Raw genomic sequence first — 72,089 nt, 5'->3', positions numbered from 1 at the left:
GTCTCATGATTTGCGTCCAATAGTATTTTGCTGCACCTTTTGAACTCGAAAACGCCCATGAAGTTCGGGCTGATGGACCGGTTTTCTATGAAAATTTTTTGTACTGCCTTGAAAAGTTCACTGAAAAGATTTTCGATGATTAAATTACCGGGGAATTCGGTAAAAAAATTAACTCAGACCGTATCTTCAGAGCACCTGCGAGCAGAAAGCAAACCTACTGATTCTCAGGAATATATTTCTCCCGTGCGTTTTATGAATATTTTAAAGAAAAGCGTACAACATACTTAGAATGAGATCGGAACCGTTATAACTTTTCAAAGGGCTCCAGAAACTATATAAGATATAATTACCCGATCAACTTTTTTAATTGCTTTAAAACTTGGTTAAAAATACTTTTTGAGTCTTTTCATCACCACGCTAAGAAACTAACGCACCAGGGATTTTTGCGCTATGTTAGGACGCTCACCAAAATAAAAATGATTGCTCAAGAATGTCTGGTTGTAAGATCCCTAGATAAACACGACTAGTGGATACCGAAGACAAGTTGACCCTTAGTAAACACAGCGTGCGGATTACCTTAGATCAGAAGAACACTTATTAGCGCCCTTAGTGTCTCAGTCCTCAGCGAGCAGCCACGGAGGACGGTTGTGTGTCGCGGCCTCGGACCTCGTTGAACGCTGCCGACTGCTTCAGTATAATGAGACTCGAGATCATTGACGTTAAATTAATATTATCACGCCATAAGTTGTGATGATCTAGTGCCTAAATCATGGCAAAGTTAATGAATTAAACGTAAATGAATAATTTTTAAACTTCGCGCAAAATCTTTCAACGCAGGACAATATGGTAGTGCGGTTCTGTTCGGCTGCTCTAGAATGCAGATGACTACACAAGTAAATATTGTATAAGAAACATAAATTGTGAATTAGCAGGGAAAATAACATTCAATTGCTACAAGCATCCTCCTGATGCAATATTCATGTGCTGAATTACATATATATTGGCAGAAACCTCTGAGATTTACTTGTGATTTTTTAGATGCTGCTAGACCGTAATTTAAAAATTTCTCGGTGTGACCTACATTTGGTTCACATCCAAACACAACTTATTTATTTCAATTTTTAAATAAGAGCGCTTGTTTTCTGTGAACTTTCAAAAAAGTGACTTTTCTTCTATTACAAGGCATAAATAACAGGACTTCTTCCGGAGCTTCGAACATGAGTGAATTATTCAACATGAAGGCCAGCCCAGTCGCAACACATGATTATTTTGCTTACTTTCACAGCTCACCCTCTTCAATATCGTCAGCGCAAAACATTTCCACAAATTCTGAATCAATTCCAGTCATTAACTCTGCATCATTACCACCTCCGCCAAGTTCCATTGATTTAGACAAAGCCCTGTATTACCTGCAGCTCTTGAAGTTCCTTAGCAATGGAAGTAATACAACAAACACAAACGCAACATCGCTACATATTTTGGAACAGTTTGCCAACCTCACCCGCGGCGTGGACCTTACGGCGGTCGAGCGTTTCACATCAAACCTGCGCGTTTCCGAGTCTTGTCTCGCGGCTCTGTTGACGGCTTACGCGGTTTTAATGACTGTGGGGGCCATCGGAAATTGTTTAGTCATTGCGGCAGTGATTCGGAACCCGACATTAAGAACTGCACGGAATATGTTCCTCCTGAACCTAGCTGTCTCGGACGTGTTGTTGTGTGTGCTGACGATGCCACTCACGTTGCTGGAGGTCGTCACGCATCATTGGCCACTCGACGCGTTTGCTTGTCGAGCGGCAGGATCCATGCAGGCACTCGCCGTCTTCGCGTCCACGTTCACCATCATCGCCATTGCGCTCGACAGATACATGGTCAGTGTGTCCGGATCATGGAACTCGTCTTGCTTACCTTCTGAATGGATTATGTTTTGGTCAGCAAACGTGTTTTTATGTTTTGGAACATGTTGTACTCTGGTAAGCTTTCTCTTCATGTAGTGTTCTTAAATTACACAACCCACGTCTTTCTTCACAGAAACTATTGATCGATGGAAATAATAAATAAACTTTAATTTAATAGTTCTGCCAATTTTGGCCGAAATTCAATAATTAATTAGTGATATAAATGTAACAGCCTGATAATTTTTTTATCTTGTTTGTCCACATATCTGTTAATTTTTATTTTGATTACAGCTACTATTACTTAGATATTCAACATATCGCAACAAGGTCAAGTTTGCACTAAGACTAGGTATAGTGACCAGATCTCATCCAACAAGAGGGGGTCGAATCAGTTAAGTCGGCTGAATTAATTTACACTAAGGGGTTTCTCTGAGCTAATATACTTGCAGATAATCCTTCTTAAGCAACCTCATGCAATGTGCTATTTTGCTGCTGTTACAAATCGCGTCGACGATTTTGTACGTAAATCGAAATCGGTTTCATTTGTTTTTAATGTAGAATAAGATGGAAAAACATTTTTGACCGTCTCATGGTAACCCTTAGCGCTGTTGATTATTCATTTTCAGTATTCTTAGTAACGAAAAGGTGGCTTAGTCCTAACGATCAGTAGTTCAAAATTTGTGGTTTTCTCATATATAGCAATAATCGCAATTGCCACGTGGGCGTTATAACTGATTATACGTTGATAACACGTTCATTGCTAAGTTAGTTTACGATGATATAAACTTGATGCGAATCGTTAAAAATAAGTTTCAGTTTTCCGGCCTTTGTTCACTGTGTTTTTAGTGTTCAAAGAGTTTTTCTGGGTATAATCCTCGACAACAAACTTTCTTTGTAAAACCACTTTACCTACGTTTATCGAGGGATTCGTAGAGCCCCCTAGGTATTACATGCTTTATCAAGCACCTAATTAGCATTATCCTCATTGAAAACGACTAATTTTTGTTTACATTATTTTAATCGAAACTCTCTAACACCTTAGTAACTTGGGGGTAGTGTCTCTCTTAATTCAAATAAACGTGTTTTTTAATTTCAATTCAAATAAAAGATTAATTAAATTTGGTCTGGTCAATTCTTTAGGTTAAATAGGTTAACAATATCCCGATGGCTCGTACTATCATATTATATAAGCACTTTAAAAACTTAAATTTAAAACTTTTTGACTTAAGTGAGACGCTGTTATCTGCCTCATGGTTAGTTCAATAGGAAGTATAAAGTTGTAGTGACTTTTCGTTTGTTTTTATTATGCTCTAGTTACTTACCACTAGTATTGTGTATAGTACTAGTATTATACACCGCCTAAGACACCTATGAATTTCAACAGCTTATATGGGTAATCTTTATAGGAAACTTTTTGACCGCTGTTATCCTTTCATTATTACTTTTAGCTTTGTAATATTTTACTCATATATGAGTAAAGAATTAAGAACCTGAGGATATCTACAAACTTAAAGGTATCTTCAAGGAAAAAGTAAACCTAATGATATCGTGTTCAAGAATGTACATTAAATTTAATAATGTATGTGGTTTCGCTGCTCGTCCTATAATAGAAAATTGTTATAAGCTTATGAATCCATAACAAATCGAAGTCGAGGTAAAGCCCGTAGACTTTCCAGGACAATCGTTATAGGCATTTTGCAAGTAATTAGACTTTTTCAACGAGCTGTGACGGGAATAAATATCCTCTTTAAATGACAGTAAAAACGTTAAAGATTTGGGAAATACTAGAATTTTTATTTTCGATCAAATTTTCCAAAAGATTTTTTCGATCAAATGGGGTACTTTTTTGAAACTTGGAGTTGTGAGACATAACAGATCTAAGATTCGATACTTAGTAAGCCGTCAATTATTTAAACTCGAATTTTTTGCAAATTATTTTGTATAGAGATACCATGACTATTTTCTATAATCTCTGTTGGTAGTTTATATTCAGCTGTAATCCATTAACACCTGAAAATATTAATTTTCAAATGTTAATGTTTGAAGACATCAAATAAATTATTTTTAGACAAAAAAAAAATACTATTAAAAAGACCGAAAAGCTGTCGTTGATCGGGGAAGATAATCCCAATATGATTGGGAATGCAATTCAATATTTAGTTAGCGTAATGAAATCGGAGATGATCATACAGAGTGGGGCTGGCTCAGAGTATTTACTGAAAAGGCTAACTCCGAGTGTTTGTTGAGAGGGCTAACTCCAAGTGTTTGTTTTGAGGGCTTACTCCGAGTGTTTGTTGAGAGGGCTAACTCCGAGTGTTTGTTGAGAGGGCTAACTCCGAGTGTTTGTTGGGAGGGCTAACTCCGAGTGTTTGTTGAGAAGGCTAACTCCGAGTGTTTGTTGAGAGGGCTACTTGAGAGTGCTTCAATAGTGGATTCTAAATGCGAACAACTCTATATGTGTTTGTTGAGAGGGCTACTTGAGAGTGCTTCAATAGTGGATTCTAAATGCGAACAACTCTATATTAACATCATTTGAAATTTCAGATTGATCTACGCATGTTAAATGAAATTTAATTTTATTTCTAATGAAATAAATGAATTTCAATGACAGCTGTTCCACCATTCGTCATGGTGGCATTGCGCAGTGTTTGAAATGTGAGGGTAGCATGCTGACATAAAATGCTCTGCAAATTAAAAATAAACAAAAGGGAATTGAAACTGAATGCTGAACAGCGGGAAATACATTGGGTACGTTCAAAGAATATTTCCCTGTACATTTTCTTCTAGTGAAATTTAATATCAAATTCAATATAAATAATGGAAATTGATGGTAATTGGATGAAATTTAACAGTAAAATGCGACATAAATGATTAATTCAATGAAAATATATCTAATATACACAAAATGTATTCGGATGATTCATGGTATATTGAGAAAAATTGCTTAAAATTTGTCAAGAACATATTTGCAAAATATTTGAAAATTGTACTTAAAACGTGCGGAAATGATTGTACAATGGATTTAATGTGTTTTTAAATATATAAATGAATCAATAATGGATTTAAAAATTTGGGGAATGAAATGCATGAAAAATATATTCATATAGCAAACGAATATAGCAAAATTACAACATTCGGCGCTCAGAGAAGCTTCTGATGAAATACAATAATGTTTCCCTGACTCGAGTAAACAAATATACAATACTCAACACTCACTCAAAATCGCATCTATTCTGATACACAGAATATGGCGTGCTGATTTGTCCACATAATATTTCACTATAATTAATAAAGAAACTGAGTCGCCAAAAGCAAATTCTTCCTGACTTAAACCAAAGAATTATTGTCCCGTTCTCAGAGGCAAGCATCACTACGGCTTCTTGTGGCCCCAAACTTAGTTTATTAACATCAGCAATAACAAGTTAATGAATAAGAATTATTGTCCCGTTCTCAGAGGCAAGCATCAATACGGCTTCTTGTGGCCCCAAACTTAGTTTATTAACATCAGCAATAACAAGTTAATGAATAGTGAGGTTCATTGTTGGAGCCGCCGTCATTCTCGTTCGATATAACAATAACAGAGAATATTGTTGTACGACAATAAACAAGCTTGGGAGATGCATAGGTGAGCTTCCCGAATGCATGTACAATGTTTCCGCCCAGGTAATTTCAAACTTAATGGATAACTTGAAATTGGCTTTTATGTTGGATTAATTTTGTAGCGCTAACATTTTTGCGTAAATGAATAAAAATATTAGTTTTTAACCAAATAAATTTTTCGTGCGTTTTTGATTAAAAACTAATAAAAAACACACAAGCATCGTATCGGTTGTTTACCATTCTTCGGATGAGAGAGACATAATTTGCATCCTCCTTCACAAATCCTGCAGCCTATGGCCAACAGCCTGCAAAATGATTTTATATATCAATCATTAATTATTATTATTGTTATTTAGAAGGCGATCTGCTATAAAAAAGGATAATTATTGATAGCAGCAAAAAATTAAAATACGAATGTCTAGTCATGTAATACTAGTCAATCTTGGAGAACAACCCGGTGAAATTGCATGTACTTTCGAAAAATAATACTTTTTTCCGAGAGTCCTAATTTTTGTTTGCAGAAGAGCAAGGTATGCCAATTCCGGTTCATGATTATTCAACGAACAAATAAATATAAATGATGTCGCAAAAATGTTAACACTCCCAAATGGCCGTTTCTTCGCAATTTGTACTTGTATTCCATTTATCAATTAGGTAAAAACTAAAGTGTAATTTCTTTATATTTTTATTTGAACCAATTTTTAGCCTCAGTTCAACTGAAATTGTGTTTTTTCCTATATATTTCTAATATTAGATAAAAAGAGACAGTTGATACTTCATGAAAAGAAATTCGTATTTTTGAGCCAGATCTTCTCATTTTCTATTCCCGCAGTTCGCTGGGATCTTTATTATCTAAATGTTAACAAATGTGCCTTCGTTCTGAAAGAATTCTCACTCTTTACTTCGCTTGAATAAATCTGCGATGAAAATGTGTTCAGAAGAATGATTGGGTTGATGGGTTGAAACGATCAAATCATTTCTTTTCAATTTTTTGTTATTCAACCAAAATATATTGCCCGTATAAGGGTTAAAATATACGATTTACACTATTTTCATATCCAACAACGTAATTTTTTTTAATTTTTCGTCAATTTAACCAAAATATATTGCCCTTATAAGGGTTAAAATATACGATTTACACTATTTTCATATCCAACAACGACATGCTAACGGAGGATGGAGTGAACATTGAACAAACTAAATTGAATATCGAACAGTGCATTGAATACAAACTTGATATGTGGTTCAAAATTTAAAGTCTCATCGAAATAGAATACATTCAAGTGAGATACGCTTTTAGAAATATATCCTATTGGATCCTTTTAAAAGTGGATTTGTTTCCGTTGCATACTTAATATTGGGATATCATTTTAATAAAATATCCTTCCGGTGTTGCGGGAGAGAGGGCAACACATATAAGCTGCCCCGACGGGATAGTGAGAAAGAATTAACAAACTATATAAATGAAAGCATGAACTATATAATTCAATGAACAATACAACAATTCAATACTATATATTCAATGAACAATGAACAAGCAAATTTATGAGAAGTACATCAGTAATCCTAGGTAACTAATTCAGACGGGAAATGGAAAGTTAACCAATAAAAAACATTAAATTAGGCTGGGCCCATCCGTACGTCACCGGTGTTACCGCCGTGAGGAAGTCAGTCTATCGGAGGTCGACTTGGTCGAATCAATTCAAGTGTGGGAATCTAGCGGAGGAGCGCAGTTCTTGCCGAGATTACGCCGGGACTCTTATCCAACGATAAATCATACTGTTCAAAAGACGCTTGTACAATTTATTACAACACTTCTCTTCAACTTCGCTTCTTGGTTGTTTGTTTGGTTGTTTGTTTGTATGTTTGTATGTTTGTCTGCTACAAATCTTCTAATTGATATTTAACACACTTCTACCTCTCCAATCGATCTGAAACTTTGCACACTTGTGTAAAGCTGGAGACAATGCATGAATCAATTGACCGAATAAATGATTTTGAAAAGTTTTTTTCTCATATTATAACAAATTAGGAAAATTTTGTCTGTTACATAACTTATAATCGATATTTAAAACACTTCTACCTGTCCAATCGATCTGAAAATTTTTACACTTTCGTAAAGTTGGAGACAATTGACAGAATAAATAATTTTTAAAATTTAAAATATCTTTCTCATTTTAAAAATAAAATGTAAAAAATGTACTTTTTATTATTTCATAATAAAACTAGTAATTCATTGTACATGTGTAACACCGGAGACACTGGATTCTTTAGAAGTGTTGTCTTTAAAAATTAATTTTTAAACACATATTAATTATTCCTGATTTTTGCGTAGTTTATCACTTATCGCACTGGATCAAAATATTTTATTTAATACTACAGCTGAAGTTATGAAATTATGGTTTATATAATGTAGGTTTATAGCTTCATTTCAACTGAGCGTCAATACACTTTGAAATTTTCGATGTACAACTTGAAACTTTTTGCTCAATGTTTCTACCATCAAAGTCCTAATCAACTCTCAAATTTTTGTTGAATTTTGATTCTAATTTTCGTTTAACGGAAGAGGGACTCAGAGTTTTTTCAATCCATCCCTTTTAAAAACTTGATCTGCATTTCTTTTGATGCGCGACCTGAATAAGTAATCTTCATGGATAATTCAGATGAATCTATCTTTTTAATCCTTTGTAGGGTTATAATTAGGTGGGCAAACGTATTATCTAAATTTTGGTCATCAAAAAACGTCAACAATATCAATAGAGAAAATGCACAGCTCGAAATGCTCAATGTAATACTTCTTGCATAATTGATATAATGAATTCATTCATTTAGGTATTTATCGTTTACAAAAGTGACGTAATTATAAATATTATAGGTCATAATTACCACAGTGCAATGTATAAATTATTTGAAGCATAAAATATTCCTACTATAGCCATCACGATCATTATAATGAGCCATAATGCATTATTGGCCCCTGGAAAATATTTGATATTTACTCCAAGCCAATGTTTGTTCGCTATCTTTCGTAATTATTTATTTTTTTTTCGAAAGCTGCAATTGAATAACATAGTTTCATTAATAGTGATTCTATGTTATTATTTGAGTTATTAATGATTCTATGTTATTCTATCCTCAAAATTAATCCAACAGTTATTCCATACAGTCAATCTTGACAATTCTATTATGAACCTTGACGTGAGGCTTAAATGTATTAATGATATCCAGTTCCTGTAGTGATAAATGTCTCAAATCATGACTCCCAAATTTACGGCTTAAGTTATAAAATTTGAATTTTTTTCAGATGAATTTTATACATCTTAGCAAACCTCTGGTCGCTGCAGAAGTGCCGAATAAAACTAATAAATGCTTACTAGAACTTTTCTCTTCTCATTATCTTTTCGAAATTCTCAGTTCTTTATGCTGTTTATCGGTATTGTGCATTAAACATTTAAAATGTAAACATTAAACATTTTAAAATGTAAGCATTAAACATTTAAAAATGTAAACATTAAACATTTAAAAATGTTAGCTGTAAAAATGTTAATTCTGCCAACATCATAATGCTGCTAACATCATAATGCTGTCAACATCATAATGCTGTCAACATCATATTGCTGTAAACATCATATTGCTGTCAACATGATATTGCTGTCAACATGATATTGCTGTCAACATCATATTGCTGCCAACATCGTATTTCTGTAACATCATAATGCTGTCAACATCATATTGCTGTCAACATCATAATGCTGTCAACATCATATTTCCGTCAACATCATAATGCTGTCAACATCATATTTCTGTCAACATCATAATGCTGTCAACATCATATTGCTGTCAACATCATAATGCTGCCAACATCATATTGCTGTCAACTTCATAATGCTGTCAACATCATAATGCTGCCAGCACTATAATGCTGTCAACTTCATAATGCTGTCAACATCATAATGCTGTCAACACCATAATGCTGTCAACTTCATAATGCTGTCAACATCATAATGCTGTCAACATCATAATGCTGCCAACATCATGATGCTGTCAACATCACAATACTGTCAGCATCGTAATGTTGACATAATGTCGCTCATAACGAAGCTGTCTGGGCTCTCACCGTAATTGAGGAGGGTTTTGATTGAGCTTATTATTATTTATTGAGATATTATATTGTATTATTATTAATGATAATATATTAATATTATTTATTATTTGATTGAGATATTGTTATTTCTGCTTCGGGCCTTTGTGCTGTTATTGAAACCTCATTAGTCTTAAGTGTATCACCGGCAGAAGTATAATGAGGTACAAATTGTGAAGGACAGGTTATAAGGGTATCAGTGCAACCGTGACGAGGTAATATGAGTGTATAGTAATGTAAAAATGTTACTTAAAAATGATCCATTACTTCGTTCTCCATCTTGAAAGCCAGCTAGATGGATGAATGCTAAATGATTATTTAAAGCTTCAAATATTAAACAATCAATCACTAACTCATAACAATTCACATATACCAGAAAAATAAATGAATGCCAAGACAAACTTATTCGATCTCTTTATGTGAGATTCTTCACACTTTGTTAAATCTTCATAGTATTCAGGAAAACTTTGAACTAATGATGATCAATTTCGTGGGAAGTATTATGTAATTATATATATAATTGTGAAATTTTGTGTTTTTGAGTCCTTTAAATTCACCTATAGCCTGTTCTTTAACTTCAAAAATGTGGGACGTAGAGAGTAAGGGTGAGCAGTTGGAGGTAAATTAATATGGGAAACACTTGTCGAATAATGACATTTGAAAAGGTTTCAGTAGAGCTCTTATCTGAGAATAACTTTTTCAAACTTTGAATGAATTCCATTCCTACCCTCCAGGCAAATGATTAAGAGTTGATGTTATTGAATTGACGTTCATCAACCATTAATCTTATGTTGAATTTAAGTATAAAGTCCTCGTGTCTCTCATAATCGTCGCTATGGAAACACTTCGTCGAGCTCAGAATTTTATTTTAGCCCAAGTAAATAAATTAGAGCCTAATCGCAGCGAGCATTTTTAGCGTCTAGCAAGCGCGTCTATTCGAATGTTGGTCGCATTTCAACGTTGATTCAACATTTAATTTTGGTTGATCAACATTTTAAAGTGAAATCAAAATTATTTCAACGTCAGATGCTTGCTGGGAGCTTCTCTGAACATCGATCTTAATATACATAAATATAAAGTGACGGACCATATATAGGCTGGCCGGGAATTAATCATAACTTGACGATTAAGAGAAAAAAAGACGATAATTTAATGTGCCCTAATTTTTTCTCACCCACCGGATAATGTTTCAAATAACCGTAGGAAGATAAGTACTTATATTATCAGTCTGCTTCTATCACAAGTTTACAAGGAATTTAAAAGCAAAGAAAACACCAAGCAAATTCACTATATCGATATTGAAAACGTTTCGGAGTCCAGCTCCATAATCAGTTCGATAAACTAAAAATGAATAAAATCAGATTATAAGTAAAAATTCTAAGACAGACATAAAACCTAAATAAGACCTAACATTATATCGAAAATCTTCCATAGGAAGATTATATGCGTGCAGTTTATTAAGAGCTTCGGCAGAAGATCAAGAAACGGGACTGAATCTGGTGTCTGCAAAAAAATATTCACTTTTTTATGCACATATCGAATAAGATGGCATGTCGAGAAGTAGTCGGGATGACTGCATTTTCAGACCACTTATTTTCAGAAATTTATTATTGCTTAACAAATAGGCTTCCTATAAGCAACTTTGTTACCAGAGATGTAATTGATCGATTTCACCGATATATGTGAACTAATTTCATAATCATTTATTTACACTTATCACAACCGCTGTGAAAACGACCCAAGCTGTTTTTTCACTTACAGTCTTTCTTAATTATTACCTGAATAGAACGGCATCACAATAATTTTGAACAAGCGAATAAACGTTCATTCTGAGCTGCCCACCATCAATACGTGAAATCAGAGTTGGATATTTTGTCAGAATTTTGGATTTAATTGCGTGGTTATTTAGTTTTATTTATTTACTATCCTTATATATGATCTCGTTGATGTATATTATTGAACTCGTCATTGATTTAACTGCCTTACTTCGGCTTAATTTTTGCGACAACATAATTTTTGGCCTTTTACATTTAATTATTTTCATCCTGTGTTAATTTCATCTGTAGTTTGCAGATGGGCTTCAATTTTAGAATACATGAAAACTCATTCATAAGCACGTTTAGAGAAAGATTCAAGCTCATTATCGCATGGCTTTTTTGAACACGGACTTCCTTTTTATACAATTCATCAGCTAATATTTACAATTTTATTCATTCCGTGTCATTAAATTATTTCGTCTAATATGTGGGGTCATTGAGTGTTCCGTTTTAAATATTTTCCTTTGGAGGATGGCTAATTTTTCTTTCATTTTGGACACGCTAGACGAAAGGGCTTTGGTAAGTAAGAAAAACTGCAAATGTGTATATTCTTTACTTGTGATAATTTTTTCGTGATATGTCGGAAAATGTGGGGAGATAGTTTCAAAAAATTCAAGTGCTATCATACCTAATAACTTAAAAATTTGTTCGAAAACTAAAATTCACAATTCGTTCTAATATTAGTTAAAGTAACAATTTAATGGGAACCAACGATATTCTGAAATTACTGAAATTATCGATTCCGGGCTACGCCATGATATGCAGCAAGAAAGTTAAGTTAAGTTAAGTTAGATCTTACATTTGAATTAGGAAAAAAGGCGTGGTTGTTAAAGCTGATAATAGAAGAATATTGTCCAATTATTTGCAGCAGTTCATCAGCAGCCACCTGTTAATTTTGGAGAATGACCAACCTATCATAAATGTAAAGAATATGGAGTGGATTGGATCTCCACGATAAATATTTTGCACCTCAATCATGTGAAACAAGGTAAAAGGAAATCAATTTCACTTGAGAAATATAAAAAAATATGGATGTCGGACCAACTGAGTGGGCACTATCTTTACGTCCTTCACAAAGATAGAACAAAGATAGTACTTCGCTATCTCAGCGTCCCGTCCTTCGTTCCGAGCCTTCACTTTAATTCTTCCAAATTTGAATGTATCTCTAAAACCCGTAATCAATTAACATAAATAATAATGATTATCGATAATGCTTGTTTCTGTGAAGCAACACGTATTTTTTTTCTTTTTTAGAGTTCTTTATTTTATATTTCGGCGCCATATCCCAAGATGCGTCTCCAGACGGTCGGCACGCAGCCACTCAGTGTCGCCGCAGATTGATCGACATTCAAATTGCAACGAAGATGAAACTTTCACTTCAGAGTAGCTGCCATTCCTTCTCCGTGGATGATATATAACCATTTCGCCATATATTTTCTTTGATGAATATGTTGCCTGTTTGGAGTTTCGCTGTATATTTTCTTTGATGAATACACAATAAAAATTAGCAGGATTGAGATTAGTACATATAAGTTCGCAACAAATGGAAACATTTTTATTTGTGAGAATTTATTAACAATCTGAAATCCCACTGAGCTGTAAAATGCCTGTAATTAATGTTTGACATGCGTGGCCACATTACCTATATAATTTGTCTAACGTCGGACCCGTCTATCGTTGACTCTGTAATGCTTCTTGGTGAATGCCAAAATGATATTTTACTCCTGGCAGGTGTGTGAGAAAGCCATTTCTTCCTAAATCTTTCTTTTAGTTTCTGTGATCAATCTCAATTTTCGTTACGGTTATTCCAGTAATAAGTGCGCATGTAATCGTTTGAGTGAGCTTTGATCACGATGTTTTTTCTTGGGCGTTTTGTGTCACCGTAGGATGTCCACTTAGTCTTTATTGCTCTTGCTAGATCACGCATAAATTATCCTGAATTTATTGGGAAGAATAGAGCTTATTACAACACTTCTCTTTAACTTAACTTCTTGTTTGTCTGCTACAAATCTTGATCTTATAATCAATATTTAATTAACAAAATTTTACCTGTCAAATTGACCTGGAATTGTGCGCATTTGCGTGAAGTCTGAGACAATGCATGAATCAATAGACAGAATGAATAATTTTTAAAAATTTAATTTTTTAAATATTAGAAAAAATGTAAACAAAATTCTGTCATATATTTATAAATGAAAAAAGAAATTCATTGTACGTTAGTAACATCGGAGACACTGGCCTCTTTAGAAGTGTTGTCTTTAGAAAGTTATTTTTAATCGCATATTTTAAAATTAAACGTGCGTGATGCCGTTGTCGGATCGAGTCTACCACAAATTTTACCTTGATTGCCTTGGAAAATCGCATCCAGGCTAAAAAATGTTTTGAGGTAGTATAAGCTGTTGATGATTTTTATAAATGTTTTTAATGTTGATGATTTTAATTGTTGATGATTCTTTATGATCTTTTCATATTATCATGAATTTTTTTGCTGGAATCGATTTCTAGATACCTTTCAAAGTACGGCCGTAATCACAGATATTTTGACGGAAAATAAGGAAATAAGATTACACATTACACATGCTACTCGATAAGACGCGTGTCCGATATCTCTTAGGCTCTCGCAGTGATCTCCAGCAGCGTCGCAGATGCTACAATAACCTTTATGTCATAGCACAAAATTTTGATACTAAGGTACCGCGCGCGCTTTGCAGCCAATTGTGCAGTAATATCGCCATACGGAAAAAGGGAAATTTCAATTTATGTTATAACAAACGTTTTTCACGATCAATATATTCTATAGAAAAAGCTAGCCAAAGTTTCAACAAGAGTTTCAAAAGATTCGGCCGATTTATGCCTATTAAACTCCAGAGTTTAGCTAAAAAATCATTTAAATAGTTAGCAACATTTGTTCGTTGAGTTTCATTTGGGGAAACTGAGGTAATACTTATCACTGGAAATCCTTGCAGGACCGCAACAGTAAATATATTAATTAATATGCTATAGGTGAATTTACTATAAACAGTGCCAACATTTTATTTATTTATTAAAATTTGTGAGCAAGGCGGAGCTGCAAGTGAAGGATCGTAGTGATTGATAGCGCCCAAAACGAGTTCAAATTTATTTTTCGCGCTTAAAGGACTTGTGATACGCTTGAGTTATGGGCTGTGATCGATCACTGCTGACCAATACTAATGATGAGTCGTATCTGTAACCAGTGCCTGGCATGCAATGGATTATTCATGTTATGTGCCCTCAGAATCAATTAATATGATATGCCTACTTTTTTATTAAGCCTAAATTCCATTGTCGATCCATCAATTTCAATAAAATATTAAGATAGTTAATTTTTATATGAAGTGTTGAGGAATATATCTATCGAGGTCCCACGGTTAAAAGGCCAACGCCGCTGCATAAACATGGACGAAGCCAAGACGCCATTCTACGTAGCCGTTGAAGAGCGCTGCCGAGTACAATAACAAGCGACTCTTCACTGATGTAAAAATTCAATTTTATTTTCCGATCATGCCCTTAACTATAGCGAAATCCGTATATTTATTAGAAGACAAATTAAACTCACTTTGTTTTTATCTGTACCGTTTCAAATCTGAATAAATAATCTAACATAAGCCTAATAATACCGGTAAGTGTTGCTCACCTTGCCTAATCTACGTATACTAACTTATTCCTTACATTTAGGTGTGACAGAACATTATTTATACGTTTTTCTTTGTTCTCCAGTGATATCTGGTAGATGATTTTTTCGTTGATAAATCGAGTTGAGAATTAATGTAGATAAAGAACGCAACTAATTAACGACTCCCATAATGTGGGTCATGGTTCAGCCAGGATGACCGCTTGAAATAAATTAACAGTATGCACCCTGTCTACCATGGTGAAAATGCTAATATCGGATGATCTCCATATTTTTTCGATTGAAAATTATGGCTTTATTGTGTTTAAATTGATAAATAGTTCATAAAATTCTGACTTTTTTTGTAACGACGATGTTGCAAGATTCATTGTTAGGTCCAAGAAGAGGCGAAATTCTCAGAGTAAAGGTTTTATGTTAACATCAAATTATCACAAGACCACAACAGATGAACCTAAGTCGCCTTGAAATACCTTCGCCAAATTTTAGTTCAGATTAGAAGCATATTTCCAATGTAATGATCAGGGAACCTTTTACTGGCTCACACCCTAACATTTATACTTATAAAGTTATTGAACCAAAACGTAAGTTTTAATTGAAAGAATACTGTGGACAATCATTTGTCTAAGGGATCCAGTTCACTTTTTTGTAGTTTTTATGGTAGACAAAATAATCTCAGCTATGTGTGTTCATACATAACCGAATCCATTACCATAAATAAAAAATAAGGTTTCTCTTTGTTCGCAGGCAATCGTACATCCAACGAAATCGGCGATGGGCGAGCATGGAGTGGCCGGGGCGATCACAGTTATCTGGATGAACGCTATCCTGTTCGCGCTGCCCAACTTCATCTGGCGTCAGCTTGAGACCCACGAAGTCCAATTGCCCACCGTCACGCGTGTCGCGTTCTGCGTTGAACAATGGCCTCCAGTCCTCAACCGAGCTTATTACAGCTTCAGTTCACTGGTCGTGCAATTGTTTCTGCCGCTTGTTACTGTGAGTCTCGCTCACTGTGGGATCAGTTTAAACCTCGAAGCTAGAAGAGCTCGGAATGAGCGATATAAGGGCGCAAAATATCCAAAAAGAATTACCCGCAGGGATGAAGAAACATTACCTACACACACAGATTCTGTAACCTTCTTGGAAAATTCAGTTGATCCGAAATTGTCGACGCAAGAAAATACTAAGAGCTTGTCTAAACCCGCACATCTAAAAATACCAATAGAAAGAGACCCGCGCCTCCAGAAAGTGAATCAACTTCTATTCTCCATTACCATCGTTTTCTGTGTATCGTGGCTGCCCTTTAATATCTTCAATTGCTTATCCGACACTCTCTACTCCGACAGAAGCGCAACAGAAGAATTTTTGGTTTGGTACGCTGCGTGCCATCTCTGCGGCATGTCGTCGGCTTGTACAAACCCGTTCCTTTACGGTTGGCTCAACAGCAACTTTCGCAATGAATTTTCTGCAATGTTTGTGTGTAGAAGACGACGACGAACATGTCCTTGCTTGTTTCCATTTCTAGCTGCTGAAGAGTCTTATCCGATGAACGAGACCAGAGTCAATTTTTCACGTAAGAAACAACGAGAATCGGGCACCATGGTACCTTTTTCTTCTTTTTCCCACATTGCAGCCGCTCAGTACAATGAAGACGCGCCAGTAAACCCTGATTAATAACAGTGTACCTGGTGTCTACGGTAATATTTCGAATGATTTTGAACTCACGCACTTCCGATATCATCGTGCGTGGCAGGTTATATTTTGAGCATTTAAATTATTGCTAAGATTTCTGTGAAAACAAAATGCCAAAACTCAATCATGTGAATTTGATGAAAGAGCGCGCAGACCAAAATTATTAATGTCCATATCATGATAAATTTTAGCCTACAAATTTAAGTTCTCAGCATACGAAGAATTTTAGACTGCAATTTTCCCCACCAAAACCTGTTCGGAAAAGGAAACTGAACGACAATAATCATAGTAATTAATGCTTAATTAAGAAGACTTTCTAATAGAGATATTACACGACTATAGTGTATAGGAATTAAGTTTAGAATAAATATACTATTTTTGCGAGATTTTTTCCACTTTAATCAACTGAACCACAAATCAGTCAAGTTGTTATTACAAGTTAGTCAACCAATCGTGTTATTATGATAATAAAAAATTTTATGGATCTCTAAACCTCTATTTTATTTTTTTAATGAACATGCATTTTCAATTGAAGTCACTAAAGAAATTAATATAAATTATTTATTTAAAACCTCATGTCTATATGAATTATTAATCATTGAACTAACAATCATAACACGACAAAAGTATATTGTAATTTTAAAGTTGATTGATGTTCAGTGGCCTACGCGCTTGCTTTTCGCTGGAAGCAAAATTACTTCATTGATTCAGAAAGGATTCGGAAAAATTTTACCGATGAATGATTTAAGAGATAATCTTCGAATTTACAGTGCTATACTTTAAAACAATTATATTTTAGAGCACCGTACAAAATGTATTTAATAAACCGCATTTTTAATAAACAAATTAAAAGACAATGTATATGTACCTGCTCCAATTTTTAAATTAAAGTGAGGTCATCCTGGCATATTTGCGCTTTGCATCTTCTTCTTTTTGCGTTACAATGCATTTGAACACAAAACGCTTCTCTCTTCATTCCAATCTAAGCATTTTCTCGTATTTTATTTGTTGAGGCTTCATCTTTTGAAAATGTAAACTTTTATGAAGTTAAAAGGGTTTGCCATTTAAAAGAGAAGCCTTATATAGAGTTGATGCTTTATTTGTTTAAAATGGGAAACATATATAAAGATCTCAACGAACGTTTCGCCGGTAACATGCAATCGAAAGAAAGGAAGATTTGTTTCGAAAATTTTCATTTTATTCCGTTGCCAGGCTTCTTTCCGACGACTTATCCTTTCACTGGATAATGGAAACCATGTGAGGATTCACGCTGATGAAATGCGCATGTTGAATTTCTGGAACTTTACCAGCGTTAATATTAGTAAACAATATTATATAGTAAAATGTTTCAATGATTATCCTTAAGAAGATTATGTCGCATACAACATAGGAAATTTTCATCGTTAAAAAAATAGTATGTATATAATTTAGACTAGTTAACGTTACTATTTTAAGGTTATATTAATTACTATTTTGTTGGTAATGGATCTTCTATTTTAACCTGAAAATAGTTTTTCGTGTTAATCCTGTTTGATATGAACAATTAGTTCATATTTATTTATTGAACAGTTCCACCTTCTGTAGAAATCCAGGTATACATTCAGCTTTTGAAATCCTTAGAAATTAATGTGTCCGCCAATATTTGAAAAATTACTCACTCAGCTGTCAATTGAAATTACTAAGACGCAGACTGTGTGTACTGTTTATATAGCTTCTGTCTGCTAAATTAACAAATTATTGGGTCGAAAATCTTTGAATTTTTAGCGAGTTTGAGTGTCTATCATCATATACTTAATTGTGCATCATATCCATGGAATGAGGAATGCCTGAACTTGCCGGAACAAGTTTTTGTAGTGCTTCTGCAGTTTTTTCCTGTGGTGTTCGCTTGTTGTGAACAAGAAACCAATATTCGGGAATCAATTCAAGTAAATTCCAACACAATTCTGGCTCTAGGAAAAAAATTCCGATGGCACAAATTTTCAGTATATAAGCCCTCGTTGGTGAACGAGTCTGAAACCTTATAAATCCCCCAAAAGCGACATGATTATATTTTAAAATTATCTATCAGTCAGCATGAGCATGATAAAAAAAACTAACTTTTTTACCTTTTCACAATGAAAACTGAAATTGGAAATGAGTCGGCGTGGCAAAACACTACAAGAGTTTTTAAAACATTTAAAAAATGCCCGCTGTAATTCTGGGGGGGTAGATTAGGAAAATTGCCAGTAATTTCACGAGGTCATCTCTCTTGTGCACATTTTACTTGAATAGATTGAATTAGGCGTCAAAAGAGAGAATTCAATCGTGACTTGCGGATCCAATCTATTTATCTTACAGGCCAAGAAATGGAAATTAATTTTCAAGAAGACTAAGCGCATGAAAGAAAATTAAGAAATCTAAAATAAAATAAAAATTTACCAATATTTTCTATACGTAAAATATTCAGGGAATGAATGTATTAATTATTTATCTTTAATTTTCTCTCTAAATGCAGGCAAGGCAGGGGTTGGAGAGGGAGCGTGGCTACCGCAATTAAGCCGCTCAATCAACCAAATTAATTCCAAATTAAGTAAATCTTCGCCTCCAATTCAATTATGTTCGCTATTTGGGTCATTAACGGAAGGGGATGCAGAATAATTTTAAGATAAATTCTCCTCTTAACTTCCACTGCTTCAAATTCATTTAATCTTCAATTGTCATATCTTGAAATCATCGTGTGCACAAATATGTTAATCATAAATTCATATGATCATATTTTATTAAATAGACTTGCGTAAAAATTACAGCGCATGTGTCAGAAGTTTCTACAGCAGCAAATTAATTGAATTATGCGCACGTGTATTGCTGGACTGCAAATTTTTCAAGTGAACTAAACATTTTTTGAAAATGTTATTGAGTATTTCTGCTGTGTAATTAAGTATATAAATCACGTCTCAGGTAATGTTATACGAGTGTTTTAAATTGGAACAAGGCTAAACTTTTGCCGCTCTATTGTTTCAGTGTTAATCTGATGAGAGTTTCCCTTTATATGCAAATTGGTCTCAACACTATAAGTTTAAACTAGTTTAGCTGTAGGCAGGAATAATATAAGTTTCTTAATTGAGTTTATACACAAAATTTTTGCCAAAACTCTCTAGACAAAACCAGATTTTTCAAATTTTTCAGACATGCGCAGCGTGATGTTTCGTTACCGTTTCCGGCTACATAGTACATTGCACGAAAGTATTGAATATTGCATATTATATAGTAAGCTTATGTAGTATGCAGAGCATAAAAGAATTCCATATTAGGCGCGGCTGTTCTTGCCAAAGAAGAGTTCTTAGTGAACGTAAAACTCTATATCATTTGTGATGATTATGGTTGTGAATATACTTTGCTTCTACATTATAATCCGTATTAGGATGCCTTCTTCTGCGTTAAATAAAATAATCCATACGAAATGCCACTATGGTTCCTAGAAATACTAAAATTTTAATTATGATAGAACCACGATCTGCGCTGTAAACTGCATTACATGTGTTAATTAAAATGATACAGGCTTCAATTATACCGCAACCGTTTTCACCAAAACTGGAATAACCTCAACTTTATTAAAAATTTTGTATTGTCGTCTTATCGTGGTCTCGCAAAAACACAAATATTCTTATAAACATATTGAGCACCTGTCCAATCGGTAACCGTGGAATTTCAAGTTAGTAGAGAATGGCGCGAATTTAGAGAGCATTTTGCGATAATGCTCACTGATTTTGCGGCGCGTTCAGGAGTTAAATCGCACATCAAGAATTAACTGAAATCTACAGAGCCACGTACCAAATAATGCCTGATGAATCAGAATAGATTACGTAACCTTAATACTTGACGCAGTGGCTTCCTAGCGCCACTAAACACAACTTCCATCCAATTACGAGTGAGACTGCTCAGAGGAAACTTAAAATGCCACACGCCACGAAAGATTATTCTGAATAAGAAATGCAACAATTTATTGACAAAAATTTTGTTATAAGAAGCTTACAACATTAAAATTTAAGGATTAATTGAAAACGCGAGAATCCATGAGTTTTTTTCTTCGCTTTTTTAACAGCTGAACACGGTTTCTGAAACAAATTCGGGACAAATACAATATATATTTCTATAAGTTATTAAATTAATCTAAGATATTCGTAAATATTGAACTTCATACAATTAAAAAGGTCATTTTATAACATAAGCAATGGAATCTTAGTACGTGACAGTTAAGAAGCTCGCCAAAATTTGTTCCTGCTCCTATACGTAGGAGCAGGACAGATGACTAACGAAGAACGGACCAAGATTGGGTAAGGCTTCATGAAACCAAACTTCTATTCGAACACTGTAGAATGTTGCGTTCACAACAAGAAGTTCTTTGAAGTGAAATAGAAGTGTGAAAAGAAAAAAATCACACGACGCACAATCACAACAGCCTCGTGTGCATTTCAGCGGCGACCGGCCATGCGAAGTTACACGGTCACATGACGCTGACGCTGACCAAGCGGTTCGATGGTCGCCACGCACGACGTGCGGTGCTGTCGATATCGAGGGCCATGTGGAAAACGTCGATGGCGGAAAAACTGCCTTTTCTGGAGCAAAATTTTCACACCTTTAGAATTATTATTCAGTAATATTTATTCGATGAATTTATCAATAAATTGTTCAAACGTATGCAATAAATGAAGATTGTATTTGTATCTCGCACAGGAAGTACCACCTTAATGCTTGAAATGTTCTCCGGAACTAAATATAAATATAATGGCTAATGTTAGTCATTCCTACATGAGGTAGGCTCTTCCGTGATTAGACTCTTCCTCTTGGTTGTGTTATTGCGGCGATGGTCGGAGTGAACAGTTCGAGAACAGCCGTCGGAGAGACCACGTCCTGATGAAAGAAACTGAAAGAAGCAAGAAATATAGTCAAATGCAATTAAATTTAAATCAATGCTGCTCTCATCAAAGAGCAGGATTTTAACAACTCCGTGTGAATAATGTATAAGCTTTAACGAAGGAAGCCATCATGCATTCAACTGGCGACCAAATATTCGTGAATTTTTTATGTCCGGCATTTTTCATTCGCTAAAATAACATTTTCGAAAAGACCGCGGCTAAGAATTCAATTGAATAACGCTAAAGTATTCATTGTTTTTTCAATGAAATAATCAACGTACATTCCCTGGAGTGATTGGTTTAAGGAAGTTGAGCCAGTCGAGCTAAATCACTGTAAATTAGTCAAAAACTTCATAATTTTAATGTATCAATTAAAATTATAAGATTCAGAACCGATTTGCAAACCAGAATTATTTTAGGACAATTGTAATTATTTATGTGGTGTCACGACTCGCAAAACACTAATATTTGCGAGAGTGTGTTGTTAATCTCTCATTGAGAAAATATGATGAACATTACACCTCGAGTGCAGGCCTGCTACTCTCATCAAAACTCAAGTTAATGAAATTCCTGCAATGCCGAGCTCTTTGAAGCTCAGCCTCGAAACTTAATCTGAAAAATGTGTCGAAAAATGATCTGCTCCGCGAACTTTTTTGAGTTTCTGCCACCTTCGAGCTCATCTCTAAATTGAAGTCCGTCCACTGTCACTTGCCTCTTCTTTACAAAGCAATTTTTTTCAGATGACGGGCAATATGAGTTACTAGCGTTGAAGTCGCAACATTTTCCTTCTACTTTGATCATTTCTTTTAAGAAAAATTATCATTTTGATGCAGACATTGCAGGTTACTCTAGCTGATAAATTGTAATTGCAGTAAGCTGAAAGTGAAATGATGATGGAGAACAAAAGATTTGAAGAAGAAAAATTGGGTAAAATAATAAACTATTATAATGATGGTCCCAATATATTGTGAAATTTACCAATAAAAATGTTGTTGAAACTAGATTTCCACATAATTCTTGAGTTTAAGCTTAGGCATGATGTCCTGCCACTTCTCACAGTTTTTATTTTTTACTATTAACGCCACTTACACTGTTAGGAAATTGTATTGTCTCACACAACCGGACGAATAAACAAGAACAGATTCATTTGATATTTATTGGAGCTTGAGAATTAAGCGAGTACCGTCCATGGTCTTTCTTGTCTCAGAAGGAGGCGGATTTTGAATAATTGATTTGAGTGTATATTAATGGAACGGATGGTCAGATTGAAATTTTGGAAGACTCCCCTCAATAATATGGTCCTCAATAAATCTTTAATGCCGTTGCCCTCTTGATATCCCGATACTGTGTGATTGATGATTTTTGCTTAATAATTAATTAATGTTTTTACCTATTTATTGGATATAATATTATCTATGAAATTCGCTTAGTTAAGAATGTGAATCAAATAATGACAAATATATTAATTATGTCAAAATTATTAAATCAAATACATGGACGCGTCTTAGGGCTAATTGTTTATGGGAATGAGCCAAATTTAAAATGCAGGGACAATCAGTGAAAGTGAAGTACTCTGGACGGAAAATAGAAATGGATAGTTTACTCTACTTTGTAAAGTTATTAACAAATTAGTTAGAGTTGGTCACAGCTAACGAAAAGGGTTTTAAATTTTGAAAAGAATAGAATTTGAATTTTTTACTTGCTCAAGGCTCTAAATAAAAATCACTAAATTATCACTTTAAATTAAATTCGAAATTTAGTGGTTTGATAAATTTAATAATTAATAAATCCAGTAATTTGTCTAGAGTACTAGAGAGTAAATCCTAGCAAAAATAAATTATTGAACAAATTACAACATCCACAGAAACAAAATGCTAGGGAACGGTAAATTGGAAAATGATTATAATTTGAGGGGCTCCTGATGCTGTGCCGGCTGAAGTTGACGAATGACTGCATGGTCTCGAAGCTCGTCCAGGAAAGATTAATTGTTAAAGAAAGCAATGTTGCTGGTAAGTAAGCATCTCATAAATTGAACTAAAATCTGTCACAGGATTGACTGTGAGAATTAAATTAATGCTGGGTGAAGAATAACAACGAAATTGAATGCAACAAAAAGACGAAACCGAGCCTATTAAATCGACAAATAAAACAAAATTTATGAATTGTAGGAAAAATTCCCCACAACACCGAAATTAGATTATCGTATTAATCTTACTGCACCATGCAACGTCTTCTCCGCATCTAATAAAATGATCATGAAGTTATTAAATAAGCCTTATTAGTTTATCCGCAAGTCATCGATTTGTCACTTAACTAAACTATTATCTAAGTTGACATCTCAATAATGCCCAATATCAAATTATTTTCGTTCATCTAGAGTAAGTTTCATTAGTAGGCTCGCTGCAAGAATTATCTCTCCTAAGCCGTTGATGTATCATAAGATTAAATTTTAATAATTTCCATCTACGATCATGCTTTTGAGAATATCCCGTAATAATAAAAGAAGAGAAATTGCTGGTCATTAATACACCAATGATACTAATTCATGATAATTAATTAAAATGAAATTTTTCAATAAACTAGAAGAGAATAAAATGTACTCTATTAAGAAGAATTTTCTCTTGAACGAATCTTTGCTCATAATTTTGAGAGAAACCGGACCCTCAAGTAAGATCTTGAATCTGTTTTTAGCGCACTTTCTCATTTATGGAAAAAATGCGCCATTGTGCTCGCCATGTCCGTCCGTCCGTCCGTCTGTCCGTCCGTCTGTCTGTCCGTCCGTGACTTCACGTTTTCGCCGACGAGAAAATGCGCTCTCTGTCACTCACTGCAGTGAGTACTGAGTTATATTTTTCATTGCAAGCCCCTCGTTGCGGTCGAGCGATCCGTAAATAAATTGATGTCCAACTGCACACAGAAAATATATGATAACGATATTTAATAGAAAATTAATGAAATCTTTTTTTCTTATGGATATGAATTGTTTCCAAGAAAATTTTCATGTTCCTCCTGTAAATAATTTAAAAATTATAAAGAGGAATATAGTGGAGGTATCATAACACGCTTCGGTGAAGACCAGATTAACTATCGCAAACGATGATCTGCCTCATTAACGTACATATCTTTTCGTATCTATAAGTCTATTTCGTTTTTTTATTATTCAACTTGCGGATACGTAGTATATATTAATTTTTTTACTATAATGTGTTGTGTAGAGAATGGAAGATATTTGATGGTCGTAAAGCATATTTTTGCGTCTTTAATTAAGTAAAGTTTTTCCGTGATTTACCTCGAATGATCGGCATTTTAAAACCTGTGGGTGCGAATTTTTTACTTTACAGTTTATTTTACACAATTTGTATATTCATACAGTTCGATTCGTCCCAGAAAATATTCGGTGCTTCATTCGCATCGGAAACTTTAAATCCCTGCAGACTTCGGGCGGCCAAAAACTGAGGTGACAGAGGATAATGGGCCGGAAAGCTGATTAAAGCTCACGTCATCAACTCCTGACACACATAAATGAAAAAATTGCGCCCAGCGTTTGAAGAGAATAAAATGTACTCTATTAAGAAGAATTTTCTCTTGAACGAATCTCTGCGCATAATTTTGAGAAAAACCGCACCCTCAAGTAAATCTTGAATGTGTTTTTTATTGCAAGCCCTTAATAGCTGCGGTCGAGCGATCCGTAAATCAAATCTAATATGTCCAGCTGCACGCAATAAATATTTGATAAAGTTGTTTGAAAGAAAATTAATGAAATTTTTTTTTTCTTATGGATATGAATTATTTTATGGATATGAATTAGAATTAATTCAATTGTTTATGAAATTGAATTAATTTTTTTACTAATGTGTTGTGTAGAGAATGGAAGATATTTGATGGTCGTAGAGCATAGTTTTGCGTCTTTAATTAAGTAAAGTTTTTCCGTGATTACCCTCGAATGGTCGGCATTTTAAAACCTGAGGGTGCGAATTTTTTACTTTACAGTTTATTTTACACAATTTGTATATTCATACAGTTCGATTCGTCCCAGAAAATCTTCGGTGCTTCATTCGCATCGGAAACTTTAAATCCCTGCAGACTTCGGGCGGCCAGGAACTGAGGTGACAGAGGATAATGGGCCGGAAAGCTGATTAAAGCTCACGTCATCAACTCCTGACACACTTAAATGAAAAAATTGCGCCCAGCGTTTCGCTCAGTTTGTTTCGATGAAACTTGCGCTTTATTTTTCGCCTTTTGAACTTGCGCTTAATTTTTTTGCTCTAGGCCGATCATCTAGCAAAAGAATGCGACTGTCGTATACATTTGAAGGAAATGAGACCATCCCATCGCAGGATTATTCGATTCGCATTTTCAGGTGTTATTTGGAACTTAATTTAGGCGGAGTCGAAGAGGAAATTTTTTTTCTTCCAGCAAACGTTTAGCCGGAAGTGAGTGAAGAACACATACAATGGAAATCGTTTTATGGTTCTCCCAAATAAAGGGATTTTCATCGGGAAATGCTCTTGATATTATAAATGAATAAATTTTCCCGCAATCAAGTGGAAGTTAAGTCCAGTGAATGAAAATGTTTACTTAAGTAGTGTCGATGTCAGAGAATTGATAGATATTATTTTCGAATTCTTAAATAATGAATTAATAAATTTTCACACCAGAACTCTCAGCTGACAAATATGTGATTTGCTAATTGAAAAATTATTTCCATCCATCTAAGAGTTCCTTGCTCTGATGATTCAAAAATCACCTCGCCCAACAATCCTGTTATTCTTATCACCTCGCCCGCCAATAATATTATTCTCATCACCTCGCCCGCCAATTATATTATTCTTATCACATCGCCCGCCAATTATATTATCCTGAACACATCGCCCGCCAATTATATTATTCATTATTCAATTAATATTATTCTTATCACATCGCCCCCAATTATATTATTCTGAACACACTGACAGGCAATTATTTTAGTCCGCACCCGGGGTTGACTGTAGGCCGCGCTTGATTCATATCGCTTCATAGTGACACTGGGCAGGGGGAGGAGCAAGGTTCCCAAGACAACAGCCTTCTAATTAACTTTCTACGATTAACTGCCAATTAGAAAGTCAGCAGTGAATGGCTCTCCTCAGCGAGGTTGAAGTGTACCTATATCTTTTTGGCAGGATATTCTTGTATATCAGTAACTGAAGTTCTTGCTAATTGTTACTCTGCTAACAGAGATTTAGGGGACGGATATGAGGGAGCTTTTGTTTTCGACTCAAAAGGAAAAATACTGTAAGTTCTAATTCAATATTTTTTTTATTGTTGTATTTCACAAATACATCACGGAAACCATCTTTACTTAAAGACGCAAAAATATGCTCTACGTCCATCAAATATCTCCCATTCTCTACACAATACATTAGTAAAAAAATTTGTATATAACCTTAAACTGTACGTTTATTCACAAATGTATTCAAGACTCGATCATGACCAAAACATATTTTAAATGCAATTCCTATAAAAAATCATTACTAATCAATGTTGTCGTACGATATGATGTTTTTCATCGAATTATTGATCACTTGGCGTCTAAAGTGTCATTACAGCTAAATTTTGACTGACATCTTTCGCAACAACAGTGTTAGAGTTCACTTCCTTACGCATATTCACGCTCGCAGACGAACATGAAGTGACGAGACGTCGTCGGCAGTAGCTTGTAGTTAGATAAATTATGTTGAAACGGATCAATTAATTAGGTTAATCCTGTATTCCAGGAAACATTCGAGATGCATTAGTCCTCCAATTTCAGAATTATTATCATAATATATATTTTTTCGTTGAGAAAATAACTTTAAAAGCTTGATTTTGTTAATTGGTTGTTGAAGTGTTATAATCTGACGGGTCGCAAATCGACCATTAATATATATGATAATGTTATAGAATGCAACGTTGTGTGTTGGTGCACATGTTCTTGAAGCCTACGCAGGCATCGTGGTCACAATAGTCACATATATCGACGTCACATTTATAACAATATTATATTTCCAGGAATAACTATAGTAGTCATCTAGCAGAGTGCAACCAGGTCCAGCTTTCGTAGCGATTCGGAGAATATGCAGTCTGATGCAAAAACATAATTAAATTTTTAATGTCTACTTTAAAAAGATTCCATCTTCACTGCTACCAGAAAAATGCTATTTTGTCCGATTAAAGTTTTCAGGAGTGGTTTCAGGTCACAATAGTCACATTTATATATAAGTCGACGATGTTCGAATTGCTAAATGACTTGCATTATGTCCCATGAAGATGGGACAAGAACTATTACGTCAGTAATAATTTTTGATGTATTAAATAATTATATATTTAACATGTATTTACAATAGACTAACTATATATTTTTCATCACACTTGATACAAATATAATTCCTTTGCAGGCGTTTCATTAGCCTCTCATGACATTCCACAAATTTACCTTCAATTTTTTTAGTTGTATGAATTTCGAAGCTGATATAGGACAGCTGTGATGTAGTTGTTTTTCATTTCATTTGAAGTGAGAGCAACTAAAACAAAATATTAGCGTAGAACCAATAAAAATATGTGCCATGTTGAGAAGCAAATTATCTTGCCTGCACTCAGCTTCTTTCCATCGTTGCATGAGGATATTGCGTGACACTCTAAACTGAGTCATAGAGATTTGATTCGTTTTGGTAATTTTGCCCTTTAACATGACAGAGTGCAAATGCGCTCTGATTTTCACCCAGCATAATTTAATTGATGTGCACTGCTCACTACCTTAATTAACAGTAGAGAACTATCACTATTTCTTTATTATACGTGACTGTTTAATGTTCGGTGACTCATGAATGATTTGACAAACAGCAATGTCGTCAACTAAATTAAATTTGGTGAGTGTCTACAAAAAAAATATGCATGAAGAGACAGATTCATCTCTAAGTAACAAAATAGTTTGTTTGGTTCATTCAGTTACATGTGCACGTGAGTAGTGGAGAGTGGAGACCGACACTTACACTGGAAATGTCGATTTTTCTACTGGAATCTATTGATTTTTGCTCCTGGAAACTTAAATCGGACACATTTGCATTTTTCTGGTGGCAGTGAAGATGGAATCTTTTTAAATTATGTATTAAAAATTTAATTATGTTATTTCATCAGACTGCATATTCTCCGAATCGCTACTAAAGCTGGACCTGGTTGCACCCTGCTAGATGACTACCACAGTTATTCCTGGAACTATTTTCTAACAGGATATGAATGAAGAAAACGGCAGATGGCTTACTGCTAAACTGAAGCAACAATTGAATAGGAGATAAATACACTTATTACACTGTTAATTATGAATTAAATTTTACATTATACTCAAAATGAAGTTCTCGAGATAAATAACTACGATTTATCATCAATAAATTTATGAGACTTATACGAAATTTGGTTCGTGTGATGATATGTTAAGCGTCTGAAAGAACAATAAAATGAATGAAATGAAGGATTTAAGAAATTTTGTTTCGGCTTCTGGCCTGTGATGGATTCTGACACTCGACAATTTTACGTGTGCGATCAATAAACAGAAGTTGCAAATGCTCGTGGTGTTGCATTTGCTTGACAATGCGTGTTTGAAAATGAAAATATTCATTATCAGGTGCACATTTTACCATTGGATTTCAATTTTCACGATGATTTTATTGATCGAAGAATATATTTCCGAATAATATAGATATATTATTTTAGTATCGAGTGTGGGTAAAAGGATTTTACCCCGAGCGTCAGTGTTGAAAATACATTTGCTCGTTTCAGTGAACTAATTGACTGCACACTTAATTTTATTCGAGAAGTTTCAGAATGCTCTCTTCTATATCTCCACAGTTTGTCCCTCTCCACACGTGGGATAGGCTTACTTCGATATTTTCGTTTCAAGCCACCCACGTTTTTTAAACCGTTTCATTGCTACCGAATCGACACTTCAGCGAACTCGCCTCATTGCTCGGAAAAATCAAGCAGCCCAGGCGTTACCATGGCAACGCTGCCACCCACACCACCAAGCTTCGCGCTTGCAACACAGTCACATGGGAAATTCTGCAAGACTTCTGCATGAATCCCACTCTCATCGTCATGCTAAAGGCTATGAAATAGAAAATGTGTGATGATAGTAAGTAAATATGTTATGGAGAACTTAACGTGGATCCCTCTTTATTGAGGTTTTCCACCAAGTGTTAGTATTAATTTTTATTTGTATTTATTGGACTAAACACATGTCTCCACTCTTCGCAAGTATCTCTGTACGGAGATATAGGTTATACGCATCCACTTTTTAGTCTATACTTTAATTAAGTCAGAATGAAATGACGAGTAAGAGTACCATCATCCTTATAACATTTTTTCTGGTTCTCTAGACTGTATTGGCAAGAAAATTCTCCATTGACATTTGAAATTTGCGATAATCAAGGCAGTTATTCAGCACTAAGTGCCTCTGAAGTCCAACCTTTGAAATAATCACCAATATCGTATTAATTCTCAATAGCAACAGAAGAAAAACAATCCCAATTAGGATAAAAGTAATTATTGTTAGGGCAATTGTTACCATCAGGTGACGAATGAAGTCAGAATATTTAAGATGGAAGAATTTTAAACAAAGAGATTCAATTTTCGAATTTCAAGTTTTTAGAAAATTGTTTGATCGCTCACCGTCCTGACGATTGGAACGCTATAGGTTAATTCTTATCAGGTGCAGAGTCGTGACGATAGTTTGTGTCCTGTGTTATTGGTGTAGACTGTTAATGTATGAACGTTTCGTGTATGCTATTGAGAATAGACTTAATTCGAATACGTTTAAATATGAATTCGTTGTCCATATTTTATAACTGTTAGTAACTCAATGAGATTATCTTTGGTTTTCTATTGATTAGTTTTTTATATGTATTTCCAGAAAAGTTTAGAGCTTGAAACCCGGAGCATTAAATGTTAACTTCAGTGGAATTTGGCTTTCTAATGATGAACGAATATAAGGATTGGGTTTGAAAGACGATCACGAGCGTTGATGCCTGGGCCTAGTTGGCATTCGGAGTGAGCCCACAATAAAAACTAAGACGAAATACTTTTGCGCTACCATCAGCTGTTCAAATAGTCAAACAACACAAAAGACTAGAAATAAATCCTCGTAGAAATATCGTAGGAAAACATACAAATATATACTAATCTATAAAATATAAATCAGTATACAAAATTAACAGAATAAACATACAAGAATATACTAATTTATTAAAAATCGTAAGATTTAGATCCTATCCTTTATTTATTAAAGACTATTAACTAAGAAAACCCCCTCATAAGGAAGTTCAGAAGGCGATGAGGCGCGACTGCAGCAGCTGCAGCAGCAGTGGGCGGCGGCCATCAGGCTGCAGCTGGACAAGGAGTTCCAGGAGCAGCAGCCGCAGCGTCTCCAGCACCACGACATCTGGAGGAGTGATGCGGGTGAACTGGAGCTCCCTTCCGGCAGAATTAGGCAGGTGAGTAATACTAAGCTTTAACCTGGCGTCCAACCCTTCCGGCAGAATTAGGCAGGTGAGTAATGATTAGCATTAACCTGTTGCAGAAAACGCCATTGTTATGCAAGTTAGTAGTGGTTAGAATTGAACTGTTGTAGAAAATGACTTTGTTGTGCAGGTTAGTGACGCTTTGAATTGACCAGTTGCCGAAATCGGCATTACTAGACAGGTTAGAATTGCTTAAGACAAACCTGTAGTCGAAAATGGCATTATACGGCATGCTATTAATGCCTAGAATTAACCTGTTGTTGAAGCTGGATCTAAACAGAAAGAATCTAACCTAAACAGAGTGCAGAATTAGGCAGGTGAGTAATACTAAGCTTTAACCTGGCGTCCAACCCTTCCGGCAGAATTAGGCAGGTGAGTAATACTAAGCTTTAACCTGGCGTCCAAAATAGCATTGTTAGGGAGGTTAATAATGACAAGAATTAACCAGTTGTTGAAAACTCCACTGTTATGCATGTTAGTAATGGTTAGAATTGACTTTTTGTCGAAAATGACTATGTCATGCCGGTTAGAAACGCTTAGCACGAAGCTGTTGTCTGAAATAGCCTTATAATTGCATGTTATTAATTCCTAGAATTAACCAGTTGTTTAAGCTTGAAGCTGGATCTAAACAGAACGATAACACAATTTCAACACAAGAAAAATTTTCTTTGAACATAATTGTGAAGCTAAGCTTCACGAAGTTATCTGTCCCGACAACGGAGCTAAACCCTGGATGGTTCTGCCCATTTATTCCGTTACGCTATTTTCACTATTCCCCACCTTGAATTCCAGTGCCATTTTTGCAAAAATCGGCTGTATTCGTGAACAGATATATGAACAATGTTATCAATTATAGTAAATTTAATTTAACATAAGCGTTGTATCTGTAATTCCATCTTGATTTGCAACTGAAAATTATGCACATGTATCAATTATTTGAAGAGTTCTTTTCGAATGCAGTAAAATATTTTTAGTTCGCATTGTTCAATTGATAAGCTTCCGATTCACGAACGCTGTCGCACTGTATAACCTAAAAATATGATTTAATTACATGAATAATTTTTTATTTCACTCTTAGATGTGGTACGTGGTAATCTACTCAGTTTCATTATGATCGCGGAAGTATGAAAGCCGACTCTCGTAGTTAAATAATAAGAGTGTACATTCCATTGAAAATGAATCATCAATATATATTAATCTATCAACCAACTCAGCAACAGGAAAATTCTGCTCGATGATTATTAGGGCAACATGGGGCTGCGCGCCCCCCCCCCCCTTTTTAAACTAATTTTTTTATGAAGTTTTAATTGATACGAGGTGGTTCTTTGTTTTGTTTAAAGGAACAACTAATGAGGAATGTATGATGTTAATTAGACGCCTATAGAGTTATTCAATTTATAATGAAACACTATTCTGTAAAAAGTGTCCAAATGGGCCTATTGCCCCACCCCTGGGGCAATGGGCCCATGGTCCCTCACCCTTGGTCCCTTTACCACAACGGCATATTTTTCGTTTAAAACTGATAAAACAACACTTTACAGTTAAAAATGAGAAAAATGTAATAAAATATATGACATTCATTCATTTATTAACAACTCAAAAAATCATATCCTTAAATTGAAAAAATATACTCCTGGCTTAAAAAATCTATCACTGACGTGAAGAAAAATATTTCGTTGACATAAAATATATATCCTTGACTTAAAAAATATATCCTTGCGATAAAAAATTCGTCCTTGACATGAAAAAAATGTATCCTTGACTAGAAAAAATATATTTAGTTGATCAGAAAAAAAACTCCGTTCCAATTTCGTCCATAATCCAGATATTATGTGCAGAGAATTCGTACCTAATCGTGATTTCAGCCAACACCATAAAAAACTCAACTTTTGGCTCATTGGTGTTGACTGAAATCAACTTTTGCCAAGGCAAGAGTCAATAACTCGATAAAAGGTCATAAATACGCATAACTAGAAACCAAACCTGCTGCCTTGAGGCGGCAAATAAAAAAAATCATGCAATATGAAGTGTAATTTGTAATTCAAAAAGTGTAATTTGTGACACGCGTGGGCCCGTTGCCCCACTAATATCATTTCAATTTATATCGTGTCAACATTTTATTTTGAAAGCTAATAGTCTAAACTTTATCTCAAAATTATCCCTATAAATATTATTTTCAAAATATAATTCACAGTAATTTCAAAAGCTTCATCTACAGTAATCGAAAACAGTTTTATTTAGCAGCAAAAAAAATTTATCTGGGCTAAAGCGGTTATTCACAAATAACTTAATATCGCCAACACTTAGCAAAACGTAAATCCGTACACTTCATTCCAGTGAAACTGTCGACCGGCGGTAGAGAACACGGACCAATATCTGCCATACTTAGCGAGAAACCCGCTATATATAATGGGCCCATGACCCGCAGTGGGCTCGCTGCCCCATGTTACCCTAAACCTCTACCGCCGTATGTCACTCACCAGGAACATAACTATCAACTTAAATTATACGTAAACTATTGAGGGTAGGAACCTGAGGACTTTAGTACGCAACAGAGAACATTTTGAAGTTGTCGTGCGTGGCGGCAACCATCAGTGCAAGTCATTTTGCGCTCACTAGAACGTATCCTTTTTGAGAGTAGGCTTGTGACAATTAACTTTGCTCCAGTTACTCATGTCAGGTAAGCGTTCTTTGTTCCCTTGCCAGAGCACTAGTAATCAAGCAATTATACCAATAGTTCCGAAATCAGACATTAACACGAATATTAATTTCTTCCATTTAAACACGAGAAAATAGTGATAAATTTACTTGTTTGTTTTACAGCCTTCTTCAAATAATATTTGAACATCAACCTCAGCAGGTGTTGAGCAGGTGTTCTCATTATAAGGACGTACTAGTCGCATAATAAATATCGTTCTAAATTTCCTAGTTTGTATTTCGAGAGTCTGCTTTCAATGAAGCCTAATTTACATAATTCATTCAATTTATTTTAAATTGCAGCAAACTCGTGTTCACATCACCAAACGAAGTATGAAACATTTATAATGCTCTATATGATAGAGCAGTGATTGTTAGTATTAAACAGGAATAATTTCGTCTTCATTGACGAATCATGAAATCATGATCATGATTTCATGATCATGGAATCATGATAATCATGAAATTAAAATATTATAAAAACATCACTTAATATTTTTTCTTTTCAAGTTGAGCTACCAATAACGACCGTTGATTATCTAAAACGTATCATATAAATTATTCTCTCATTTCCTTACAATCGGCCAGGAAGCTCAAGATATGAACACAGTCGGGAAAATGAACGACGCAGAAAACATCTTGAGCAGAAATCCGACAACTTTCTGGTCATACGGCGATGGTAGCTCCTTTTTTGCCAGCGGTAAAAGGGAAAGAAATCATCTCAGCAGCACCGACGTCTTACGTCCGGCGATCGTCAGAGGGAACGCTACCCCTTGCGTCGGCTGCTGGAACAGATCGACTGAAGAACTTCACGACAGTCTCAGCAGACGATGGGATAGGGGCCAAAATGCTGATCCATTCTCGATAATCTTCAATTAGTTTTGGATCAGCATTTAAGCTGAAATTAAATTTATTCGGAGAAAATCCTTCTTTTAGGTTTGGTCTCCGTAGGTGATCAAGAAATGAATAGCTTATAGTTTCATGTCCCTGCCTCATCAACTGCAACTGATATTGTTCCTTTTGAAGTAATAACTAAAGTTCTATATCTATAGAACTTTCTAACTATATCTTCTAATTTCTTATTTATTCTCATTTTACGCAATTAATACTAATTATTATACTATTATAATTATCCTAACACGGACGATATTTATTTTTGCACGACTTATCCCTATTTTTACACGACTTTTCCTCGTTTCAGCACTACTTATCCTTATTGTTGCAAAATTATTATCTTAATTCACGCATGCCTTATCCCTTTTCCTTGGGAACTTATACTCAATGCTAGAAGGTTTATCCTCATTTTCACACCAGTTTTTACACCAGTTAGCCTCAATTGAACATGAATTACTCATATATCACATTATTTGTCCTACATTACACATGACTTATTCCCACGCCATGCAGACGCTATTAAGGATTCACTTCGGAGCACATCACATTGCCTTTGCAAGTCAGCTGCACCGTTCCTAAAAGCATTGAATCTGTGACGTTAGCACCACAAGTGATTCCCGGATCAAACATAAGTCTTTCTCATCCATTTAACTTCAGCTCACAATAATTTCTCCTCCATGAACGTAACCGATTCGTTAATAAGCTCGTATAAAGGATTCTCCGAATTATTATGATTCTTATCCTCCGAATTATTTTGATTCACATCAAAAATTAATCACTAGATATGAGGCTAACTCCATGCTGATGAAATTTCTTCAAGTTTATGCATTCTATTGGCATGAGCTTTTATACAATAATTTTGGCTTGAAGAGAGAGCAATAAGGGAGATGATAAAAGTTTAATGTCAAACATGAAATAATGCATATCATTACATTCAGTTATGCTGAAGGTTACATATAGATGTTTTCTTTGGACATTCGTGCGATAGTGAACAATTCTTGAACCCTGTATTCGTACTATGTTTTCAAACACCAATAAGCTAGCTAGAAGCCTAGAACTATATTTGAAATTTTGTTTTGAAGTATATTCATCACTGGAGCTCTCGAGGAAAATAATACTTTTCAAGAAGGAATCCTGCAAGCGAGTTATTATCATGAAGTATATATCTCCCTTTCGCTACAGACGACAGAAGCCACAACAATGTTCATAGAACAAACGGTATTGATAATCATTGTAGTTCTTTATTCAGATCCTTCATTTATACATATAAATTATTATTAATTTGCCCTCTCTAAAAATAAGCAAATGGACATTAGATGATTATCATTCATGTACAATAATAGCCTTAGAACGGGCCAAAATACGTAGCAGTTCACCTTTAAACCGGGATTTCATTCAAACTATTATATTTATATATTAGTCAACATCAAAATTTAACATCCAGGAAAAATGTCCGTATTAAATAATTTAAGTTAAGGAATCTTATGTAATCAAATAACAATTCATTTAACAACAATGCTATTAATTGCTTTTATTTAACTCACGTTTTATGACGTATCAGCAAACAGTGCAATACAGAATTGAAAACACACATTGCCGTATTTTGTTATTCCAATGTAGATTGTTTTTTTCACAAAACTCATTAGCTAATGTAGCCACAATTCTACCTGATAAATATAAACCCAGCATTCATATTTAGGGTGAGCATTTTGATATCCTCCGTGAAATTGTGGCAATAAACTACAAATCCAAAAATTGAGAACCCATTGTACTTTCATTCCTTCCATTCTTGCAGATTCATCTTGGGTATTTCGTTTCCTTCACACGGCGATCTCTTGTTTCTAGAATGAAATATTACCAAGTATTAAAAATGTTATAAATTTAAATTCAGCGAATTGTATATTAAGAAATTTGGGCTAACAAATATGGTTATAGAAATAGTGAATATTTATGAATTTATCTAAAATGTTCATTGATTTGATCAATTATTTATCGAATCAAAAAATAAATAAAATAAATAAATATTCATTGATCTTGATGGTAAGTAGCTTACAGAAATAAAGGAATAGACTAGATAAAGCTATGGAAAAAATATGTTCAGACTTTAAATGCCTAGCACCATATCGAACCCGGTGCAAGTCTAGTAGCTATTTCAACCTATCGTCAGCCCTGAGAAGACCGGTCAAAAGACACGAGTTTATATCTTCTGTGAATAAGTCACGAAAAAAAGTAAGAATCGGCGACAGGCCACATCAGGCCTACTCTTCAGCGCCGACATCGCTATGTTATGTTATAAAATGAGAAAATTAGCTTTAAACAAAGATCTGTTTCCGGAATCCTGTCTCATTCACAGAAATTTTCGAAGCCCACTTCCTTATTTCTTTTGTATTTTGTTCTGGCGGCAACGTGAGGAAATGCTGGGATATCGCAAGTTTTTTTTCCAAACAATGAGGCAATTTGTGGGTGCAAATCTCCAGCATTTCGATCAATAAAAAAAATTCGTGCACATTGTAGGATGTTTTAGTTCATGTGTAAGAAATTTAAGTAGTTCATATGTAAGAAATGGGAGTAATTACAAGGAGCTGGTGGACATATTTGAACAGATAAAAAGCTGCTCAGGTGTCTGATAAACGTAATAATCTATTGTTTATTAGTCAAGTTTTATATTAAAAACGAGATGTAACTACAATTTACTATGTGCGAACGCCAGGAATTCCCTTCTACGGATGACTGTCCCAAGGTATGATATATGTTTTATGCATTATTGAGAAATTTTTTATAAATTAAACTTTTATGTTATCATTCTTCATTTTGAGGGACTCACGTGAATTTGGCGTGAAGGAAGGCCAGGGGCTGCATTACTGCAATATTGTCTGAGGTGTCACACAGAACGCGGGCGAGACTCAGCTTACGAATCTCGCGTAGTTGCGCTGGACTAAACGCCATGTGCGTCCCGCCATTCTCGTAAAAATACCGATCTCCAGCCTGCATAAATAAATATTTTATAAGTTTATAGAAAAATAGGAAAATCTTTTCCCTGGAGTGTTTTCGACAAAACAGGGTAGTGATGAATTAATTTTTTCTTTCAATTTACGTTACTCAGATCCAAATGCGATCTTTGTATATTTTTGACCGCGTTAGTAATGACAATACTTTTTGTCTTCTACATTTTAAATTCCACAATAACGTGTACCGCAACGAATCAAAAACTACAACAGAGAGACAGAGAATTTATAAGTACTGCATAAAACTACTTAAGCTATAAGATATACCTTGATTCTGTAGAACTGATCCCCCAGAATGCAGAGGAAGGTGTGGCCTACCAGCGCTCCGGCCACAGGGAACTCCAAGATGCCCCCGAGGAAGAGGTCGATGTCACCCACGTCTCGGTACAGCAGCGAGAGGTAACGGCTCGCCTGAACGAAGAGCAAATGCTTCAAGTCAATGCAGAATAACCGTTCTTTTACTGCGCTGGGAGAGTACGAACGTTAGAATCTTTCTTACTAAATCTAAAAGCTAACAGCAGAGAAGTTTAAAATTGAAAATGATGAGAAGTCAGATATTATTTTGACGACTCATTTTCAAACTTCGTTAGAAAAAGGAAGTACGTCTGTGTTTCGTAGTAATGATTATCAAACTATTCCGATGTTTTGCGCCAGTGAAATGAGAAGTTCGTAATGAAACACAATGCAAAAATTAATCATATTCGATGACGAATAACGTACATCAGGAGGCATAACATCGGCGAGTTGAGCAAAGTCGCGTATGGGAGGAAGGTTGCAGAACTCCCGCCACTGGGCGTAGGGCGGGAGGCCGTGGTCGCGGCCGCGCTGCAGGTTCAGCGCTACGAGGTCCATGCCGAACGAGTTGTTGCGAGCGAACAAGTGGTTCGTTAACTGAATGAAAGATTCGAATAAACGAACCACATGCAATTTCAATTAGCCCAAAAACTTGATAGGCGTACAAGTGGTTAAACTGGAATAAATATATGTACATTGATAGCAAAAATAGGAAATTTACTATGAAAGTAAAAGTGCTATCAAAATGTTTGCTTGTTTTGCGCCTAAATATACTAGAGGGTCGTTTCAGTAAAATGTAATCTTTTGGAAGATAGTTTACTTACTTCTTCGCTGAAAAAGTTGTCGAACTTTTGGCTGGGCTGTATGGCAAGGCCACGGATTAGAGCATCATGGGCACCTTCATTGTACAAGAAGAATGGAGAGAATTGGAGTCGACGAAGCTTTTGACCAATTTCCTGTGTACCGAATCTTGAGTATCCTCTGCAATTGAATTAACCACTAAGTTTCACTGGTTTAGCCATCAGTAGAATTGATTCAGTTAATTCCCCACGGCGAGTGACAATAAAATTATAATTTTTAATGGAATAAACCATAAGTCTTCCTAGAGATACAAGAACAGCTCTATGAGACTCACTGTACGTTGCTGTCAATAAGCGTGTGCCCGTAGCGAAAAGCCGCTGCTGCAAAAGCGTTGCTGATGCTTGGGTCGACATTTGGCTCATATGTGTTGGCATAGCCTTCCTTCAGCGGCACCAAGTTGAACGTTTCGACGAAGTGGCGACCTACAGTCAATCATTCTGAATTTATTGGGGTATTTCATATTATTTAATGAAAATTCTAAACATTTTTTTCAGTTCCGCATATGAAATCTAATCAACCAAAGGTAGTTATATAAATAAGTTAGAACCATAAAACATAACATTAAATCACGATCACCTCATCCGAAGATGGTTGAGCAGCAAAAACTCGAATTTAAATACGAGAACCTAATAGTCTTACATCAATTGTTGGTCTATTTGAAAATAACAAATTGCCGTGAATAAATACTGAAAAAAAACACTCAAGTCTAACTAGTACTGGTTTTAAGTTTTACGAGATGCGATAAAAAGCGAACTGAATGTTGCCTAATTTATTGTAATTTAGCATAGGACGGGCCTGAAAGGCAAGTCCTATGAGGAAAGATTAAAGATTATGAAGCTTCCAAGCCTCAGGTATCGACGTCTGCGTGGGGAACTCATTGAAGTATACAAGTATACTCATGGCTTATACAAGGTCCCAGAAGGATTACTAGAATTTGAAACAAGAAGCAACACCAGGGCCACGGCTATAAACTAAAAAAAACAGCGTTGTTACACATCCATGCGACAACATTTCTTCTTGCTTAGAGTCATCGACATGTGGAACAGCCTCCCTGATAGCATCGTTGACGCTACGAGTATGAACGCCTTCAAGAACAGACTAGACGAAGCTATGCAAGAGCAAGAGTCTTAAAATGCCTAGCAAATTACGGACCAGGCAATAAGTCCAGCAGCTATCTCAATCAATCGTCAGTTATGGAAAGATCGGGTTCCAAAAGCCGTCTCCCTTGCGAATCAAGTCACGAAAAATTCAAGAATCGGCAACAGGCCATGAGCCTATTTCTTCAGTGCCGACACTTCTATTCTATTCTGTTCTATATATTATTAGCTAGGTAAACAGCTACGCATGGCTTACCGAGAACGATGGGCAGGTACTCGTTGTTAGTGATGTGCTGCATCACAGCCTACCGAGAACGATGGGCAGGTACTCGTTGTAAGTGATGTGCTGCATCATGGCCCCAACGATCCTGCGGGCCTCAAGAAACAAAGTGTCGTCGCTCCAGTGAGGGTTGAGGGAGGCGAGCTGCTGCGCCACGAGGTTGTGTTGTCGCATCCACACCGTGTGCATCGCAGTCAGGTTCGGCTGCTCGTTCACGCGCGTGTCGCCTGGAAATTATCGTTATTAATTTGGATTCTCTTCGATAGAAACAAAATATAATAAACTATACGTGGATTAAAGTTCATATACTTCATAAAATTTATGATGTTGATGTACAGAACGCGCGTGAGTTCTAATTAAATTTTTAACAAATGAGGGAAGCTGAAGAAGAAAGGAAATTTCATAACTGTCTCTCGAAGGATCCACCGAACATATGTGATGAAGGGTAATTCTCATAAAGACCATTTCCATTATCATAATCAACAATCAACATTGCTCTCTGCAGTAATTCCTTGCCCAAGGATTTTGTGACTAAAATTAATTTTGGAATATTTTAGTTTTAAAATTTTTTGTTTCTATGAATCATATTTATCAAAGTATGCCATAATTATGATGTTGAGCAGGCTCCCCGGGATCTGGCCGTAATGAACAGAACAAACAATTAGTTTCCTGCTGCACAACAGGGTTTGGTGGAATCAATATGCGCCTGTTGTATGTGATGCAAACTTTTTATTTCGCTTCCTGATATGCGCTGTCATTTGGCCTGCAATTCATCACCAGCGGCAAAGCATGGCTGGTCGGCAGCAGGGCTCTGGCACTCTTCGTTGTCGGGTTGGGGCGGCAGCAGCTGCCGTCGTCCTCGCTGCGCGGTCTTCAGGAGGCCTCCGCTGAAAGCTCGTAGTGCTCGCATCTGTTGCTCGGTGGAGCCGTACACGTTGCTGGTGAAACAGAGAATTATTAGTGCATTTTACGAAACACTGTTTTGTGACAATATTAGTAGAAATTGTAAATAAATAAAGAATTAACGGGTGAAATTTCCTACATATGACTTGAAAAATATCTATCGATTGGTCGTGAGTGAGAATTGAGTTGAATACAATAACTACTCCCATGTCCATTCCCACGCCAAACTTGGAGATCTTGAGAATAAATATTATCATTCCATTGTCTGAATACTTTCAATGATGAAAATGTTCCACTATCCTCAATGTTACCTTCCATCAATAAATGCAGTGATTTGATTCATCTGTTCCCTCGGGCCAAAGGTGCAACCTCTTGGCATAGCTGGCATTGAGCGCACGAAATTCATGCAGCGTTGTCCAAATAGAGAGTAAAATCTATCAGTTGGTGAGATTTCTATGGGCATGCAATCAGGGTGTAGTTCTTGTTGTGGTCTGATGTTGCCATGGTTGCAGCATGAAATTACCGAGTCCCCCATGCCTGAAAAGAAATAAATTTTAACTCACTTTTACTGGGCCTATACATTCAAAAAAGTTAAAGAGATCGTAAGTTCATCAGCCAATCATTGACGGCCTTTCAAGCAAAATCCACCAATCACAGACAAGAAAATGGAGCGTATAAGTACTTACGTTCACTTAGCAAGTTCTGAAAGTATGGCCCCGAATTAGACCATTTAGTTTACCAGATACTGTTAAAGAGGTCATATATTTCTCGCCGCTCGATTATGCTCTTCAATTTTGGGCATTATATCCACTAGAAATTTAGCTCATATTCATAAAGTTGAAGATATGTGCAGTATTCATTGTCCAATTTTTGTACATTTAAACCAGTAAAGTTCTTCTCACCTCGATTGTTTTTCCATCAATCGTGAACATCTTACATGAGTGAATGCTCACGATTGATCATATTTCATTTGTGAACACTAAGAATATATTATTTTTCAGAGTTATTATCATATATATTATGTTAATATCACCTTTAGTGATTGGAGTGTGAGTCATGTCATGGTCGAGAAACTGCCCCCACTGCATCACAAGTAATGTGTAGTCTTCATAAACGTTGCTATTCTCTGATATCACTTCCGCTGAGAGGCTCCGTGCGGACGGTAGTGGACTTCCGTCAAAACTTGTTCGAACAGAACTCAAGCCTGATTAAAAAGTAGGTTTAAGAATGTTCAGATATAATGCGTGAAGTTATATACGCTGCATGCTTGAAATCATGAGTCCCTTTAGTAGACCAAATGTCGATCATTACACGAGTAGAAGAGTAGAACTTATCACTACATAGCAGAACAAACCATTATCGCATGACCTATTAACCATATTTAAGCCCGAAAGAGAGACCACCTAAAGGCTCTACATTAACAAAATAAATCATTTTACCTACCATCAGCATAAACTGGCGGGAGGAGGCGAAGGAAAGTAGTTCCCGCCTGTCCCCAGTCAGGGTTATTAAGGTTGTTACAGGCGCCGTCTATGGCCCTGTATTTAGACGGTGCACCGCATGAGGGCATACGGGGGCATGCGTCGCGCAGCACCGTGTTGCTCACACGGTATCGAGGCAGCGAAAATGTCGCCTGGTCCGTGCTGAGTTGCAGACTGTTATGCACGAACAAACTTAGATCGCTGAGTTAGAATTCGAACACAATGATTATAAGTTCATAGAATTTCAAGAAATAACGATAGAAACTAAGGGAAGAAAGAAATACTCGCAAACATAGAAGGCAGTAATTTATAGTTCAGAAAATTTAGAGATACTGGGGTAGGGGGCTCATGGGAACTGAAATTACCGGTTCAAAAAAATTGCCAGTTCGCAGTAGTTGTATCTGGAGCTGAACTGTTAAAAAGTAGTTATAATTTATTCACAAATTTTTGATTAACTTTTGCTTTGAAAAATCACCCTAAAGTGAAGACTGACCAAAAATTTTAGATAAAGATATTAGTCATTGTTATCGGGCAACTGTTCCTATGACTATTGTCAATTGACATGTGAACTTTGTAAATAGAAGCATGTGAAATTCTTTCTTCCGCAGATATATCCTTCAAAAAAATAAAAATTAGTCGCTAGCAAATTCGATCGTCTGTTGAAAATGCTGAAAAATATTCTAATATTGAACTGCTTAGAATGATAAATTAGAAAAATTACAAGCACTATTTAAACTTGATAAAAAATAAATCTCGTTTGGAAAATATTCAGGTATTCAACAGTAGATTCAATATTTATTGAATGTATATTGGATGCACATTAAAATTTTTATAATGAGCGATTGAGCGAACGAAATGAGCGAGTAATTGAACAAACACAACAACTCCATTGCTAGTAACAAGATTACATCCAATTTTCATGAATTCGTTCTAATTAATTGAGATATTGCATTTTGGCAGAGCGTATTTTGTGAATCCTACTACTGAAATTTAGTGAACTTTTCGAATACGTTCTTAACTCTTAGAATTTTATACTTTTTTTACTATAACTCTATCATATGATTGAGCTTTTTTCAATGGCTCAATCATGAAGAAGAAACATTTCTATTTGAGACTCACTTGTTAGTTAGCATCTGCGACACTTCGAGGACGAGGGCCGCGGCGCGTCCACGGCGCTGAATTTCCGGGTTTGACTTGAAGAGCCGCGCGTGTTGGTAGGCGGGCGAATCTGGCGAAGCCACGATATTGTTGGCAACCTGGGATACACAACACGGAAAGTAAATTCCGACCAATTTTATGCGTCAAAACATCACTGAATATATTTTTTTGCATTTACAGTCAACCAAATGTAAAACCGACAATTTTGTTTGACATTTGACTGGTCTTATTTGATGTTTTATTGGGATTTCAACTGATGTGTGCTATATATGGGCAGTTCTTCTATAAATATATGAGCATGCTTTATAATTACGTATGGGCGCGTTTATAAAATACAATATTGATCGTCTCGTATATTAGCGGCAGATTAATAACTAACGAGTGATTGTTCAAACTGAAGTCTCAGTGATTCCCTATCTTTTCCCAGCAGGCAGTTGGCGTTGATGTCGTTGGCAGACATCCCAGGGTCATGGACAGGCTTGGGCGGCGGTGGTCTCACCATCGTGCTTGGATCTGCAAGAATTTATAAATTTCGAGTAATCTGTAAATTGATTCGGAATTAAAATAATTCGAAAATATATGATCACTAATTTTCACTTCCATTCCTTCATTCATCTTCAGCATTCACCAACAGCATTACGCCAATACGAGTCCATGCCAGTGGGCTCCATGCCAGTGGACATAAAAAAATTTCTCTATTCACCCGGACTTATTTATGTACTTTATTCATGATTAATTCCAGATTTAAGTAGCAGGTAATATTGATTGAGGCGCTGTTATCGTACTTCAAATCCGTTGATAAAGTGTAATACATGCAATCAAAAATGTTTTCCCTGTACGGCGTCTTTAATCGTAATGTTTTTCATTTTCTTATCTGGGAAATTAGTCAATTATGCGGCCCAAAACTGTTTGTTTAGCATAGTTTGAGAATTAATACGTCGAGACTTTTCTTGTCGCATATATTTTTATACACCTGGTTATCAATAGTCACTGTTATCAATTCCTCTAAATGAAGTCACGAAAATTAACTAATTAGTATTGCACCTCTTGGTGTCGCTCTCTCGGTAGGACAGCAAACGCCCATCTGCTGCCCGGTGAGCCGGCACGGGGAGCGTGACAGTACGGCCAACTCGGCAAAGAAAGTCGTGCACTGCAGCAGCAGCGAACACACGCCGCCCTCACCCGCCACCGTCGTACACGGCACCTGAGATGACACGCTTCGTTTACGATAACTGAACGGTGTCAATAAGTCGTCTGATTCTATTTATTATTCATTATAATTGAGACGTAATAGTCACTAGACGTGGTGGAGATTGATGGAACAGTCCTAGACCCGAATCAGCATGGACAACATCACGTGACAAATAAGACCCCAGAAGCTTGAAACTGCTCCCTCCTAATGGTCGACGTCTTAGCCTTATAACTTTTAATTAACTCTCATGTATTACCACCCCGTGATCAATTAAGATAAGCTCTCTTAATATGGCGTCTTACTTATCCCACATGCACGTAGTCAACGAATCCCTGTCCTCGGGTTCAGGTAGAAATATATAATAAGTCTGAAGGCGTATAAAGGTGCATCTTGTGAATGCAGTTATGCCCAATGAAGTTACTGGTTAGTTGTAGTGCTTTGCAGAGAGAAATTTTGTAAGAATAGTAATTCTTAATGCAGTTATTTATTGATTGTATCACTGGCCAAAGAGAAATATTGCAAATTGCTGCAGGACCTAATGTACTTACTGCTTTGTTGTATCGTTTGCCGAAGAAAAGTATTGTGATTTTAGTGATGCCTAATGTGGTTAATGCTTGGTCGATGAAGCATTTGCACAACAAAATTGTTAAGACTGTTAAACCTTCTGAATTTACTTAATAGGTTTTATATCATGGCAAAAAATATGACAACACAATTAGAGCCTTCTGCCGAAGCCAGGTAAAATCTCACTCTTTTTCTTTGTCTTAATTTTTTTAGATCTCAAGGCCTGGGTGTGTCGTAAATAATGTATATAGTGCTGTCTCTATCCTACTATTGAAAACTATGAAAAAGAAACAATGAGTTTTTGCAGTCAAGACTGATAGCAAGCAGCTATAGTACATCGCCTTCCTTACAATGACGGTTGCAGCATAGTTTGAGATTCGAGAATGTGCGTCCTATTATTATTATGTTACATTGGTTCTCTGTCAAATCCTTGACGCCAGTTCCGGGACTTTATCCGCTTTCATTTCGGATTAAATGTGGATTCTACAAGGATGGGTTAAAATTCTGCTAATGAAATACAAAAAAATGATGGCATGCAATCAATCAAATGTCGATCAATTCAATTATTTTCTTCGTCAGAAACACATAAAAGAAAGTTAGTTAATATCTACAGTATAATTCCAGAAGAATTACAACCATCCCACAGACATATACCTGCGGCAGATCGATTTGCGATTCAGCGTGCGTCGCGAGCAGCATCAGTACGACCATGACGCGATGTTCACCACAGATTCTCATTTCGGGGTGTCACTTGGAACTATGCCTGCTGTATGAAATAATTATAATTATTAAATTGGGCTGAAAAATTAGAAAAAATTTAATAAAAACTAGCTTGAATCCTTATTCATAAACAGAATTGTAATTAAAATAATGTGAATATTTTTGTGTAAAATTTAAATCAAACACACATGGGGTTAATATAAATGATGGATCCAATTTAATAAATTCGTGTTTAGTTAAGAATATATTCAAAATGAATAATGTGTGCATCGACGAAAAGAGAAGGATTCAATTTTTTTTAGCCCATTCAAGTGCGGAATTGGACGGAGGCGGCCCAATTTATCAATTCCAGCAAACTTTTTGAATCAGTCACCACCTGGACGTTGGGTAGGACGCGTAAGAAATGAAGATGAGGCTCTACACATCTGGCCACCGAGATCACCTGATCTCACCCCACGTGACTATTTCTTGTGGGGCTACGTCAAGGAAGCTGTTCACGTCCCGCCTCAACCAGCAACTCTACCAGCAACTCTGTTTACGTCCCGCCTCTACCAGCAACTCTGTTTACGTCCCGCCTCTACCAGCAACTCTGTTAACGCCCCGCCTCTACCAGCAACTCTGTTTACGTCCCGCCTCTACCAGCAACTCTGTTTGCCTCAACCAGCAACTCTGTTTACGTCCCGCCTCTACCAGCAACTCTGTTTACGTCCCGCCTCTACCAGCAACTCTGGCTGGTCTGAAGAACCGTATCACTGCTACGGTGCACAGTAACAGAAGATTGGCTCTCTCGTGTGTGGGACGAGTTTTGCAACCGTTTGCCGTGCAGCACAAGGGTATAAAAATTAATCTTACTTTTTCCATTTGTGTATAAATTATTCATATTTAATTTCCACCTAACTTAATACGAATTTATTGTATAGGGTCCATCATTTAGATTTTAGAATAATACTGAATTTAAATTTCTTGGTGCACTGTTCGACTAAACAAAATTCCCCGTTACACAAAAAAAAATCTTAGCGTCAATGAAAAACTCCGCCCGAAAAGTTATAATATACTTTTGTTCAGCAACGTGCATCAATCTTTGCTACGGATACACAGCGCGAAAGTTGAGCTTAATCTCTTCAGTTTAGAGCTCCTAGTCGTGTCGATGCAGTCCGGAGTCTGTCCGGAATGACACTGTCATGCCTCTTCGGTCGAGAAGAACCAACTCAAAACCAGTTCTGCATTGGAAACAGCACGTCGGCATTTCTGATTTCAATCCAGCACTTTTAGCACGCTCAGGCTTAATAAGTATAATTTCACTTACAATCATTTTGTGCTCATCACAAGCTAGTCATCTGGTCATGGAAGTTTTTTTAACAGGTCTATTGTTTTACCAAACATTTTGGAACGTACTACTGTTTGGTATAGCAAATCGAACCTCTATAATTCGGCACTTATTACTTTTGCTCATCGCTAGATCCTTTGTTCGCGTGCATCCGTGAAGTGAAGGTCATGGGCAAGCCCTGCAGAGACCGAAGCAAGACTGCTCGAGCAGGCTGGACACGGTCTAAAGGGACGGGAGATTGCCGAATAGACTGTAAAAAGAGATGTTATCACTACTCTATCCAACTTTATTAACAAATTATAAATGGAACTTTCAACAAATTTGATGGTATAGTTCTTAAATTTTTAAGTTGGTAACCTAGGATTTGCTCAAGTAGAAAACAATACAGTGTCTAAAATTTTACCCATTACAGCCACAAGTCATAAAAGTTAGGCCAGAAACAATACGATAATACAATTAATTATTCCGATGTGCTATACGTTTTGGTATGTTGAATCAAGTCCTTATTTTTGAAAGAATATTTCCAAAATTTTTAAAAGTGCTAACAGAGCAGTAGTTCATTGAAATAACAACCTTAAATTAACAAACTATTTGACATCAAAAATCTACGAATTAAAAAAATAAACGAAAATTAATTCGTCAAATCGACAGAAATTGAGATAATCTACGCTCAAGCAAGGCCCAAGACCGTAATCAGTAGGCTGATTCCAATATTTGATTCTATATGTAATCGTTATTATTTATTTAAGACCTCAAACTTGGCCTAATTCTACGACGGGAACCGTCCCTCCATAATTCAATGGAGATCCTTCTTTCAATGATCACGAGGTATTCCAGATCGAAAATATCTCTGCATGAAAACGAAGTTGAAGAGCCTCAATCACAACCCAGGAAGTTTTCAAGATTCACCAAAGTCGCTTTTATCACTTAAACCTATTATAATATAATAGTGAACAATATATGATGAAGCTAAAGCTATTGTTTGGGCGATTAAACCATTCACAACACAACTGTACTCTTAATCTTACACAATATTATAATAATATCCTCCAAAAATTATCGAATTTCATTTTAAAATTAAATTAAATACAGTTCATCTTTCTCCCGGATCTAAATTGGCAATGAAAAAGCATGTGTAGGTTCGACAAGATGGGAAAATCCCAATGCACTACAATGTTCAGCATTTTTACAGAGGTGTGTTTGCAACGCCTGGTCTGCCTCCTCGATCATTTATTAGGCGCCTGTCAGTCCTCATTGGCAAAACTTCAGTCCATTTTTTAATGCCAACTGTTGGGCATTGAATTGAGGAAATAATAAAAACTTGTCATTTGTTCAAGCCATTTTGTTTGAGTGAATTGAATTGATCTCAACAAATTGCCTTAAAATGTAGTAAGCAATCGCTATAGGAAACTTCTAATTTCTCGTATATTTATTATTACATCACAGATTTTTTAGTCATCATGGACATACGTGGTTTCAAGTCCTGTTAATTTTGTGTTGATAATATTAGTATGTTAACTCGCGATTCTGAAAAAAGTTTTTTCATTATTATTCCTTGTTTACTTTTATTTTGCTTTCGTCATGTATTCTGTTTTCAGATAATCACAGATTCTAAATTTGCGTCTCTCTAAGTTTTCAGGAATGCTCTGAGGTCAGAGTCCGAAGTTCAGACAATCATGTTGCACGGTTGGCGTCAGAGGTAAAAGCTAAAAAGAACACACGTTTATATTCTTGTCCTCACGGATTTTCCTCGGTTGTTATGCTTTATTCACCCTTTCTTATAATATTAAATGGGCTATCCATGTGATCATATATAGGTCGAATGCCAGGAGTCATTGAAAATTTTGCTTTCCTATTTACTAATTGAATGGGACCAGACAACCTGGAGCGAGATTGAAATTCATTTTTTTCTCGTGCACCAATGCAATAGATGATGAAAAAAACTACGTAATGGAGGTGCGGGAATATCCCGCGTTCGGTCCAACTCAGTGAGAACCTGTGCTTACGAAAATGTTTGACGCTTTGACCCAAAAAGTCATTATGTGAGTCATCTAGACCCAGTTTGATCCGGCAAAAAAGACATATTAGTCCTTTCTGCTAGCGACACATATTTTAGGCTATATATTAATCAGTAAAATCAATATAAATAGATAACTAGTAAGTTTATCGGCCAATAGTTGAGATAATTTTTTTAAGTCTTACATTAATATCACTATTATATTTCATCGGTCTAAAACTGTCCCCGGCCGTGGTTGTGGATTGCTACAGCGACCTGAGGTCGCTAGTGTCAATTCTACAAAAACCTTGTATTTTAGGTCATGTTCTCTTAATTAAATCAAATATCGTACCCAGGGTAATAAAATTACGATGAGGAATGATATAATTTTTTACCGTTAAGTTTTCTATGATCTGAATGCATATTTTAAACACTCAAGACCATTTATTTGAAAGATAAAATCCAACCCAACCAAAATGCTTTCTAAATAATAACAGTAGAGAGACCAATAAATAGGTAAAATATTTCATTATATGTGCCATTGTTTAAATTTATTTTTTCGAACATAAAATCCATTATTGTGGGCGACCCTAAAAGAATTTTACTACTTCAACAGAATTATATGTAAGTAACCAATATCAATAATGTATTATCATTCATCATTGTGACGTGAATAATATTAATGTATGGAAGCAATGAAATTACTACAAGCAAATAAAAATAATATTGACGGTCTGAAAGATTTATCCTTTAAAGCTTGTCTCCTTAATGAGTGAAGAGATCTTATTTATATTTAAATATGTGTACAGCTTTAGACACATCACAAAAGTAGGCTGCGCCACGGAGAGAAGTCCATTTTCGGGATGAGTTTGTCATGGCTGCATGAGGCTCTCTTGTTCCTGGTATGGAAAAAATAAAATTTTTATTTAATTGTTCTGTCTCCTGAACTTCACAAATTGTTAATATTCGGGGTGCCAATAGCAGTCATTATTGAACAACGTCACGTGAAGTTAATATTGTAGCAGAAATCCGTGTATATTGTTGAAAAACTGATAAATATGCCTCAATAATACTTAGTCTCGCAGTTTAATGGAATTGTTGATATTCACGGGTGGCTCAATCAGTCATATCGTTTCATGCATCATAAACAATAATAGATAATTGTATATCATATACACAAAAATTATATGAGAATATACATATCTCAACACAGCAATAAAAACGGGGAAAATCAATAATATTATTGTCAAAATAAAAAATCAATCAATCAACGCAATCAATAAAAAATTTTTAAAAACAATGCAAGCAAAGTAAAATATAGATAATTAAATCAAAATAATATAATTGAATAATTCGTAAAATTTTACGTGAAGTTAGCGTGCAGGAAGGCCAAAGGCTGCATGACGCCCATAGCATCGGAGGCGTCGCACAGCACCCTGGCCAGACTCGTCTTCCTGATCTCCTGCAGCTGCTCCGGCGTGAACGACGACTCAAGGCCGCCATTCTCGTAGTAAAAACGATCACCAGCCTTCAACAAAAAAATAAATTGATGATATTTTACGTGGCAAAAAGTTTCGAATTTGTGCTACTTGATACTATTTTTCAAGTTTGCTCGATGATCCAAAAGGTACTCCATTTCAATTTTATCAAATAGTGAAATCATCTGATGCACTAAATTGACTTCACCACCAAACCTTGAGTCTGTAGAACTGATCGCCTAAGATGCAAAGGAAAGTGTGACCCAATAGAGCCTTCGCCACAGGGAACTCAAGAATTCCTCCTATGAAGAGGTCGATGTCATCCACGTTCTTGTACAGCAAAGAAAGATATCGGCTCGCCTGGAGAACAGGATTTTGACATGTCAAGTATTCATCCAGTGCACTGCTAATACCATAAGCGTTTGATCAATTCTCCTTGTAAGTATACTACCGAGAATAAAACCACACAACATTTTGTATTATTAATTTCAGTTTTACTTAAATTTTTAATTAGCACTAAGCAATCATTATGAAGTTCGTCACCTCGGGATGCATGACATCGTTGAGTTGCTCGAATGACGTCACGGGCGGCATGCGGCAGATCTTGCGCCACTCGATGTAGGGCGGGAGGCCGTGGTCGCGACCGCGCTGCAGGTTCAGCGCTACGAGGTCCATGCCGAACGAGTTGTTGCGAGCGAACAAGTGGTTCGTCAACTATGGCAGTCGAATCGAGTACAATTATTCTGATTCTGAGAATTCTTTGATTTAATTCAATTCCTTTGGTCAAATTCAATTCCTTTTTCCTTTTATTTAATTCTGAGTATTCATTAGTATCGGTGAATGACCGCTCAGAGGATTTCTGTTGAATATTTTACATAGAAACAGAAAAATGCAAATTATGACGATAAATTTTCTATTCAAAATTTTGAGAAATTCAAATTCAATTAACTATTATCTTACCTCCTCGCTGAAGAAGTTGTCGAATTTCTGGCTGGGCATGATAGCCAGCCCTCGGATGAGAGCATCGTGAGCGCCCTCGTCATATAGGAAGAACGGCGAAAACTGAACGCTGCTCAGCTTCATGCCGAGCTCCTTTGTGCCAAATCTTGAGTATCCTCTGTTAAATATTTAAAACATGTTTCAGGAAAGTGTCTCTTGAACAAAAATTTCTCAATTTTGTTGGTAGTATTGTCAAGCAGAGTGTTGCGAATGGTTAGATGCTGCCAAAAGGGTTCCAATGACAAATTCTCCATGAAACTACGATAAATTTGCGTTCCATTATACTACATACGAAACGCTGAGCTAAAATTTTAAAATGTATAAAAATTTTGAAATGAGCGAAAAATTTGAATTGAGACAATCTGATCAGTTTAATCAGAAGACAATTTCATAAGGAAGGAAACTATGGTTAAAAATAATTAAACAAGTACCAAGAAGTTGCAGTGTTCAACCATCGCCTGGTATAAACTAAACTCGAAGTATACCTTTTTACGTACTTGCATGCAAAACGCAAACCAGTCGAGTAATATTTGATTTTCCACACCTATTGGTTGTCATGATGGTTGTTCTCGTAATTTTCTAGGCAATAATTAATACTTATTTTATCATATCCCACGGATTTAAATGCCACTGATTTATCACAACTATAAATCTTGCGGTTCACTACTTAAAGTTCTCTGCGCCATGGAGTTCAATTTCCGTGGTAAAGTTCTAACAGAAGCAGCATCATATGCAGCGTAAGTTTTCAGTCTCGTCTATTTCATTGTAACGTCCTACATTAACTACTTAGAAAACTTGACAAACACACCAACCTTTCAAGTAAACCCTGTTGGAATCTTATGATTTTATTATACTATTAGAGGGGAAGTTTTGAGAAGTATCTTCAGTTCATAAATTTAAAGTGAATTTCTACCTGTAAAAATTATTATCATGACTAACTGAATATTGCTGTCGATGAGCGTGTGGCCGTAACGGAAAGCTGCGGCCGCAAATGCGTTGCTGATGGTGGCCTCCTCCGAGGGATCGTAGGAATTCGAATATCCCTCTTTTTCCGGCACCAGACCAAACGTCTCCACGAAATGACGTCCTTAAATCGCAGAGAAGGGCTTTTTGTACTCATTTAACACCTTATAGGGATTCGAGTGTTCTCCTCATTTTAACAGCTGCAGAATTAAGTTTTTTCTTGTAAATACGCAATCAATCCCAGTGTTCCCGTTACTCTAACAGTTGTTAAAGTGGGTTGGAGAACACCTAAATTATTTCAGTGTTTATGGTCCCTTCAACAGCTGATGATGAGGTTTCACTTAGTTTAACGCCTTGACAGTTTCAATGTTATTGTTACTATAACAGATGTCCACTGTTCGATGTATACGCAACGTTGATGGTCCTGTAAATTCATCTTATTCTGTACAATGTTGCGCACAGTTAGCAATTAATTTAAATAACGATGAACTGCCATAAATAAAATAGGCACACAATATAAATTGTAGATGATTTTCAAACATTATAGATGATGATTGATACGCCAATCCGCAGACCAGAATAGGTAGATGCTGCAAAAATTAATAACCAGAATGTTTAGACTCTGCAAAAATCATTGGCCAGAACAGGTAGATACTTCAAAAATCGATGGCCGAAATAGGTAGATAGTGCCTAAATGAATGACCAGAACAGATAGATTCTGCAAAAATCAATGGCAAGAATAGGTAGATTATGCATAAATTAATGACACGTGCAACTGCGCACTGTTTAATATGCCTCTAACCGAGCACGATCGGAAGATATTCATTGTAGGTGATGTGTTGCATCTGGGCCGCAACAATGCGCCTGGCCTCCTGAAATATGATCTCGTCGCTCCAGGTGGGGTTGAGCGTAGCCAGGGTCTGTGCCACGAGGTTGTGCTGCCTCATCCACACCGTGTGCATCGCGGTCAGGTTCGGCTGCTCGTTTACTCGTGAGTCACCTGGGGAAGAAAAAAAAAGCTGATGTGTAGCTAATTTTATTGTTGCTAATTATATTTACATTAATTTTGTGCAGCTAATTTTATAAGATTTTGTAGCCGGTTTTAGAATGCTTCCATTTTTTCCACTGAATTTGTGTTTTCAGGAGCTTTTTAAAATAAAAATATGCACCGATGTACCGATATTCAAGTAATTTAAAAACCAAATCTTTCTGGGGGCTGTTTCATATCACCAATATGATGACTGCCGTTAGAAACTAAGATTTAAATTGTTTTGCCTCGAATTTAAATTGACCCACCAGCGCCAAAACAAGGCCGGTCTGGAGCCGGACTGTCACACTGAGGGTCGTGAACGTTGGGGGGCAGCATGTGACGACTGCCTCTGACTGTTGCTTTCAAGCGACCCCCTTTGAACTCGCGCAAGTTACTCATCTCCTCAACTGAAGATCCGTATACGTTGCTGGAGCAGGAACATTACCATATTAAATTTGATTAAATTTGGTTTCATTACAAATAAATTTGTCACCAGCGTTGATGAAAGTAAATTCAATTATTGGTGTTGATATATAGATGATCTCAGACCAGTCATATCATAGTAGCAAATCTTCGGTTCCTCACCCCCGAGACGATCGATGGCATTTCATATTATCGTAAGAAACTTATTCATTGAAGATTCAGGTTGCAATACGCGAGCTTGAATAAGCATTTAAATTCATTTGGCAGTAGGTACGTAGTCTACTTATTGCACCTGTGGAGACCTTTCACCTGGCATCGAGATAAGCCGTAATTTGGTTCATCTGTTCTCTCGGTCCAAATTTACAGTCTTTGCGGATCGCTGGCATTGAGCGAACGAACTCCATGCAGCGTTGACCAAAGGGGCCGTAGAAGGGATCAGTAGCGGGGATTATAATGGGCTGGCACTCAGGGTGCAGCTCGTGGGGAGGACGAATGCTACCTTCTTTGCAGCACGTAATGTCACTTTTATCCGCACCTGAAGGATCAAATGCAAACCATGATAATAGGTCTAATATTATACAATAATGTATTCAGGGTACGGTTATTACCCTGATAATTCTACCTAATCACCAACATCAACAAATGACGTGTGTGGACAACCTCATGTATTATCAAAGCATTTAGAGTTAGAATATACAATAATCTGGAACGTAAACGTAACATTTATAGGTCACAAGCAGCCGTAATGTTCAGAAGAACCTTTCGAAATTGGTGTGTGAGTTAGGTCGTGGTCCAGGAACTGCCCCCACTGCATGATGTAGAGTGTGAAGTCTTCGTAGACGTCGTCGCGATGCACGATTGTGGCCACTGAGAGACTCCGAGGTGACGGTAACGGAGTTCCATCGCTTGACGTTCTAAAACTGTTGAATCCTGCCGAGTAATGGAGTCAAGTTGTGGTGATTCTATGAAATTGAGGCAAATAAACAGCCACAATTCATCACAATAGAACAAGAAATACCTAATAACATAATTGATATAAATGCAAAAGCGCATCAAAAAGCATGAATACTTTATATCATGTAAATCTTTTATCCTTTTAGAATGGAAGTGTGCAATGCTTACCATCAGAGTAGACAGGAGGTAGGAGCCTGAAGAAAGGGGTGGCTGCCTGGCCCCAGTCTGGATGCGCGAGGTTGTTGCAGGAGCCGTCGGCCGTGCGGTACCTGGAGGAGGCGTCGCACAGAGGAACGGCCGGACACACGTCACGTATGATGGTCTCCGTGGCGCTGTAGTTCGACAGCGCCTGACTGGCTTCCGCTTCAGGTAGCTGGAGGCTGCGATGTAAGAATTGCTTTCATTTTACTTCAGATTTAGTATGCATTTTTTATTTATGTTAATTATACAAATTATATTTAAGTTGTAGCTAATTACGAATCAATTAAAGAATTTTTCATATTTTAAAACATATAGATTTCCGGGGTTGATTTTTCATGTAGATTTCAATTAAGGGATTTTTCATATTTTAAAACATTTAGATTCAAATAATAATTCGTCACGACAGGATTGAAAAAGAACAAAATGGCATTATGATATTTATTTAATTACGTTCATATATTTAATACATATACTACAAAGTAGTATGATTGAAGTGCGTTCCTTGCACAGTTGATGCAGATTAACGAAATTTTTGTTGTGTCATGCATCTTTAGGGAATACTTATAGAAATATTCCACGGCGTCTCATTCAAAGTTTAAACTAAATACTGCGGGAATTAGAGAAAAATATATGGACTTACGTTCTCATTCAAAGTTTATTTATATTAAATACTGCGGGAATTAGAGAAAAATATATGGACTTACGGTCTCATTCAAAGTTTATTTATATTAAATACTGCGGGAATTAGAAAACAATATATGGACTTACGGTGTCATTCAAAGTTTATTTTAAATACTGCGGGATTTAGACACCAATATATGGACTTACTCTTTAGCTACGGTGGCGCCAGCATCAAGCACTAGCGAACCTCCTTTGCCCCTGTTGACGACAGCGCTGGTCGTCTCGAAGAGGCGAGCGTGCAGGTATACTGGGGAGCCTGGCGTCGCAATGATGTTGTTCTCCACCTGATGTTAGTCAAAAGAGCGTGATATTAAAGTATTTATTTCCAAAATGCTATTTAATTTTTTTTAATATTCATTTTATATTCCCTTGCATAAAGTAGTTTATTAATGCTCAGTCTGTACCTATCATCTGGGTGTTATTAATAATTTTGTCAGGCAATAATTTTTGTTGATTCACTGTTATATTTCAAATGTTAAATAGTTCAAATGTTAAATTAAATTTCAAATGTTAAATGTTTAAATGTTAAATAATAACCAAATCAAGAAATTCATGTCGAAGCGATACAGTGAGGTTGCTCCTGAGCGCGATAGTAGGAAAGTTATTTATTGTTCTTTTCCATACTTCGTTCGGCCCTGCGTCCGAAGCTATGTCAAGAGAATTAAAAGTCTTGTTCAATAGATACTTCCCAAATGTCAATCTTCATATTGTGCTGGTAAACAATTTTACAATCGGTTCTTTCTTTAGATATAAAGATATGCTCCCTGTTCATATGCGATCATCTCTGGTTTATCAATATTGTTGTGCACGATGTGCATCTGCGTACGTCGGGATGACGTCACGCAATCTTTATTCCAGGGTCTCTGAGCATGAGGGCAGGAGTTGTAGAACCGGACAGTTGCTATCGCGCCCACCTCATTCGGCTGTGCGCGCTCACGCCGAGCAGTGTGATGTCCCTATTTCTGACAGTGACTTTAGGATGTTAGCTTCCACCTCCGGGACTTCCGATTTGCGCATTTTAAAATCACTGTACATCTTTAAACTTAGGCCCAGTTTGAATTCAGCTGCTAGCTCCTATCCCCTTGAAATTGTTAATAGATAGTTCTTTTTTTTGCTCCGTCTATTACTTGTAAATTTAGGTTTTTAATTTCGTTCTGTGCTTTCATTTCAATGTATTAATTTGTGACTTCTGATTTGTGATTCTAGATTCTACGAACTGACGATGGAGCTGGTCTCCGAAAAGTTTTCTATAAAGATATGAATTTTTCTGGACTTTTCTTTGCTTTTAAATTCTTATGCTAAATAGCGTAACATATGTAATTGATACGAAAATGAGGTGGATAATGTCAGGATTGTCAGTTTGTTCTGATTTTGAATAATAAAAGTTGAACAGGAATGGGAAGGCTCAATTTCATAACTAGCTTGATCTCCCAAAATTAAAATGAATTTTTTGCATGAAATAAATTTTGCTGACATACATGAAGTCCAGACAAAATTACGACAAAAATCAAAGCAAACTTACAAGAGTTTTCTCAAAGTTTTCTCGCTCTTGTTGCTTCCGGAGGCTCTTCTGACAGCTTCTGTTCAACTCCTCAGTGCTGATGCGAGGGTCGGTGACAGGCGCGGGCTTCTGCGGTATGACCAGAGTGTTCGGGTCTGAAAGAGTTCAAATTTACAGACCACGATTTTTTTGTGTCATTAAATTCCTGAACACCCAGGGTTTTTATTGGAAATGTTGTCAGCTTGTCAGCGCAGAATATACGAGGCAATAGAACTATTATTTTTCATTTACGATTTATGAAAGATTTTTGACTGAAAGATTTTTGAAAGATTCTTGACATGGCATGTGGTTTTTACATCTCATACATCTTTTTACTTCTAATTCAGATGAAACTACTATGATTTATTGACCTTTATGCAATGAATTATTTTCTCATGTTCTGTTATATCAGTGGAGATAACATGTCATCCATCTGAAATGAATTTGATCAAAATTTCATACAAGCGTCATTTATAAGATAGCTCAAACAATTTGAATCAACTTTGCTCAATACTTTGAACATTTTAGACGTTTTAATATTCATCCTTCAATCAACTATCAACTACAAAACCAGCGACGTACGCTAGATTTGAAGACTCCAATAGATTGATAATCAAATAATCATTAATCTCAAATTAGTTCATAAGCTGCATATAAGCCTCACACATTCGTAAGTTTAACTTTATTTTTCTTCCATTAATATTTCCAAGTGCACATACGAATTAATCCTAAGACCTTAACGCCAATTTTTAATCATGAGCTTTCTATGAATACTTTCTAATCCAAAATAACTGTATCTTTTAAACGTCCCGTAATAATTAAACGCTGACCTTGAAATGAATGAAATAGTAATTCGAGTTTGAATGAGCCAGAATGAAATAAATGCGTTTTATTAAAAGGCTAGAATGCAAACCTTTGGGCATGGTTTTGGAGTTTGGGCAGCAGATGCCCTGTTGCTGCGCGGTGATGGTGCAAGGGGAGCGAGAGAGCTTAGCCAAATCAGCGAAGAATTTCGTGCAGTGAACCAGCAGCGTGCACACTCCAGGGCTGCCGTCATGTGCAGTGCAGCTAACCTGAAATTACAGCAACAAAAACTTCAATACAAGTAACTAAAGGCGTGTCGCTAGATTATTAATTTACTTCTATTGTTCGATTGACTACGAGCTATCTTGCTCGCTAACACATTGATTCCAATTCTTTTCTGCGCAGTTTCTTTTTCTGAATTTAAATCTGATACATGTCTCCACCTTCCCTTAATTCAAATGATTAACTGGTGTACTGGAACTTGACTGGAATTAAAGAAAGACAAACAATTTAATCAAACTACCAAAATTAGCTCATCAATCATTCCAATATTATTATTATTAATATCATCTATTATTTAATTTAATATTATTAAAAGCTAAATTTAAAACTGCTACAAAAAGCTACAACGTTCTTCCGGGGCTCCCTAATACTTCGGGAAATTCCAACGTGGGCTCCTTGTATATGTGTTCGACTGGTGGCAACAAATGTTGGGCCTTCGACTCGTCTATGCACAAATTTGAAATATCACATTATGCAGTTCATAAATTTGAGTAATCATGTGAAATAAGTTTAATTGAATATTTATACATATCGAAGACGCTTTGATGATGCAGGCGTATTGTGAGTGACATTAAAACAAATTTTTTTCGTCTAATTATAGACCATGGGAGAAATGTATTGGGAAGTGTCTACCCTAAAAAAAAATCGAAAAAATTTACCTTTTAATCTGCTGAAAAGCAAACCGTGTGTAGCAGCAAACCCTGTGTAATTACGTGCATTATTTTGTGCGTAAGGCAGTTCTTAAACTTGTGTTTCAGTAGCCCGGGAATTTTCTCCCAGGCTTTGGGGTTTGGCGCCTCGCGTACGTTGACAACAGCGGGAACCTATGCCAAGCAGCGTGATATAGACGTCAGAGTATATTGATATCTCTTATTTATTATCTAAGCACGACCTGCTTGACCTTCATGAACTTTTCAGCGAGAATTAATTGTCCCTTCAGGCAGTTATTTTAATTTGAAAATCAGTTATTCTGTATCTCAAAACCTAATTGTGCATTTATTCATGGCGGCTGCGGTAAGAGAATTTTTAATAATGAATGATATTGTCGATATTATTTGCGAATGGCTAATGTGTACTTGAGGATCTTTTTAAATTTGTAGCTTATCTAGCGACCATTATTTCACGATTCATTAGATTGATCAGAATAACTGCGCCAATGTCTGCCAAAATTATGCGTTATCGACTGTTGATTTTTTTTATTATTATTCATTTAGGCTTGCCTTGGTATTATATTAGGTGCAATCGTGTCCACCAGGTGGGTGGGACATAACGATTAGTGACGGATAGTGGATCTTATATAGTGGCTGTCGTAGACCTTTGACTTTGGGACTTTCATCGGCATCTGCCCCAACGTTCAACAGCTTCCACAGCGTCAATATTAGTTGTGGCTTCATTTCGGGTCATGGGTCATTTAAGTTTCTATTGTGCTTATTACTGTAATGATGAATTTATTCATGTTGCGTTTTAATTAATACACGTGCCTCACATCTCTTTATTTCACTCCCATGGAAAGTGGCAAATCCTAACCCGGGAAAGCTGAGTTATGATAGGCTGCTACTCAGTACCTACTTTTGTACCCATTTTTTGCAAGCTTTCCCGCAACAGTACGAAATGAACATTGTATAACCATTGGTACAAAGATCTCTCGGTGAAAATTTTCATTTGTAGATTATTGTGCGTGTAAAACTGGACAACAATAATGCATGCCGTGCTTGACGTTACCCTCAAAACTGAAAATAGGTGATGAGAAAGCTTAAAATTCAGTTCCGAGCAATTTTTTGACCCTTCATTTCTTCTTAGAACTGTTTTACTTATTTGGCTCTCCTGACCAAGTGATATTTCCAGTTTACACAGGCTTATGAATGATAATGATAGAAATAAGATGAAATAAGAAAAAATCTCTTTTTTCGTTTTCAAGCTACAACATTAAGAGACATATCATTCAATTCGTAAAACAAATATCTAACGACTCAGAAAACTTTTTTTTCTGATTTCGCTTTTATTTTTATGTCCCTATTTTTTATTCCCCTCCCACGCCCCAATTTCCCTTAGCTTTTATAATATGTAATTCAAGCAATAAATGAATCAGAAAAAAGGGCTTCTAGGGTCTATGGATTTTTGATTTACGAATTGAATAACGCTTTTATTTTTTTTAGATAACTTCTTCCATTTTACTCCCCAACCCCAATTTCACTTAGTTTTTATAATATGTAGTTCAAACAATAGATAAATAAAAAAGTGGCTACTAGAGTCGTTGTAGACTTTTGTTTTACGAATTGAATGATATGTCCTCTCGAGTCTCGGGTTGTATCTCTCAACAATGACAAGAGGATAGATTTTTTGAAAGTCCCTCTTTTTCACCGTTTTCTTTACAGTTTACTTCTCTTTCGTTTTCTAATAAAATTCGCACGAAGAAAATATTCTTGTATCAGTGTTTTAGATATTTAAATGAAGTTTCATAGATATCGGTAAATTAGTTTATAAATTTTTGAAGGGCAGATCTAAAGGATCTTTTGGAGGGTATATTTGCCGCCGTCTATGATGTTATGCCATTAGAGAATTATGCCATTACCCATTATCCTGGGTAATGAATCTCCTATCGTTCGCGATATCCAGTCGATATTGAACACAATAAACTCTCAGCGAGAAGCGCCTACTAGAGCAGAGCAAATAAGTTAATTTACAATTTAGATTAATTTTATGAAATTACAATAAAAAGATTATATGAGCACACAATTTCCCAGTGACAGAGCGCAGTCCGTAATTTTTATGCATTATACAACACTGCTAATCGAAAGATAAATCAGGAACTCACTGTAGCGCTGTTCAGATATTATTTAGGAGAAAATTTGAATTAAATTGGCACTTATTAATTGGCCTATTGAATTCACATGTTTATAAAAAATGCGATATGATTTAAAACTTTTTTAGTCCTGAAAAAATTAAAACGGACTAAAAACTTTCCCTTGACAGCGCCTGAAATTTTGAATCCATCATATTACTGGTAAAAGACGAAGACTAATGACTGGAGTAATTTTACACTTCATGCATAAAACCATCTCTGATTAATTTCGCTTCTGTATGATCGACTTACAAGATTTCTTGGCACGAATAAAGCGCTATTAATAATTAACTATATAGCATTTTGTTCATGATTTCAAAGTGGGCGTGCGATGTTACTACGTTATCATAAATACCGTCTAAGTTATCATAAATACCGTCTAAGTTATCATAAATACCGTCTAAGTTATCATAAATACCGTCTAAGTTATCATAAATACCTTCGGTAACTTGGCGCCGTGGGCTGCCGTCGTCACACACAACAGTAAGAGGACAGGAATGTAGACGCTCTCGGGGCAGGCCATAGCTCCTGGAAAAGATACAAGTCATTGCCTGCAAAGCTGCCTACCTGTGCTTCTCAGAAGCAGTGCTCAGGGCTCATGGCTATCAAATGAGTAATTATTTGTCTGAGCAAGAAATAATCATTGCATTTTTTCGGGATCAGGGTGATTCTACCAGTAGTAGATTCTCAGAAGCAGGGATCAGCAGTACCAGTGATTCTCAGAAGCAGGGATCAGCAGTACCAGTGATTCTCAGAAGCAGGGATCAGCAGTACCAGTGATTCTCAGAAGCAAGGATCAGGGCTCATGACTGTCAAATGAGTAATTATTTGTCTGAGCAAGAAATAATCATTGCACTTTTTTCGGGCTATTCTTGTTAATAACTGTAAAATAGCGACTTGCATATGCCATCGCACTGCTAAATTTTTGTGTGAATGAGAATAATACGATACAGATTGTCATATTAGTCACACATCTAAATTTATCCATATTTGTTCCTATTTTCAGGTACAAATATTTTCAAGAACATAGGATAAAAATAATTTCATGACCATTTTTAACTTATCGGCTGAACAATTGTGGTATTACAACAAATAATTTGATGAAATATGCCTGCTATATGATACATTTTAACGCTGATTAACATATTTTATGAATTTCATTATAAATGTTAACGGCACCAATTATTCTCATAAATTAAAATTTTCTACGTTTTCAAAGGTATGACTGTCTACATGCTTCTAATTGAGTTCAGTATTCTAGCAACTAAATGTAATTAATCAATTTTTACTGATTAGTGTAAACTCGTATGATAAAGAGACACAGCAACTTAACTACGTTAAATGTGAACAGTCAATACAAACTTGACCGGTCATTTAAATTTATAATCATTTACATTAGAAAAAAAGCGTTAAAAACAATATCTATCTCACACATATATGATTTGACGGAAAGTCATAAATTTTGTTAACATGTCACGCCAGCGCAAGGCCAAAATTCGAGTCACGTTCATACACCAAATCTAATTTGAAATTTTATTTTAATGTCATCTGTTTTATGGGTAAATGAATAATTGCTTGCCGAACTCATAGCTAACTCGGTACATTGATGCAAATAAAAATGATTTTTTTTCTCTATTATGATTAACGTTCGTACAAATTTTTGAGTTTAGAGCGAACTTTCGAACTTAAGAACTTTGATCAAAAAAATAAGAAAGATCTCGATAATAAAATTATTTATTTATTTATTTGGGGGGAAAATATAACACAATTTTGATTTCAGTAGCCGCAACCGTATCCATAAAATTTTTCATATATCTTTAGGTTTGGAAGAAGTGTATATTGTTTGTAACAAGTTAATTCGACGTAGGTAGTATACGGCTTAGATTGCCTCCAGTCAGTCAAGTAATAAAAACGAAACGATTGCGAGGGAAAATTTTTTCTACTCTATTCAAATCAACGTAATGACAAATTCTCTCAAAATTAAATTATTTCCAATACGATGAAGGGATATATATATTGTTATCATAAATCAACGCATTGTCAATTACTATATTATATTGCGCATTTTTAATTTACAAATTCTAAATGGCCAGGATGCACAATTTGATATTTAATGTTTTGAATTTTTTAAGAAACTTCGATAAGAGTTACATCCTCTTAGAGAGGAAAATTAGCTGAGAAACTTTCCCTTAAATTCTGCCTGGAGCTTTGCGGAAGTGCTCCCCATTCCATAGAGAAATTTGACCGCAGCTACCGCCCCGAGAGACCGGTCGCTGGGCAGATTCCTAGCCGGGATCCTTATCTTTAGGGCATTCAACTCACCAGTTTTTTGTGTCACTTCTCACCAAAAGAAGATTATTCGTCAATGAAGCAATTCACAAAACAAATTCTTAAAATTGGCAGTGAAGCATGCGCGCCTCGGGCTTGTGACGCCGAAGTCAATAGATATTCAACAAACTAGATTCTGCAAATCATAAGAAGGTTTCGGGTTCCACCGTTTATCGGGTTTACTTAAACTTGATGCGAAGAAGCCATCACTGAATGTTCGCTCCTTCAAGCACGGGAGTATACTGAAGCTCAAGGCTTAAGGAACTGACATAATGTGCGGGGTGAAGATAATCGTGCAAGGCACCAAGGAAGCTCGTCTCGCACCAAACGTGCCAACATGTGGGAGGCCAACTGAGATGCCGCGACCGCAGACAGCACATGCACGCTGTCCAAGGTTACCAGCAGGACAAATTGCTCCAACACTACAACACCTTCGTTAAACTGCCAGTCATATTAATGTTATTGTCTATTCATAAATGAGACCTAAGATATCTGACAGACGGCAGTTTACGAGAATCAAAATACTCCATTTATCTTCGGTTTAGTACAGTTATACATTTGTAGGATTGAAACGGAGAATACTTAAACTATGGGGACTTGGAAATTTGGAGTAATTTGGAATACTTAGCGGACGGCCTTGCCCTACAAATAAATGGGCAATAATGAAAGACGATTGAATATTGTTCTTGCTTTCATATTGAATTTTCAACTCATCTTAGCATATACTAGGATTAGAAACAAATGTCTGTAACATTTCGAATCGCTTAACCTATCATTTTAATGCATATCTATTAATCTTCGTACCACAATGAGCTTGGGATTCATTATTTAGAGTCATTTAGAGATATCCATGCAGGGCTAAGGGAAACACTTGAGATATCCAAAAAATATATTTTATGATGGTGTAGGGGAATTGAGGCTTTAGCGGAAATTACTGCCACAATTCTCCGAGGTAATGATTCATTCAAACTGTCAATCGTTTCCAAATGAATCTTATCCATTCTTCAGTTAAAACTTCCTCCAGCTCTGTTAAAGATAAAGGCGGCGGGAATCGATTTCTGACTTGCATCTCTAAAATTGACCATAAATGCTCAAGTCTGGTAATTGTAAAAAATGTGAAAAAAATCCCGATCTAAAATCAGTGTGATTATTGTGAAGAATCACAAAAAATGTCACTTAAATTTTTCTTGAATCAATAAAACATTTCTGATGAATTTCGCTGATTTACTGATTTTACCAGCAGATTTTCCTCATGTACTTTACGGATGTTTTAATTTTACATACACATTTACCGATGTCAGATCGAACAGGATGCCGTGAATCAACGAAAATAGAAAGCTGGAATACGAGCAAGTTTTAGTATCATGGAGTCCGTGGTAATGACCGTATACTAGATCCCTGACGAACTCGCTGAGAAACTTTCATATTGCGCGTATTTTCAGGCATTAATGGGTACCTACAATTTCCTCAGCAACTTCTTTTTCTTCAATAATGAAAGCCTGACAGCTCCAGGAAAACGTGTGCTAAAATATTCATTAAGTTAATGAAGTGTACCTCTTGTAATAACTTTGGCAGGGCTGGACGTGGATTGTGAATGAAGGAAATCTGAGATAATGGTGGAGGGGCTGTGAGCGAAAGGATATTCGATTGCTTTCCCTTCAAGCTTCGTAAATTGGCATCAACAGCAATCGCTTGTATAAAACAACAGCACTTGTATAAACAAAGCAACAGCCACTTGTAATGTAAAACAGCAGCGACTTGATATGTACAACAACAGCCACTTGTAACAAAAAACAAAAGACAGTCGTAATGTAAAACAGCAGCCTCTTGTAATGTAAAACAGCCATTTGTAATGTAAAACAGCAGTTACTTGTAAAGCAAAACAGCAGTCACATAAAATGTAATGAAGCAGCCACTTGTAATGTACAGAAGCAGCCACATGTAAAGCAAAACAGCAGTCATTTGTAATGTATAACAGCAGCCACATGTAATGTAAAGACGCATCCTCTTGTAATGCAAAACAGCAGCCACACGTGTACATAAAACTGCATCCACTTGTGTGCATAATACGGGACTGCATGTTTATTGTAAGCCTTGCACATGGAGACCGGATCTTCATCAGGAATTACGTGCATGTATATCACTGCCATCTTCCTGATGCAGACAAATTCATGCAGACAGTGCACAAATTCGTTTATTTAGGAATTAAAAATCGCAACAAAATTAATGTATCAAAAATTGCAATTTGAAGGAGCTAATATATAATTTTACATCGAATATGGTGTCAAAAACCTAGGTCAATTTAATTTAATTTAATTATATCACGTTCAGCTCAGAATTATTGAGTAATCTATAACTAGTCATTTTAAACAGCAAATATCATATTGAGTGTCACATTCTGTTAGAATAAATTGTGAATAATGAATGGTAATATTTATGTTAATGCTACTTTTCAATAAATGAAACGAAACACATACAGCTTATAAGTTTTCAAGGGATCCAATTAAGGAGAGCAAAAGAAATTTAATATATAGATACATCTTCACAATATATATATATGACGTTTTGCGAGTGTAAGTGACTCGACAATTCACTATAGAGTACAAATATGATGCACGATTATCGTTTACTGCTCATATCGCTTTTTTCAATTAATCAAACGAAAACTCATCTTATTTTGCAGTATTAACATTGCATATCTCAGAGGCAGATGTTTTCGTTTACAGTGGTCATTAAAATCACAGAGTTCATCACCAGTTTCATGAACTGATCGAAACCCCCACCTCTATACGAAACATTTCGTATAGAGGTGGGGGTTTCCTCACAATTCCTCTGTAAACACATTAATTCTTGCGAAAGACCTAGCCTAAAAAATGAGCAAAGAAATCCTCTTGCCAACTTTCGAATGAGTTGATCTGTAGGAGCAAGTTTCATATTAATTAAATGGGCACTCCATAAACCCAGCGCCCCGACTTTCCTCTCACAGCTCAGGCGCCACCGCTGACCTCTTCAGGGAGATAGAATTACGGAACGATCAAGTCAAAACATTTTAGCTTCCTTTCACTTCACGTAATTTCCTGACATGATTCACTCAATTACCTGGCATGTATGCCATGTAACCAATTACAGTTTCAAATATTAACCAATTTCAAAGTCAAAAATTTCCTCAGCTCAAGTAATTAAACTATTCACTGTGGATGAGATAACAGGCAATATTTTGCTCGGACACGGCCATAAAGAATTACGTCCGCAACAGTAGTATCTGAGATCGTTAGATATAATTATGAAAAACATAACATAAATTGGCTCTCATCACATTAGGATGCGCCATGCACACGCGGTGCTGGATCTAACTTTTCCGCTCGAGATCACTCATCTGTTACAGGTTTCGGAAGTTTTCCTTTTCACTGACCATTTTTTAACGCTTCCTTCAATGAAAATCCAATGAATAACAGGGAAAATAGCTTGTAACAAGCACTGTGTGACTGCCAGGCTGCTATCACGTACTTCTCCCAAAGCTAAGTGTAAATCTAAGGGGTAAAAATTAGATCGTAAAATAATGTTCTTGAAAAAGGTAGTTTTTCGAATGGCTTTTCACAAAACTCGCTCAGCGGTTGTGAAAGTGAGTGCGAGCACGTCTGTCTTGTCATAATTTATACGTCGTCGCTCTCTTCTGCAGATCACGTCCTCGAGCTCAGCCCGGACCCCCTACTCGATCAGGTCTCAGTGCGTGTTTCTATTCAGATCTTATGATGAGGTCTTTCTTTACGAATTTCGCCTATTTAAAAATACACATGCAAATTGGGTTACTTTTTTTTTGAAATGACGTATACAACTCTACATAATCACAGTATCACAGTCATATTTGGTCAATGATGGTTTGTTTATTCACGAAAGGCGAGTTTAATGGAGTTTAATATCAAGTGATCAAACGGATGCGCATGAAGAAGCTTAGTTCGGTGACACGGTTGTCTCGTATCAGCGAACGGTTTCATATGGCCAGCAGGCAGTTGCTGCGGCCGCCGCTGGTCCGTGTTAGTAGGTCGGCTGCGGACGGACGGTTCTGGCTGAGTGCCAGGCTCCGCTTCTCACTCCACCGGCGTATCAGCATCAGAAAGCATTGCTCTCTCCGATCTTGACCGAGGTGGTTGTGAAGTGTTCCACTGTTCGGCTTGAAAATATTTCTCACTTGGAGCCGTGCCTAAAACTACGTCATGTGAATGTTAAATCGACAGTTCTCAACTCCAAATAATCTTGCCACCATCCACTGAAAAGTAAACATACGTGTTAAATTTGTGAAGCATTGTAATCCGGAATCATTTTTTAAAAACAGAATAATGAAGAATTTCGCTGCTATATCCCTATTTGTCGGATTAATTGGCACAAGTTTTGCCGCCAACATTGGCCCCCAGCATCACGATCTGGCATCATTCCAGCCCATCACAGCACAAGATGCTCAGGTAGCTCAGGCTCGATCTTCTGCAGTTGCACAAGAAACAAGAGAAGCTGAAGCACAACCTCAGCCCACCTATTCACCTACTTACAACGCCGAAGCACGAACACCAGTGGCAACCCAGGCATATCGCATCAAACATGTAACTCCTGTTGCACAGCATCAAGTTGGGCTGAATCCTGTCTACGGATCCCAACCTCAGCAGCAACCTCACCTTACCGTCTCAGTATCGGCGTACAAGCCTCAACAGACTGAGCAGATTTCATTGGACGATCAGAAGCCGAAAGTCATCGAGAAGAAACCTATTCCGGGAGTGAAAGATGCCAAACCCACCTACTATCCTAAAGACTCCAGCTACTCATCAGTTCCTGTTCCAAATACTGAGCCAGCCACTGCACGCTTCGTTGCTGATCCTTCCCGTGGCCAAATCGTTGAAGAAATCTCCCCTATTGAATACCAGCAACTTTCTATGCAGCAAGCTCGTCCTTACTCTGTAGTTTCACAGCCAATGCAAATGCCAGGGCACAATTTCAATTACGTCGCTGCAGTTCCGGGTGGCAGACACCCGGGCATGGTACATGGCATGGTGCCCTTGAGAGCAGTTCAGACAGGCGGTCCCCAGTTCTACAATGCAATTCAATCGCCGGGCAAGAAGAAAACTCAATCAGTTACATACGAGAAAACTGAACACGGATTCATTGACCGGGTTTGGGGAGAAGTTCAAACCATGAGACAAGCTATCACAACCAACTTCTTCGAAGCTGTGCCGAACTTCTTCAGAAATATTTGGGATGCAGTTGTGACTGCCGTGTCGCCTTCCACGGCCAGAATGTTGTCGTCACTTGACTGGGTTGAAATTGGGCGGTTCGTCATTGAACAGTTTAGTTGATTATCTTACCATGCAGAAATATTATTAATATAAGAGTGCAAAGAGTTTCATGTTTACTTCTAAGCACAATGTTAATTTCTATTTATTAGCTCCCACGACTAACGACATGTATGGAGACAATAGTCAATTTATTGTCTCCGTACAACTTATTGTTTGATTTTCGTGTTTTATAGATGCATTCTGCATCCACGTTCGAAAATATTTGACCTAAATAATATGATGTCAACCTACTTAGTATTAATAACATTTGTTAAAACTTGGGCATGTTAATGTTGAAAATATATACTGACAAATAATTATGAAGGCATTTTATCAATTTTCATACAGTCAATAATAAGCCTGCGCATAAGCATCATATCAGAAATTCTGAACGTATATATATTTCATTTTGTTGTATTAAAAATGAAAATGTGAAATATCTTATGGTTATTTTTGTCCTAGCGAGATAAGTAAGCATATTATGCATCATGAAATAATGAACACGTACATTAGTTTTTATTCTAAAATAAAACAGCGCAATTTATCTCTTAGAAGTTATAAGTATTAGCAGTGTAGAACCTTATAATTGTGGAAGCAAGAATGTATAGTATGAGTTGGGTATCGTAATGATCAGTTTTCAATTACTTTCGCGCTGCGATATCTTCATTGTTGTCTAAGTGATCAGCGCAAAATCAAAGATCTTTTTAGCGCATTTTCTCATTTATGGAAAAAATGCACTATTGTGCTTGCCATGTCCGTCTGTCTGTCTGTCCGTCTGTCCGTCCGTCCGTGACCTCAAGTTTTCGTCGACGAGAAAATGCGCTCTCTGTCACTCACTGCAATGAGTACTGAGTTATATTTTTCAAGTTTATTTAATATTGAAGTGCCGACACTCTCAAAAAATGCGCTCTCTGTCACTCACTGCAATGAGTACTGAGTTATATTTTTTTATAGTGTAGACTGTAGAACCATGCAACATGGATGAGGTAGAGGAAGGATAGTCATGAAATAAATAACTTTTGAAATAAATTAACAGCAATATCAGCATGCAATATTTAAATAGAGATCGAATTAATAAACACTAGATAACATAATAGGATATAATGTCGAATATACAATAATATTACTTACAAGTATGGCATCCTCAAATATACTCCATATTTTCATTCGCCAATTTACTTAAATTCACTCAAATGAGTGTTTTTTTAATCAATTACTGAAAACATTTAATACCGTAACAATAAAAACCACATTCAAGTCGTCGTAACGGAGTCAGTGGCCACCTGCTTCCTACACTGCGACAACGGATTGCTCGACATAATACTTAAGGTTGGTGAGAGTTGCCCTATAACGCAGCTTTCGAATCTTGCCTGGATTGATTGCTAATTAGTTTTATTGCTAGGTCACTGAGTACGAAGCAATAAAGTGAACATTTGTGATACGATAGTTATCGCTGAGGCAGTAAATAACGAAGAGAAATTCTTAAATATTCATTTTTTTATTTGTAAAATCAAAATCGTATTCTAATAATATAAATAACATATATCGTACTCTTATATTATACGTTTCAGAACGTATTCGAAATAGCATTTTGTCATGCAACTCTTTAATTGAATGTGTAGACTCTAACGCTCCCCAGTGCAGTCTGTCTCATTTTATATATAAAAAACAAGTGAGCACGAACTAAATACCGTAGCCAGAGTACCGTTTCCTGGTCCTGGGAGGAGTCCGGCTAAAATACTCGGACAAAAATTTGCTCCCGTTTAGCCTCGCACGTCCTAGAGAGAAAGTTCGCCTCCAGAGATGCAGCGTCAAGTTTTTAAGTGGATAGGCCACTGCTGCAAACTTATCTTCCATGCAGTCAAGCTTTCGAACTGGTCATAAGAAACATTTCTTTTTTGTTAGACCTCCGTATGCCCGAACGAGATTATTGGGAGGCATCTGTATGTAGGGCGATCACCGAATTAACGGGCCGGATGCCCATGTTGCACTTGCCGCAGATATTTACAAGCAAAACGAGTTTTCTGGCAGCGGTGGAGTCTGATTTAGAGTAATTGCATCGTCAGCAATACCGCGACACTTGTCGTGTCTTTATGAACATAAATCATTTTAGTGGATCAGATTATAGACAAGTGTTCGTTTACATGCTCTACTGAGACTACTGAAGTAATGACATTTTTATAAGGCTTGAATTGTACTAAATTTGAAGTAACTGTTTATAAGACAATTATAAATCAATAAGTATTATTATATCAATTTTGTCAGCATTGACGCTGTCTATTTACAAGGAAAATCCCAGTGTCTCGAACAAAAACGCACCTTGTGTTTGATTGACTTAATTTTTTTTAATTGCGAGGTATCTATATATACATTTTTAATCCTTAATAAATTGAAGTTTAGCATAAAAAACAAGCAAGTACTTACATTTTTTATGCTCTCATTAACGAATTCCTAGATATCTAACTACAGATTAGAAGAATTAGAAGAATAACCAATGTAGGAATTTTTGAGAGTTTGAGTGGGAAAGATGCCTTGGAGTAGTTTTGAAAAATCGACAA

At 36.2% G+C, this 72,089-nt stretch overlaps 2 protein-coding genes across 2 annotated transcripts; one reads left to right on the top strand and one right to left on the bottom strand.

The window, feature by feature from the left end:
* The first annotated feature begins 29,767 nt into the window (after positions 1-29,767).
* LOC108675452 lies at positions 29,768-34,947 on the top strand. The gene is made up of 3 exons (XM_047881355.1): positions 29,768-29,832; positions 31,014-31,189; positions 34,502-34,947. The coding sequence occupies exons 1-3, from the start codon at positions 29,820-29,822 to the stop codon at positions 34,790-34,792; spliced, it is 480 nt and encodes a 159-aa protein (XP_047737311.1). The 5' UTR covers positions 29,768-29,819; the 3' UTR covers positions 34,793-34,947.
* A 743-nt stretch (positions 34,948-35,690) lies between these two features.
* LOC108675451 lies at positions 35,691-64,548 on the bottom strand. Its single transcript, XM_047881346.1, has 31 exons — positions 64,205-64,548; positions 62,322-62,410; positions 58,868-59,027; positions 57,937-58,070; positions 56,562-56,698; positions 55,701-55,912; positions 55,338-55,508; positions 54,888-55,113; positions 54,422-54,582; positions 53,928-54,125; positions 53,102-53,249; positions 52,124-52,280; positions 51,707-51,877; positions 51,380-51,523; positions 51,053-51,213; positions 50,510-50,584; positions 46,297-46,390; positions 44,931-45,090; positions 44,266-44,399; positions 43,848-43,984; positions 42,691-42,920; positions 42,281-42,451; positions 41,559-41,784; positions 41,122-41,282; positions 40,374-40,571; positions 39,242-39,389; positions 38,931-39,087; positions 38,533-38,703; positions 38,080-38,223; positions 37,632-37,792; positions 35,691-36,648 (listed from the first exon to the last, which is right to left on the bottom strand). Exons 2-31 carry the CDS (start codon positions 62,403-62,405, stop codon positions 36,582-36,584), a joined length of 4,698 nt encoding a protein of 1,565 aa, XP_047737302.1. The 5' UTR covers positions 62,406-62,410; positions 64,205-64,548; the 3' UTR covers positions 35,691-36,581.
* Between the last annotated feature and the right edge of the window lie 7,541 nt (positions 64,549-72,089).

This window comes from Hyalella azteca, unplaced genomic scaffold (genome assembly GCF_000764305.2).
Source record: "Hyalella azteca isolate HAZT.00-mixed unplaced genomic scaffold, Hazt_2.0.2 contig7692, whole genome shotgun sequence".
NCBI classification, from domain to species: domain Eukaryota; kingdom Metazoa; phylum Arthropoda; class Malacostraca; order Amphipoda; family Hyalellidae; genus Hyalella; species Hyalella azteca.
The sequence above is the reverse complement of the archived record's forward strand: the minus strand, read 5'-3'. Positions and strand labels throughout refer to the sequence as shown.

Coding starts and splice junctions, on each gene's coding strand:
- LOC108675452 (XM_047881355.1), top strand. Junction 31,190..34,501: donor CTTCCGGCAGAATTAGGCAG/GTGAGTAATACT, acceptor ACAATCGGCCAG/GAAGCTCAAGATATGAACAC.
- LOC108675451 (XM_047881346.1), bottom strand. CDS start 62,405: ATGGCCTGCCCCGAGAGCGTCTACATTCCTGTCCTCTTACTGTTGTGT. Junction 56,699..57,936: donor AAAACTTTGAGAAAACTCTT/GTAAGTTTGCTT, acceptor GACTAACATCAG/GTGGAGAACAACATCATTGC. Junction 46,391..50,509: donor CCGTGGCGCAGCCTACTTTT/GTGATGTGTCTA, acceptor TAGTTCCAAGTG/ACACCCCGAAATGAGAATCT.